Genomic DNA, 72,089 nt, shown 5'->3' on the forward strand with positions numbered 1-72,089 from the left:
AGTAAAGAAATGTTCATTCTTAAACCTATGTAAATTATAGATTCATTTTGGTTCACAGCAGAAAAAAAATGAGACTTAAAATTTCATGGAAGTCTGTCAGGGATTTAGTATCTAGAAAAGGGATGACTGTTTTTTTAATACTGCGAACTTCTAAATTAAATATGGAAGAGGAAATAAATAGTACATGAAGATGACTGTTGTGGGATATGATTTGGGGGAGAAAGAACAGTGCATGACTTCATAAAAATACAATAGCTACTAAATGCAAACTGCTTTGTGAGATGTCAGTGGACATCATCCTGATCAACTTCATGGAATGTTATGAAGCCTGCATGTGACTGCTGCAGCAATGGTGTGAAACAGCCATGGAACAGAATTATAACAGCAATGACTTGTCAGATGTTTTGGGGTTTTTTAATTAACAAGTGCATTGTGTTTTCCCGTGGAGATATTACCAAAATTTTTGAGCCCAATGAAGCCTGACTTGACTAACCAGAACTCTCTGGACCTTCTTATTAACTCAAATTGAAGTATAGAGAGAAATAGGTCAAACAATCTATCTGTATATGTTAAATATATATATGGCAGACTGTATGTTGTGGATATTTAGACTCAGGAAAAAGGGAAGAAATGCTTCAGACTCTACTAAAACAGAGCAAATTTCTGAGTGAAAAAATTGAAGTTCAATTTTGTCACAACAGTGAGAATGCAGCAGCCCTTCACTTGGACACCAGATAGTACAACAAATGTATCTGAAACACGTACTATATGGCCAAAAAACCATTTCTTCCCTTCCTGTGTCAATGCAAATGGAATAAACATTCCCTTCAATAGTTTTCCAACAACACTGAATTAGAATATGTCTAAACTGAAACTATGTATTTTTGTATACATGTAGGAAAAAAACGTTATGAATATCAAAAGGCTCAACAAGGTATGGTTCTGGCTTCTAAATGTCTTCCCTTTTGGTATCACACTGACTTACAAAATCTTGAATGCATTATATTATGTCAAAATTTGACAAGTCAGAATGATGAAATTTTAAAAGGCACTGTTTATATGCTTTCCAGTGGGAACATATATTTCATTTCTTAAGTACTTTCCTATAAAGCTTAACTAAAGCGTAGAGGAACAGTATGTTCCATCCATATGTGCCTGTAACATCCACTTGAGGTAAAGCACTGTTTATTTTAGGATCCATTTGCCATTGAACTGTGGAGGGAATGTGATACACTTCTAGATTCTGTTGTAGACTGAGAAGGGCAGGTGATAATGAACTGTTTATCAGCTTTCTTTAGTATTTTAGCAAAAGGAAAAATACAGTTTGAAGGTTTCTTACATGAAGCGTTCCTACCAAATATTAGGTTAGATACTATCTGTCTGTTATGATAATATTTCTTTCTGGAGCCTCTTTTCAGACAGACTGCAGCAGTGCTTTGGCTAAATAATTAACAAAACATTAGACTAAAGATATCAACTTATTTACCAGACACTTGTTATGCTGTTTAATATAATAAAAGAGAGACAGAATTTCTGGTTTGTTAAGAAAACATCTTATTTTTAAAACAATTTTATCAAACAGATAGAGAGCACCTACTGGTGGCCCCATCTGTTTACCCAGAAGGGAGAGTAACCTAGTCCATCAAGTACCCTGAAATAGGATTACACAATGCAAAGTTTTTTACCAAGTTGCTTGATCATGAAAGGAGAAAGAAACAAGTTTGGGGTAACCAAGAGAATGTGTCTTGACTGACAACTTGGCCAGCCAGCAAGTGCTTTCTCCTCTTGACCTGCCAGTTTGGGCCAGCAGGTTTTTTGTAGGTATTCAGACACATATGTGTAGGTATATATAGACCTTATTAGCCTGTAGAGGAGCCAGTCCACAGTTGTCATCACGAGCATACTCTGCTCCATTAGAGATAATGAGCCCTCCTGTGTTGGGAGAGATAAAGAACAAACCACAGATAGATGTGGATGTCTCTGCCAGAGAAAGCTGTGGCCCAGCACAAATAGTACCAAGGAGGGCCTGATAACCCCAAAGGACCTGACTCCCCATGGTCAGTTACAGCAGTCCCCATAATATCAAATTCTGCCTCTGCTGACTACCTTTCTTGCCTATGTTGGCCTGGATAATAAAGAATTAATACTATAATTATCCTCCCATATTAGGCCAATTACCCACAGAAAAATGTCTTGATGGTAACATATTAAGGACCTAAAGAATAGGTGCAATGACTTCAAAGATTTTCAGTAGCCTGTAAAGATGTATTAAATAAACTAAAAACACTTCATGGAGTAAACAAGCTTAACAGGAGTATCTGAGCTTGTGCTACAGATTTGTTGGCCAACACACCATGATGATACCTGTACTTTAGAAATGAGTAAAGCAGAAACTGTAAAAGAGACTATAAATGAGGCCCATTATGCTATTGGTAATATATTTTCTAATTAACTATTATTTTCAGAGTCTACCTTCAGCCTGAATAAAATAATTCCAAAATATTATATAATGTCATCCATTTTAGGGTAAATACAAACATCATATATTAGTAAATTTAGATTTTTTTTTAGGGATTTAGGGGTCCTGAAACTGATTTAACTTCAAAGTCTTTTACAGAAAATGTTTATTATTTATGTCAAAAATGTTTAGAGGCAGCCAGAAATTTTGCGCTTTCTTATTTACTGTACCTCTAACAAATAAAGTTCTGTGGAGATTATCAGTACTGGGTACCATGTGGAAAAGCCTTTCAGTGGAGCAACTTTAAAGAATGAATCATCTCATTTCCAGAAGACAAATCAGGCAGAGCTGGCCATGTGGTGGAAAATATAGGCAATCTGGCTGGATGTATTGTCTATTTAAAGACACAACTGGAAACTAAATGGGAAGTTTGACACTTTCATGCGTCACAAGTGAAAAGGCATAATACTGCCCTTGTACATAAAAACTGGGGGCATGGTGCTTAGAACTATGGGCAGTATTCTCTTATTACTTGTGCACATTACAGGTATGAGTTGAATCATGTAATTTAACAGATGAGCTGTTCCCTCTCTTCCCCCTGTGCTCAAGGAGCTGGCATACATTTCATTAACATCTCTGGCCTCTAAACATAGCTAGAGTATTCAAGTAAAATGCTTTAATTATGTGGCTGTGTTTTTTACTTAAATAACAAAGTTATGAAAGAATGAAATATTTTGTTGCCCCAGTGTTTGCACCAGTCTTCACTTTCTGCTAGCTGAAAAGTTTCAATATACTACATGTGGTACCTTTCAAAACAAAACACCAATTAAAAATAACAAAGTGGAACATTGAGAAATTCATGTTCCATGGAACAACAAATTGTTTCAAATTGGTGGTACAGAACCAAATTGCCAGCATTACAGTTATTAATGCTGCTTTCTCAGTTAATCAGGAGAAAGCTCTTTCTGGCAGCTTTCTGTGTGTATTTTCATTGCTTTCTGTGACACACATATACAATACAGAGTATAAAATGTATTAACATGAATATGAAGCAAAGGCGTGAAAACATGTACTTTCCATGTACCACAACAAGTATTTTCTAAATGCTGAGATTCATTGTGGTCTACAATGATTCCTGTTCTTAATTTGCATTGTAATTTGTTCTTTTCTTCTTGTACTTCTAGTATTACGATGTTTTTCCCTTTCTAAGTGGTATAATTATGCATTGAAAACCTGCACTGGTTCCTTTCATATGAAAACATATATTAACATTCTTGCCCACAAACTTGGAAAACCTTAACTTGGAAATTTTTGTGTTATTTATACCTGTTCCAAACACATGTAAGACTACAGAAACAGTGAGGATGGATACATATTGTGGTGCATGGATCTACCATACAAAAGTATACTACTCTGTTTCTTGACAACCTAATTTGTACTCTACATGTTTCCAACTCTAAATTAGAAGTTTGCTCTAGCGATTTTTGGAAAATCTGTTCATGTTGTGGTTTGCTCATTTTGGATACAATTCCAGCATGAAGCCTTCTTTTCAAGAAGTAAAACTTGTTTTAGCTGCTCATAAAATTTTCCCCAGAAGTGTTTATAAAAGCTAATAAAAAAGAAAGTGCTCATTATTTTTGATAAGCAGTGAAGGATTGGAAATACATATTTCAATAACAGAGCTAAAGCTATTTGGGAGCAAAGAAGGATATATATGCATTTTTAAACTGATAAGTGTTTCTTAAAAACATGAATTTTCATGAGTCACTTACCTCAGAGTTGAAAACTTAAAACTTTTCTTTTAGCTATGGTTAAGTGGAGGGAAAATACGTCAAGTCCCAGCCAATGTTGAACCCAGCTTTAAAATATTGGGATTTAAAGGATATATAATACCAATAAGTCTAAAACTATTAGGGTTTCCTAGTGAGAATATACAGGACTGGTTTGTGTAGTTTTTGACAGAGAACTTAAATTAGCCCTGCAACATGGATGGTGTAACTTTTCCTGCTGCCTGGGAAAGAAATGCTGTCAAACTCTAAGTTGTGGTGATGGCACTTAGTCTGTATGAGTCTAATAAAAGGGCAGAGTGTACGCATGTTTCTCCGATTTTAGATTTTTTTTCTCTTGGTCAGAACTTTGAAGTCTTTTTAAAGCTTTGTTCTCTTCCTCTTTTCCAGGCTAATAAAAAGAATTATTATTACTACCACATTTGTGTCTCTTGGATTTTATTTTGGCTAATGCAAGCATTTTTACAACATGATCTTGGACAAAGGAGCAATTAGAATTAAGGAGCCTTATCCAACAATTACAGCACTTATTGCAATTATAATAGTAACTTAGCAAGTTGATGACTTACTGAGTTACCCAAATGATAAATTTTTATTTTGTTTTTAAAGTCAGCAAAAGCTTAATGCTAGAGTTTTGTAATGAGCCTGTGGTAACCAGATTTGTAGTCTGAAGCCTTCGTCTGCCACACTGTTAGCCATCAAAAGAGCCCTGTCCTACCAAGCTTTCTATTTTCACAACAGGATATCTGGTTTCTTTTATGAGGATACAGCTATGTTAATTTGGTTTAGTGGTTTGTTGGAGGTAAGCATGCTCTTCACAGCACAAACACCAAAATCCCCTTAAAGCAGTTCCTCGTTAATAGCTGGGGTCTGATTGGCAGCATTGCATTGTAAAGTGTGATTTGGTTGGATAAATATGTTTAGTCTAGTAAGCACTTTAGTGATTGAGTGTCTGTTAATGGATAAAGGTGGATTATGGCGAAACCTCTACAGGCTGTCATTGAGCACTTAGAGTTGTGAGATGTCATGGGGGGAATGGAAAACAAACCGGCACTGTGGAAAACCTCACCAACTATAAAATATTTTAAATATTTGGTGCCATTTCAGCATTTAGGTTTAAAATCATATTTCACTTGAGGAAAACAAAGCAGGGCAGACTGTGCAACTCATTGCCTTCTTGTTTGGCCTTAAAGAAAGCAGACCCATTACATGCATCTGGGCATATTCAGAGAGAGATCTTTCTGAGCAAAGGACAGTCAAAAAGCAACCAAGTACCTGGAGGGTATGTGCAGAGTAGCTATAATTTTTCTTAGGTGCGTACTGTAAATCTTTTAATTCACCAAGAAGCAGTGCAAGTCTGTATACTTTTCTAAAATTGTATGCTGGCTTGCAGCTGTACAAACCCATTTCTTTTTTTAACACCTTCTCCAAAACAAAGATTTTTGCAATGCCACCCTTCCTTCTTCCCCTTCTACTTCTAAACACTTAGGGGAAGATCTTTCTTGCTTTTAAAAGAGGTAATCTGATCCTCCATACAAGCCACCAACAAATGTCACTTTTTTCCTCTGCTCAGGTGTACACAGCTTTTTTATGAGGTGTTAAATATCAGCTTACTTGAGGACTTGAAATGGCCTTAAGGCCAAGTGGCAGATATTCAGGCACATACATAGAAAGTCTCCTTTACTGGTGGGTTTTAAAACCTGTGTGTCCTTAGTGATGGCCATGGTATACTGATTTGCTAAGTTTGATAATTATACTGCAAAGTATAGCCTAAGTAGCAGGTGAATCATACACCCAGACTATTTTAGTGTTCATACTTAAACAGAGCTTTTTTGCGTCTTTTTAAGCTGTTAAGCTAAAAATTTCCTTGGGTTCTTGTGAGATTTTTTTGGCTGAGAAGAGGTTTGTTATAAAGGAAAAGCCTGGAAATCTTCCTTCTCTTCTCTTTTCTGGTCTCTTTTATTTTTTCTTATCAAAGATATCAGACCCATGCCTTGCAGTTAATAGCTACCATGTGTCAGTATATGTCCAAGGCCACAACATTTAAGAAAACTCTTGTGAAATTTTTAGAGTGGAAAACATTCCTGCTTAGTTTGGGGAAGCTTCTTGCAGCTTCACTGTAAACCAAAATGTGTCACACACTTTGTTCATCTGGTTAAGACTGCCTCCACAGGGGCTTTACTTTTTGGTCAAGTCCAGGTTAGCTGGGGGTGTAGTGGCTTTTCCATCAGTTATGGTCTTTACTGTAAGTTTAAAAAGCTATATTAAGTCTCCAATGTATTTGATGGCCTTGAAAGGAACCTAATTGATTAAGTCAGTTTTTTCTATTATGCTATCCTAAAGAACTGGCTAGATGGTTATACAAGTTCTTTCTAGCTGAGGGGCATCCTGGAGAAGAAATTCCTCTCTAGGATCCATGCAACCACTCCCGTACTGCAAAAATTTAACACAGAGAAAAACAGAATTGTAGAAAATCTTTTCCTGTGCTTCTTATCACAACCCTTCTTTCTTGAGTGGGGTAATAAATCACCATTGTAATTATTGGTTTCATATAACACGATTGCCTCAAGTCACAGAAATCTTGCTCTTGACTGTTGATTGTTAGTTATAATAAGATAGAAAAATGGAAAGGATTTTTTTATTTATAGGTAAGGATATGTTTTATTGGATACACTGCTTTTGATTTAGATACTGCCTATACCTTATTTGCAATATCATTTTGAAGTCATGAGCAATTTTTTGCATTTGAAAATTCCAGACTGACAAGAGATGAGTGAGTCAGGTGATAAAAGATGAGTAATATAAAGGTAAAAGGAAGGATGGAGAAGGTGAAGAAAAAAGTAAACTATCTGAAGGAAAAGAAGTAAGAGAAGGACTCAGTGAGACAAAGAAGAAGCTGAATATAGATGTCTTATGAGAGAAAGCAAACATTAAGAGAGCATTGGTTCTAGAGACAATCAAATATTTTGCAAAAAATCTTTTTGGTTTTTTGTCATGAAGCTGGGAAGTAAATAACAAATATAACCTCAGGGAGCTTTAATTCTATGCCATGGACAAGCAATTTACTTTAAAATGTTTTCAAAGAAAATTCAGAAATATTGGCTGAATTATGAATGTTTAGAAATGTTATTAGTCTAATGAGAAATATGAATGTGATCCATCAATTTAGGAATTTTGGGGTCAGTATTTTAAAGTGATGCCAATGACAATTAGACTAACAAAGCTCTTTTTCTAGAAGTTAGACATAGCTGCAGACACTCAGGATAACTTGTACTTCTTTTGCTAGCATTTCCAGCTTTGCTCTTGCATCTTAATTTTTCTGTAAAATTAATAATTTTGAGATTTAAAAGTGTTTTGCTCTCCCAAGTTGCTGCATAGCACTTTCACGTTACAGATAGGATGAAAAAACTGGCTGGCTAAACAGGGGAAACAGTAAAAACTGCACATAGGAAAGTGCTCTTGGTGCATGATCTAATCAAACAAGAGAAAACAGGCATTAAAGAGCAGGTAAGGAAGTAATTTAAACTGCTGTAATTTTAAGTAGTAGCATACCTAAACTGGAGGCAAAATTTTTGACCATAAATTGTTCCTTAATATTAAACACATACATTCACAGAAAGCATACATAAATACTAGCTGAGGTTTTTAGCTGGGTAAGTAGGTTTTTAGTTTTGGTCCACAACCTTGGCACTAATTTTCTTATCTTGCTCCAGCATAGTTTTTCTGCTTTGGTTAGCCTTAGCCACAACACTGAACCTCTGTTCCTGGCCTGCAGGTGAAATACGTGCAGCTTTTGCAACCCTTTTTCACAAATACCCAGCAGGCATCCAAACACTTTCGAGCAATAAATAAGACCCCACAAACAAAAGCAAATTAAACCTTCCACTTCTATTCATAAAAATATATATGCAGTTTTATTTAACCAATCAGATGGCTATTTGTGACACATGAAATAACTTGGTGGTCTTAGCCCAACTCCAACTGGACAGCTGTTTGGAACATAAAATTCTCCACCATAATTGGCTTTAACCAGCATCCTTGTCTGTGAAATAGCCACGTTTTCTGGGGCCACAGAGATTTCCTCATAGCCTAGAGGTGGTTCTTCTAGATTAAGCATGTGGGTGGCCTGTTGATAGTGGTACAATTTAAAATAACTAAAAAAAATCTTTATACTGTTGGAATTTTTTGTACTATGTATTTTTTAATTTTTTTTACAGGTCAGGATATAATTCTACTCCTGAGATTCACCTAAATGTTAAAGTTGCAACATGTAGTGTATATTAATGTTAAAATATGTTTTGGAAACTGTGAAATAAATTGTCCTTTGGCAGCCAATAACAAAATAATATAAAGATACCAGAATTTAATTCAATGCTTAAAGAAATACTCCTGTTTTTTCCTTAAAAAGGAAAACAAGAGAAACAGAGAGAGATTTAGAACCAGACTGGTTTATATTAGTGGAAAAGGAAGTGCCACAATTGCCACCTAGTTAAATACAGCTCTCCAAATTGATCCTGTGCTGGGAACAAATAAATTGTGGAATTGGAATGAAACTCTAGCCAAACATCTGAATAAATGGTGAAGTAGCCTAAAAGACATTTTAGAAATTCTAATCTCAAAGCAGAAACTAATGAAGAAGAACATACCTCACCTAGATTGAGAAGCTGCTCAGAAACATTATGGTTAATGCCAGCCTGGAATAAACACTGCCTTTGCCTTGACTGATAGGACTATTGTGCATAGCATACCTCAGAAATATAAATTTCTATAAGACCAAACACAATATGCTATAGAAAGCATCTGAGACAGCTCCAAACACTGTGAAATGAGAAGAGTGAAATGTATAAATCATTACAAAAACAAGCACCAAATTCTCTAATTCCCTGTAGCATGTGCAATACCTTGGCACCGAACATAACATACAACCTGTCTGAAACAGTAAAGATTTACACTCACTTTGCACTAATTTAAATGCCTGTGCAGGGCAGTTGGATATCTTGGCCCATAATGTGGAATTGTTTAAGTGCTACAAGAGAAATGTTACTGTAGTATTCATTTTTGAAAGACTGCCTACTTCTTTTCTTTCCCAGTTACTGCTTTTTAAAGAAACTCCTGTTTTATTTGCCTTTTATATTCTGTCTTGTGCATGAGCCCTTTTCAAGCTGAGGGGGAAAAGCAGGTTTCATAACATGCTTTGGAAACAAGCGCGATATTAAAAAAACCCCAAAAACCTGTTAAATCAGATGGGCCCATGCTTTGTACTGCTCCCAAGGCCTATCAGAAGAGTACTGTACAAAAACAAAGCTTGCTGAAGAGGAAGCAGCTGCAGGGGTGATATAGAGCTCTTTCTTATAAACAAAGAGCACCAACAAATCTGTTTGAGCATGAATATTAGATTTGCTGACTTCTGCTGACATCACCACGGGAGATAAACATATTACAAGGAGTGGAACAGCTTGTTGCTTGAGAGGTTGCCAGATGTGATAAGTGAATGGCAAAGTGGCAAATGAAGACAGGGTGCCCATCCTGACAGATTCAGCTGTAGATGGGAGTTGTGACTTGGTGAAGTGTTGTAGTGAGAGTTACTAGGCTGGAACAAGTGGATAAAAATGAACTATGAACCTCCTTTTTTCTAATGGCGAAGAGCTAACAGCTGCTTCCATCTGGGAACTGTGTGAAAGTGCCTTACAGCTGTACAATAACAAACAACTAAAAACTCTGCACAGCCCACTGCTCCACTTACATTCTTTCCCAATCTTTTCCCTCATTAAACAGTAATCTTCCTCCTAATTATATTTCATCAATCTGTTGTTTATGGAACTCTAGATTAAATGGCAAACATATTGAAACAAAAATAAACTTATAATTAGTTGTCTTCTACTCACCCCTCCAGCTTTTGTATTAGCAAGTGCATCATTATCAGGCCCTGGGGGTTTGGTGAGGCAATCAGTTTACATGGTGCACTTTTGGCAGCAAAGAATAAAAAAACATTTGTAGCTGCATAATATGATTTACCAGCCCTAGGGCTCCAGGGTCTACACTTCCATAAATATGAGTGACAAATTATCAATAAATCATTCCCTAGTCTACCATATTGCATAATGTTTATTGAAACCCAGTTCTAATAAATATAAAAGTCACCTTTTTTATCCAAAGCATGAGAAACAAAAATGACAGTGATTACAAACAGAAATGAAAAATGAGAAATAAGTCCCTTCACAAGCAAGGAACACTTTCCTTCCTAGCATCCTTAGTGCCTCAGTGTTGTTGGCCTCTAAAAACTGCCTTGGAGCAGATGTAACTTTCAAATGGTGATTTTACTCTTTGATTATGATAAACATTGTTTTTCTGGGGTTGTTTGTTATGCCTATCATTCTCACATCTGGTTCCCAATCTCTGAAGAAAACAGCCAAGTGCACTTGCAGGACACTGATCAGAAGCAACATTATAATTGGTAAAGTTGTCCCAACTAGGCCGGTTGTAGAGGAGCTCAGCACACTGAGGCCTGTACCCTGGAACTGAGTTTGTTTGGTTCATTGCAAGAAGTTATTTGAAAAGTGAAACAAAGGGAATAAGAAAATATATGCAGATCATATTCATTCTTAATCTCTGTAAACTGAAAACCACAGCTCTGATGAGTTATGCTTGGTTTTTTGTGGGTTTTATTCTGCTTTGTGATGACAAAAATTAGACTAAATATTTCTCTAGGATGTAAAAAGCCCTACAGACTACTGTTTCAAAAAATTGCTAATAAAAATTTTAGATTTTATTGCGTTTCCCCTCCACGTTAAAAAAATAATATATTTTAATTTCTTGAAACAAATTTTAGTATATCTCACCTGTTACAGGTGCTGATTAAAACACAGAATTATCCTATCCCACCACTTTCAAGCAGGTCAGCATCTGGCAGTAATTTATGCAGAGTAGTCATTAGACTTCCACAATACTTCAAAAAGTCATCTTAAATCTTAACTGGAATTCTCTGTCCTTTTGTATTCTGAAAGACAAACATCAGACACCCACGTTAAGCTTAACTAACTTCTCCTCTTCGGAAAAATTCCGTTTTCCACTAATCTTCTGATTTTTTTTTCCACATGAAATCACAGCTTTGTATCATGCAAGGAAAAAAAAGTGCTAAAATATTTTATTCCCCTTACTTAAATTTCTGTTAGGTATATTCTGCCCAGTAGGACGTAGGATGAGCATGATGAATGCATAATCTACTGGTTTGGAGACACATTTTTGCTGATCTAAAGAGGCCTGCCCGTTTGGGAAAAGATGTTTTTTCCCTTGTAACTTTGGTGGAAGTTTTGTTTGTTGAGCCCTGTAGGACTGGACCCAGTAGCTTCCTTTCCAGATTAGACTGTATTTATGGTGCAGGCTTTCCTCTGCTGCACTATTTTTAACATGCATGATGTGTCCTTCCATGCCATGCTTTGAAGACAGCACAGGCCCATGCAGTGGTGTGGCTGTTAGTGGTGTATGAGTATCTCTTTCTCAGAAGTTCTTACAAAGTTTTGGAGGAAGTAGTTTATTTCTGATAGTTTTACAGCCCCATCTTGTTGACCCACTGGAATAATCCTGACAAATTCATTTGCTCTGTTCCAGTATAGAAGGGTTTGAGCATGAGAACCTTAAAAAACTTGAAAAAAGGAACACTCCTGACACTTGTAAAACATTAAACAAAACTCATCTGTTTTAGAAATGGTTCCTCCTCTGGCACTAAGTCAAGATCATACATACCAAGCTGGCAGCATTCAGCAGTGTTTGTAGCCAATGTGGTTGCTCATTGAAGAGCAAAACCAATCTAAAATTCTCATCCATAGGAATCCTCGTCCATGGGATCCAATGAGTCCAGCCACACTCTTCTCCCCACTTCATCCATCCATCTCAGTGGCAGCATGTCCTGAAGCTCTGCTGGGGGAAGGAGAAGGGATTCAGGCACTCAGCCTACTGGGGCAGCAGCAGCCTGGATCCATAGGAAGGAAGCAGCTGCTGAGCAGTCATGAGTTAGAGACTCAACGCCAGCTCAACATCTCACATTCAGTGGTGAGTGAGGAAGTGGAAGAGACTGAGACCACTGAGCTGACAAACTATTTCCATTCTCAGGAACAGGACGTAAAGAGAGACCTCAGAAACCCGGACTTTTAAATAAAGCCAAAATACAAACTGACGTGTATATCCTGACGTAAGGAATGACATCTGTGAGAGAGTTTAAGCAATCTGCAGGAGAGTTTCCGACTAACAGATGATTTTCATAGATTTGCATGCCAGAGCTATTGCTCAACATTCATATCTCTCTGATTTCATGTGATATACCCTAATGAAGTCATAGCCTGGAACTAAGTGTAAAAAAAGGAATTATACTTCAGATTGATCATAATTCCAAATGAATCTGGCCAAAAGCTAGTATTTCCATAGGGACAACTAGACTTGTCTAATCAGTAATGAGAATATTGCAATAGCTTGACATAGGTATTCTGCTTCTGCCTGTCAAGGAAAGCCTTGCAAACATTGTTGAAAAGCTAAAAAAAAAAAAAAAAGAACAATTAATCTACCTGTAAGAAGGCCATCTTGCTATAAGTGAAGGAACCCATAAAATACCTGGGCCCTAAGAGTTTTTCAGGTGATTAAATGACTGGAATAAATATGGCAGATGTTTCTTTTCATTCATGGATACCTCAGGTACATTTCCTGATATGTTTCTTTTTTATCATAAGCAAAACTGAGCAATACACATTGATGGTTTTTACTGCAAAGGTAAAAATTAGAGCTCATACAAAACTCCAAAAGTCTCTACATGCTTAATTATAAATTGAAGAAAACTCATGACCAGCAAAGATCTATACTGACCCATGTATAATTTATATTATCCACTACTTTGCAGTATTTTGCTGGATTTTTGATGGATTGCACTATATTTAGGCCAGAGACTCTGTTGTTTACTGAAGCAGCAGAATTATCTCATGCTTTCGTGCAATGATCTCAGAGCTATTACAGAAGTCACCCTATAAAAGTCATTCAGTTGATTCTAATATGCTGCACCCTATCTGATAAGGTATGTGTTAGGTTTAGTAAGATATATGTTGGTACTAACAGCTGATTTGTTAATTTCAGAACCAAAAAAGCAAAAGCTATCAAAAAAGATGCATGAAAACAGCATAAAAAACATTTCATCCTCATCTGAAGGTCTAAAGCCACTTAAAATTTTCAGGGACAAGGACTTTCAGTCTTGCTACCTGATTGCTGGCTCACAGCCCATAAAATCATACTAGGCTTGCTCTTGATGCTCAGTGTTCATCAAGGGGCTACGTGCAATCATTACATTTCTAACAACTCCTTTCCCTGATTGCACACTAAGCTCTCTTTCTCCATTCAGAGCTAATGCCAGGGTATTGTTTATCATGGAGCTGATCATGCTGATATGACACATCTATTTTAATACTGTCTGTATGTGTATTGATAGCGAGTGCTAGCCCGCCAAGAAACAATTAGGCACCCTATAGTGTAAGCACCCCAGTCCCATTAACCTCACTGGATGACATTTGTGTCAGAATAGAAGGAGAGACTTTGGCCCTGAACTTATCAGACAGCTGGAGTGTATTTTTGTCTTTTTTTCCACAGTGTCAGTAGACATAACATAGGTTTTGCATGGGTTTGCATAAATCCAGCTAGAAACGAACACATTACTCTCTACACATATTTTTTTCCCTACATTTTTGGCTACAGAACTATTTTGCAAAAGCAATGTTCAACTGATATAAGCTGAAAAAGATTTTAAGATTTAGCAGTACTCCAGACAGGTCTGTATGCACAGGTGGGCTCAGCTTGCACGCCATGTCTGTTGCCCAGACGTGACACCCAGGACAACAGGAAGCTCTAGATTTGATCAGAGCTCATGGGCTCACCCACCATTCATGAACATCACTAATAAACTTTCTTGAGGGGAAGGATTATTCCCCCTCAAGAAAGAAATATAAGAAAGAAATAAGAAAGAAATATAAGAAATTATATCCAGCTCAAACTGATGTAGGGACAGTAAAATATACCTATCCCTGTGATAAACCACATGAAAGCCTGTCACAGTGTTGAATAATGAATACTTATTATGATGCAAATTGCCCTTGAATGTACCATAATCTTGTGTTTGAATGCAAATTGCAAAAGCTATTTTAAGAGCTCAACTTCAACCATTAGTGGGAGATTCTTCTCTCTGTCACATTTTGTAGGACTGCAGGTTCTAAAAGTGAAAACTTGTAGGATTGGTTTTTGTGGTTCTCACCACTTCCACTGGTGGCATTGTACTCGGTGAGAGGCTGTGAGAAAGGGACTGGAAATTGAGATCTCAGCATGTAGCACCTATTGCCAGGCAGTGGAAAACCTCTGGCAGCTTGACATTTTTTGTTGGATCTTTCTTTTCGGATTAAATTCTTTTCTGTATCCATGTGCAGAATTTTTATTCTCATCTCCAAGACCGAATATATATTGTATACATTTGGTCTCAATAATAGTTTGTGAATATTTTTTATCTTAACATGTTCTTCATAAATTAGCACAATTTTCCATTATTTAGTTATCTGTCTCCTTAACAACACTAACCATTAGCCCACTAGTCTTCTGTGCTTTTCTGGAGAAGTAAATAGATGCAGATAAATTTTTATTTCATTTTTAAGAATTACTAGGGAGTTGCATTCATGTTAGAAAATATGTTTTTAATTAAATCTTCCTTGAAAAGAGAGATTCCATGCATGAAGGAGATATGTCAGAAAACTTGCAAGCTCTGTGTTAATTCCCAAGGTATTTAACTTATTTTTTCTTTTGTTCACATAGCAACATTTTCAAGAAAACAAGATGCCTATCAGATAATTTTATTCCTTACTTCTTAATGATTTTAAGAAATTATCTGCTTAAACACTTTTGTTAGATTCATAGCATAATTTTCCCCTTCTATTTATCCTATTGTAACCTCTGCATCAAAAACATCCTATGAGAGAAAAAAACACATGTTCTTTTTTAAGAAAAACAAAAATATCCTGTAACTCTTGTTTAAACTGCTCCAGATACCTGGTTTATACTGCTGCATGCTAATATTTCAGGGATGCTACCGAAATAATAATTATTCTACAGTGATTCTGTTGTCTCAGAGCTCTTGAAAATAGAGGATCCACGCCTATGACCAAATTGTTGCACCTTAAAGAACTGAACCCTATCACAGAAATTAAACATATGTATAATAATTTAAACCCTGACAAATACAAGGTAGTCCTGTGCCTACTAGTCCCTACTGCATCTACTGTCCTAAAATAATTCCATGTCACCTGCAAACTGTCATACTTGTTCTTGGCCATCATCCTGACCACTTTAAGGGATCAATAGAGAGCCCTGAGGGAGAATATTCCTAACATTCCTCACAGGAAAAAAATGACCACTTATTCCTACCCTTTGTTTCTTATCATTTAAGCAGTTGTCACTCAGTTGTCACTGTGTGACAAGTCCTTCCCTTTTACTCTGTAAGGGCACAGCTCAAGTGAAAGTCCAGCTACACTGTACAAGCTGGATTTACCCTTTTCCACATGGTGATTCATCATCCTTTCAAAGAACCTTATTGCTCTTGCAAATCATTTCTACATCTGCAAAACTTACTAACTCTTCCCCAAAGCATCATATACAAGCATCATATTCCAATATGTTCTCTATCAATTTATCTAGGCTTACATAAAGACATCTAGAAATAAAATTTAGTGGTTAGTATCTGATAGCAAAGGTTTGTGTCATATTCTCTTAGTATCTGCTCTAGTTCTGCCCAGGACAGAGGTAATTTTTTTAGAGTAGCCAGGTGCAGCGGCACGCACCTCTGTTCCCAGCAGCCAGGGAGGCTGAGCAGATCCCTTTCACTTGCTCCCAGGGCTCTGGGCCGCAGTGACTGTGCCAAGTGGGTGTGACCAAGACAGGGCTGCTGTTTGGTACCATCTTACACCATCCCAGGGGCTGGGGGAAAGGGGCTCTCATTTCTCATAGTGCTCTTCCTTTTTCCAGTCAGGACAGAACATGTTGTGTGGGGGCTGGTAGGTATCTGACCTGGGCTTTCCTTAGACATAGTTTCTTTGTCTTATGCCTTTTGTTATTGATGTTGTTGCTGTTACTGTTTATTTTCTTATCTCACTGCTGTTCCCAGTAAATTATTCTTATCTCAACCCATAATTTTTGCCCTTTTGTGCCTTCAATTCTCAGAAAAGGAAAGGCGTGAGGGTGAGGAAACTGAACAGCATCTGGTTTTGGGTCAGTCTCCGGGAGAAGGGACAGTACTAAATTGGGGAGTGCCATTCCTAAACTACAACACTACTGAGGCAAATTTAAGCAATAATTAAAACTTCTCAATTACCAGTATAGGCTTTTCCTATCTTTGACACTTGGAAATATCATTTACGTTCTGAAAATTTTTTCTTCCTCAATTTTCACTACATGACAGACTTCTCCAACTCATGTTTCAGCTAGAGATAGTTCTTCATGCTCTTCTTCAGTAAAGAGCAATTTGTGGGTACAGTATTTTCTGTAATGAATACTAGTGCAAGGAATTCACTTTGGTTCTCGCAGTGATTAGGATTTTCCTAGACAGTTTGTTTTATATCAAGATAATCCAACATTCCCAGCTTTTTTTTTAAAGGATATTTTCTTTGAATTCACTGGAAAAGTTTTTTATTATTAGCACTTTTCTTTCAGCCAGTTGCTTAACAAATTTTGGCCTGTCTAATGTGGTCTCTAAATGTGGCTTTACATTTAAGACTCTAACTTTACTTTAAAGAGATGAAGAGAAAATATTTGTACATGAAGTTTTTTAAACTATAAATATTCCATATCAGAAGGGTCAATTTCTGTTTCATTTAAGCATGAATTAATGGAATTTAAAAACTGTGTTAAAGTAAGAATTTTGGTTTGTCTGGCACATCTCTCTACAGTGTTGGGCATTACAGAAGAATAAGAATTTTGCTGCATTATTCAAAAAGGGCTAAAGACTCTTGAGATGCAATTCTCAGAACTTCCTCAGCCTTGAGGTTTAGGCATCTGGAATACAGCCACTCTGCTTCTGTAAAAAATTTGTTCAAGGATGTAAATTGTGCTTCTGACCTCAGTCTTTCCTGCTTGCTGTGCTTTGAGAAGGTGCACATAAATTCAACTCGTGTGTTTATGTCCATTTTCTTTTACTCTCTAAGGTGTAGGTTAGTACCTCAATGTGGATTCTGAATTCTGCTTCAAAAATCTTTAAAACATGAAGTTATAGGTCCTTTTGTCTTTTACTAGATCATTTAATGTTGACACATTTTCTCAAAAATAAAAAAATCATGCTGAGACTTCTTTCTATTATTGTTTTGGTAAAACAAATTTTCTAGGTGATTTCATATACTTAAAAAAAGGCTGAGCTATAAAGCTATTTATTTATGTTTTTTTAAATTATATAAAGAATCAGAATATTACAGGTAACACGAGCGCATTGTAAGTTGAATTTAAATTTAACCTTTGCCTCCATCCTTTCTATATACTCGTGTCCTTTAAATTTACTTTTGTTAAGTCTTTATCCTTTAGTCACCAACAAGTGTATCTCATTCTTTTTCTTGATTTTAATTTGTTAAACTAAATTTGTTTCTAAATCTGTTTTGTTTTCAGATGGTTTTGTTTATGGGTGGGGATTATGTAGCATGTTTTAACAGTTCTCCCTCGTGTTGGAGCAAGAGGTATCTTACATTAAAAACAGCTTCTAATTTATTGCTTGTACAAGGACTTGCAAATACTTTGGAAGAGAAGGACAGAATCAGCTACTTGCATGGATGTTTTTGGCTCTCACTGCTGGCAGTGAATGCTGAGGGAAGAACAGATCAGAAATATAGCAAAGAGGACATGCTCATTTGCATAACCAGAGAGAGTGGGCTGCACAAAAACAAAACAGTCCTAAATTTTCAACAGCACTGTGTCAAAACTCAGCTTTAATTATAAACATTAACTTGGACATAGAATTTCAGTGTTGGCTCTATTTTGCATTCTAATCCACTTACTACCACTTGTGACATCAATACCAGTCCACTTTAGTTTTCCAAGCAAAAGAAATGGTGGAAATAATATTTAATAATGTCCAGATATTAAGTGGATTAAATACATTTCCTGAGCTCTTCTGAGCTGCAATGTGCTGCATAAAGAACTGTTTTGCAATAAATACAAAGTCTTCTCTAAGATTCAGCCAGAGCTGAGCTTCTTCAGGGGATGCTCAAAGTGAGCAGCCAGATACAGAAGATGTTTCTGACCTCTGTCAGCATCTGCCACATCACTGCACAGCAACAGCTCAATAACAGCCACTTTACCAGGAGACCTTTGGAATAAGATTTTCCTTTCATCTTAATTTAGCTACTTTCTTGGAAATTCTCATAGGTGAATCACCAGCCTTCAGTCATAGGTTCTACAAGTGAATGCCACAATTTGCAAGATATTATACTTTTGAAAGATCCAATGATTTTACCTCATAAGACTTGTTTATTTTAAGGCACCAACTCCTGCAGTTACATGGAATGAGCAAATGTTAGCTTTTTTTTTTTCCATCTCTGGGAACAAAACCAACAATAACAAAGACAGTTGATTTGGGTTTTTTGCTAGCCCTCTCCCACACTGAAAACCTTAAAATGCAATGTTTAATGTTTCCAAATGAAGGAGAATCACAGCACTTCCTGCTTTTAAAATGTGGTGCTTTTTAAAACTTGCAATAAAGAAGAAAAGGAGAGAGCCTGAATGACAAGTCTTCAATTCTTAGGGTTAGCAGCACAATGTAGAGTTTCAACTTTCATTCGCTGAAGTTTATTGCAGGCACTCTATGAATTCTTACTGGCACAAGACTGTGGTCAGAGAGAGACATCTTCCTTTGCACCTGCCATGGCAGAAGACAGACCGAGTAAAACTACTCCACTGATGTCTGATCTTGCTAAAACCACAAATCTAACTTGATTTTGGCATGAACCAAAGGAATTGCTAACTTCCATTCCTTTCTCTCCCATGTATGTTTTATCTTCTTTATCTAATGCTAACTTGGTTTTTTTTCCTCCAGGTTGAGAGTTAGCTTCCCTTGCCATATTTGTTTAACCTCTCTGATCCATTGTATTTTCTCTGGCTTTACTTTTGGCAAGATCTTTCAGTGCAAAATCAACATCAAATCTAGTTAATATGATCTTTATTCCATTTTCCAAACCACTAAGATGTGAATTAAAAACAGTTCTTACACTGATCCTTCCATTGGCTTGGACAGTTAGATATTTTGCCACTTAACATTATCCTGCTTTCTAATCTCTCTGGCCCCATTTAAATAAAAGATTGAATTATGTTTTCAAATTATGGGCCATGAGATTTTACTAAGTACTTGAGCTAAGATAATATATGTTAAGCTACTTTATTCCGTTTTATCATTAATTTTGAAATTGTCCTAAAGAGCATAAAAATCTGCTGGCAACACTTATTTTTATTCATTCAATATTGCATACTCCATGTGGGTTTAGCAATAACTTCTATTTAATTTTTTTTCTCTTTTCCCCTTCATTACTTAAAATACTAAACAAAAAAAAAAGTATTCATGAGCTTCATATCACACCAGGATGAGTATTTTATCCCATCCTATAAGTATAGAGGAGGAAATATTCCGTGAATTGTTCAAGGGTAGAAACCAGGACTGGGGTGCAGAGGATAGCAGGGCTCAGTGGCCATATCACTCATAACATAATAGTACTCTAAGGGATAAATTCCCTATTTTGTCCTTGGCTTTTTTATGTGTTTTTAGGGGTTTTTTAGGTTTTTTTCTATCATTTAACTTGGAGCTGAGATTAATTTCCAGGTTTTTGCAGCTAGAATTAGCTATTTTATTTAAGATACATTAATTTCACTGGGAATGCATTACTTCTGAAGTTAGGTTATGTGTACCAAAAAAAATTTGTGAAGCAGGAATGCCAGTTTTTGTTCTCAGCATTGTATTGCAAAGTTCTGAGTGTCCAGCTAGCAGATCACAAGTCCAAAAAAAAGTCTTTCTGAGATTGGTATACCTATAAAAATGGCATTTTGTGTCTGTCCATCAGGTTCAGTAAATATTGCAAGGAGTCAAGCAGCCTGTGACAATGATCCCACAACAGCCTGAAATGATACTGTGGGATTCATCTACCAGTGAATCCACTGGATGCAATCTGCAGAGTGTGGAAAAAGTTGGAAGAGAAGGAAGGAGAGACAGATGCCAGTCTTGCAGGGGGTATGGCCCAAACACAGGGAGAAGAATGAGAATTAATCCTTAGGAAAACTGTTTTGCAGAGAATGCTCAGCAGGAGAAACACCTAAGTCTTAACCTCTCTTTACCTTAGGACAGATTGCCCCAAGGGACTTGAAGAAATGGAGGAATGGAGAAATAATTCAAAAAGAAGTGCTCAGTATTTTCCTGACAGAATTTGCATGAAATAGATCTGTTCTTCACAGCTGTTTTCTTTCATCTTCCATTCTGATGGACTGTGATGTGAAGTGAGCACCTCCTTCCTGACAGAGCTTCCGCTTGGCCTTGCCTTTTTATCCCTCACATGGCTGTTCTCATGGCAGCAGCTGTGCAAAGAGCCTGTGGATACCATGCAGTCCTTAAAATCCTGTCTGACAGTGAATTTCTTGCACCAGCATTGCATCAGTTCTTGGCACTACTGGCAGCAGTGGTGGGCAGGGTGTTGCTTCCACTACAGTTTCTACTGTTAGCACCAGAGCTGAAATATTATAGGCCAGATCTCCGTGTCTGTCCTGTAAGTGAAAGGAGTGTTTTGCAGAAAACAAGCTTCATTAGCATTAGTAGGGATTTAGTCTACCTACTTTTTAATTCAGCTTATTAAATTATTTTGAGCTTTTACAGCTTTCAAAGATGGGAAATATATTTCTTTAAGTCACTTTAAAGCATTGCATTATATGCATTAGAAGCTAAAGGCAGGGCACCTATTTTTATGTGGCTAAATCTGCCACAGTATGTGCTCAACATACTTGAATACTGGGCAAAATCCAAACAGCGTGGTTTCTTAACAGTAATGAGATTTTTTTAAGGGAAAAGAGCAAAATAGGAAAAAATGACAAGGGTTTTCCTAAAGTAGAAACTTGAGGCAAACGTAATACTGCTCTTAATTTCTTACCCAGTGTGGTCTTAAATATACGTTTGTATTCGAGTATGGTATTGGGCAATCAGTACAAATGACCTCCCAGCACTGGAGTGAGCAAGGAGCTCACCTTTCCAGCTCTCACCAACATTGCCTGATAGAGTCTTGCCACAGCTCGACCAGACACGAGCCCAGTTAACAAAACTGGCTTCAGTGGGTCACATACGTGCTGTTGTGAGTTAGGAATAAATTTAACATCAGATCTACAGCAGGAAAGAAACATCTCCCTCTCTTTGCTGTAGATTTGAAGGCATGGAAAATTTCATTTGTAGGTAGTTGCCTAGGACTCAACAAGCTGGATGATATGAAATGGATTTTTAATTATTAAGAAAAAAGTACTCAAAATCCATTAAAAACTATATTTAAAGAACAGACAAAATACAATCCATTTCAAAGCGACTTCTTGAATCCCTTATTCCCTTATATCCAATATATTTATTGTGCTGGAAACATGGAAAGCGTGTGTTTGTTTTGCGAGAGAAAAGGCACCATGAACAAGAAACCTAGACTAGGAAAAATAAGGTATTTTTCATATGAGGCCAAAAAGGTGACTTCCAGGCACTGTAGTCTAAATCAACAGATTACACATTTAAAAAGTCTAAAGTTAAAGTGGGAAAGTAATGTTCACATCAGTTTTAATGCTTGTCCTTGACTATCTCCAGATATGCAGCATCTTCATTTCAGTCAAGAGGTCTGTCTATCAGTAAGACCTCCAAGAGCTGATTAGGAAAAACATCCTGACAGTAAGTACGTTGGAATATGCCGACAAGTAAAGAAAAAGCCCCTTCATCCACCTATGTAAAACTCACAGTAGTGTAGATAGCCCTCACAGTGCTCCCTTTTAGCATTGACTTTCTGTCAAATGCCATTACTTTGCTATGATTTTACTGCAAATGTTCCACAGTGACTGAAACAAGAGTGAGATTCTCAGAGTAGAGAGCTTGGGATTTATACTGAGGGCTCCTATGCTGCTACCCTATTTTTATCTTCTATTGTCCCTTTTTTTTTCTGATCCCATTTGCCAGTATGTACATGCTTACATTTTATCTTTATTGTATGGCAGCAGAATGGAGCATTTCCAAATGCGTGGTTTTTTGCCAGTGGACCAAGCTAGTGGTCATTCCATTTTCACTAAATTCAGTGTGTATTGGTGTATTTCAAGGCTTGATGTACCCTTAAACCTGAATATAAATAAGTTTACCATTTAGACTGTTTGTCACTTTTTGTTTTCTGTATAGATGCATGGGTTTAGTAAAAGATGCTATATGGTAAAAAAAGATCCTGCATACTCACAGAAAATGACTATCTCAAGATATAGACCTCTTTAGGAAATCATTTTATGTGCAATAATTAGGTTAGATTAGTAACAAATGCTTTCATCTTAGTTTTTTGCCTATGTTGCTTTTTAAAATAATTAAGAATCCAGATTGTTTCTGTTTTTCACCTTCATTTACTGGCACCCAGCAAAGAGGTCCACACTTTGATTTTAATCATGGCCAGACAGTATAAGACCTTGGTCTTAAAGGCAAGCGGAGCAACAAGCTGAAACCCTGCTGTGTAATTTCAAAGCAATGTACTTCATGCTGCTAACCCTACAGTATGATTTCTGTTCTGCCAATGGCTCCAATAGCAGACAACTTCCAATTTGCACCTCTGGCATAAATCCACATACTGCCAATAGGTTTAGAAGAAAACCACAAGCTGCCCAGTTCAGCAGTCAGAGGTCTGTTAACAGATCTTTAACTATGATCTATTGTGTAGGAAAGTCTGAAATTATGGATGCAGAGTTTCACTTTATAGAGCTCTCACTTGGCTATGCAGGTTTTCTTGAGATAATTATAAGTGTTTATTTTGGCTTTTAACAAGTTTAATCACATTATTTAGCATGTTCTGATTTTGTCACTGGGGCAACCATTACTCTTGCACACAAGTTTTGCTTAATTGGCAGCAAGACGAGAAAATGGAGTTTAAAGCAACTAATTGAACTAGACCTCACAGATGCCAAGATGTAGCTCTTTTAATTAAAACTTTTTACAAGATAGTTTACAAATGTAAAAACACTGTCTCTTGTAGGTACCTAATACAGCATCCTGCTTTCAGTTTTACTCCCATTTCAAATGATTAAATATTCTGGAAGTTCAAGTAAAGGGTGACTGAAAAAGTACTTCAAAGCACAGAAAACAGATTGGGAGTACAAAAACACAGAGTTCAGTTAGGCCCTTCACTCAGTTATCCGAATTCCAATTTATAAATAACCTTGGCTGCCTGTAGAGAGTAATTCAGTCTGTTAATTTCAGGCCACCATTTAAGTATCATGCTGTGCCAAATTGCATTTGATGGTTTTATAATGGCACGACTACAATATACTAAAATGAGATCTATAAAGGTATCCTCTAGTGGGAATTTCAACCCAGATCTCCAGTGGTAAAAATGACATTCATATTAAGCAGTTCTTTCCACTGCATAACAGGTATCCTCTACTATCCCATGTTACATAAAAGATACATCTTTAATTAAAGTTTAAAGTGTTTACAGTTCCTAATTTAAATAGGCGAGTTATTTCTAATGCTTATTTGTTTTTTGGGGTGTTTTTTTAATCAATGATTATGCTGCATGAGGCACTTCATTTCTCTTTCAATCTCTGAGGTATGGGACTACAACTCTATCAAAAGCGATTGAACAAGTAGCACTCAATGGATAATTGTTCGCCCAAAGGGAGTGTTATTTCTTGAACTTTGGCATGAAATAACATAGGTAAATGGCACAAAGGTAAATGCTTGCATCAGGATATTGTCTCACAGAAGATTTCCCTGGTCACAGTGTCATTTTCTAGTAAGCAGGACATCTTCACCCCTCCTCCAGTGACCCAACAAAGTTGAATGCCTTGTGGAAGGTTAAGCTCTGTACCCAGGGGTCATGGGACTGGGCTGAAGCTGGAGGGCCTGTTTATTTTCTTCATGTGTTGAACTGTGTTGTTCTCTGGGTGTGAACATAGCTTTCTAGCCTTCACAAATGATCCCAAGAAAAAGACCTTGCTGACTAAGACTGGGTTTATTGCTGAGCCATTCCAAAAATTCACATCTTTCCAGATGAGGCATAGCAGCCAAAGAGAATACTCATTTAAACACTGAATTCTGTTTTAAACTCTAGTAATCAGAAGCAAAGCCTTTACTGAAGTAATGGTGCAATTAGGCACTTTTTCAAACATATCTTGGGTGGAAAACCCATTCAGAATGTATCTCTCTAGCATCAGCAAGCACCACAGTACTGTAAAGTCTTCCCCTTTGTCTGCTATAATGCCCTGAATTATACTGTGCAAAACAAAGCACTGGGAATGTTTAAAACTTCCTGGCTTATGTCATGACTCCTACATATTGAAACAGTCACATTGTGCCTAACTGCTTGGAAGAAGGATTACTTTTGCAAAAATTGTAGCCATTATTTCTGATTTAACCATTTTTGAGCCCACGTAGGTTAAAGTTATCTGGAGGTTTTATGTATCAGACAATATAAGTGAGTATCTTCACTTTTAGGACTCCAGAGATGAAGTATCCATATCAATAGATATGGGTCAATAGATAGTGTACATATCAAATAGATACACAGCTTCTTCCTTAGACAATTTTGAGGATCTTGGCATATCCTATTTTTATCTCTTTACAGCTCCAAGATATATCCAGTGTATAATTTCAACACCTTTTTTTTCTTCTCAAAATCTTCCTGTAAACTAGGGGGTTCCAGACAAATTGTGAGTTTCTGCAGTAGTTTAGTGCACCAGATTAGCATGCAACTTACTATTTTTACAAGAAGTACAAAAATTATCGTATGTTTTATCATTAATTTGGGCAGTGATTTAGTTTAGGATTTTTCTTGCTTATTTGCCCAGAAGAAATCTTCACTTACATTTGACAACAGATTGGACATGCAGTGCCTGAGATTAGATTAACTTCTGGTTTCAGGTCAGAAAATGCCTTCAGGAAGAGTGTACATCTTCTCCTACAAGTCTGACAGTGTAATATGTCTATCTTTTTTAGTAGTCATAATATTTACAATGTATTATTAATAATGAATTTCATTGTAATTCTGTTGCTGACCAGACAGTGAACTTAAATAACTCATCAAATGTGTATTTTGATAGTTGCTGGAAAATGAGGCATTATAACCTAATGGCTGGCTCCATAGCATTTTGTCAGATTTTTTAATGTTAGACCTTGGATTGTACTATATTTATTTCTTCATGGAGCTAGTCAGGCTCTTGATTAATTTATGACACTAATACTTGAGTCCTAATTAAAATATTCCATTAGGAGAAATTTAATAAAGGAATGACATTCAAGACTAATTTAAAAGTTAATTAAAATACTATAACTATTTCATGACAAGAGATTAGACTGGTGTGAAACTTAATGTAATAGCTTTGTATTAAGGAGCCTTAAAAAATTCAGACTTCATTTTGATTTTTCTCTTCTAAGATACACACTTAAGAAAACCATTGTGGAACAAGTAAAGGAGTTTCATTGTAAAACATCAAACCACTTTTGCCACCTATATTTCACCTGAATCGCCTAAAATTTTGTGTGTCCTACAAAGCTAATGATAATGTTAACCTGTTCTGTGGTAAGTATCAACATCAAGCCTAACTGTTGACACAGTTCTTCTTTTAGAAATTGCAAAAAAAGACACAAATTATGCTGGCATTTCTAGTGGTAAAGTTTTTCCCATAAGAACTTGAAAGATCAGAGTCATTCTAATGATGATGCCAATTTTTAGATAAGGTGCCAGACCAGAGTCCAGAGTTCATTTCCAGTTATTTGGGGTTTCCTGGACATTTAGCATTTTTGTAAAAGGAGGAACATTCAATGTACTGACCCTGCTAAGTCCAGGAAATCTCATTTGAAAATTTCAGTTTCTTGTACTTCTAAGGAATTCTTGTCTTTAAGAATAAATTTTTTCTCAACGGTGACTGAAGTAATTCTTTTTTATAGCTTACATATCATTGGAATTCTTCATGTTATGTTAGAGTCCTTAGGAGCAGAACAGGAACTTAAAATAGGTAAAAAGAGTTCATTTCATTTCTCTATTGCCTTTGAATGTGCAAATATTCTGTTTATGTTTTGGTCCAAGGAAATAAATTTTGAAATTCCACCATCATTATCAACCCCCAGAAGTAAACAAAGTTTTATGCATTTTGAAAAAACATCTGTATGCACAGGAGCCTTCTGTGACATGCAGTAATATGGTGCACACAGCCTATCACCAAAATATTGGTATTACATCCTAACAAGCTCTTGTAACTCACCTGGTATCACTGAGTCCAAGCAAAGGCTGTGGATGTGAATCATATGACAAAAAACAAGACATCTGCCATGTCAGGAGCAGACCATGTGTCAGCATACTCACCATCTATCTTTTTTTAAACTAACAATAGTCAGACGTTAAGATCCGTAGAGACAGGTTTGGCAGCATATAAGTGCTCTATCTGAATGAGAAGGAATATCATGGCTTATGAAGCCTTTGGGAAGACATTTGAATACCATGAGCATGGGAGTGTTTTTTCTGGTCTACCTGTGTGTTTCACAGAGAAGGAGCAGAAAAACCTAAGCACTTTGCAAACAGCAGCAAAAGCCTCACCTAACAATTTTTGACGCACCTATTGTAAAGAGTCAGAAATGAGAAAACGCTGCCACTCACTAAAAGTTATCACAGTCTACTCCCACATTCCAACCCCTCATATGTCTAATTGGTCTGTTATGTAAAAGCAATGTGCAAAGTCAAAAAAAATTTAAATCCTCAATTTTCCATCTCAGATACCTGATGTAAGAATAGTGAAGATTTGGTGCAGAAAAAAACTAGATTCTTCACATGGTTTAAAGCATAGTTTATCTCCACTGTTAGCACCAACTGGAGTAGAGCCAACATTTGCTTAATTTAACTATTTAACATGTTATAAACAGAAGTGTTCGAGAGTTGGATGAGCTGCTTCCATTCACAATTTTTGGGAGAGTTCTGAACCCAAGTTGCAGAAGTTTTATAGCTTATTCCAAATTATGGCTGAAAGCAATAAAATTTCTCACAGTAGCAAGCAAGGGCACAAAGAAAAAAACAGGATTAAAAGTAATCTCTAGACTATAACTATAAACTAATCATGGGAAAATTTGGGGTGGCTGTTTAATTATGATCAATGTATAACATTTCCTTAGTGAATTCATTTTTCCACAAAAGCACAGGGTGTGTGAAACATGCCAAAAAGGGCATCCTGACCCCTTTAAGTTCTGCTATTAACCTAATAAGGATCTTCTCCTGGACAGTTGATGATTGCATAGTATAATTATAGAAACAAGGATAATTGCAATATAGGCAGTAGGGAATCTGCTTTTTACTAATAAGGGCCTGAGAATGACAACTCTGCTGACTTCAGCTCTTAATTGATTTCAAAAAGGGTTAAAAATAAGCAGATTTTAGGATATACCTTTCTGCAGGAACACAGTTTGTGGTCATTGGGGGTGGGGCTGTGGCCGAGCCTCATCCCCAATGGGCTGCAGCTGTGAGCAGCAGGTGAGCAGCATGGACAGCAATGAGCCATGGAGTGCCCAGGGGCACCCAGCAACCACCAAAGGGACACACAGGTGCAATGCATGCAAGGTGAGGAGTTTAAAAGGTTGGGCTAAAGAACAAGAAGGGCAGATGTTTGCAGCCTTCTGAAGTGGAGAGGTGTTACTCTGTATGGGCAGGCACCAGAAGCATTCAGATGTGGTTTGATATTACCCTGTATGGGTTAAAGCTTCCTGAATTAGTATGGTAATACTCTCTCTATCATGGCCATCTTGGCTGTGGCACCTTTCAACAAGCAGAATTTTGTTCAGGTGAGATGGTCCAATACATTTAACAACCGAATAATTTTGCTTCCCTATATCCTTTTATGTTCTGATTTTTCAGCTCAGTCTCTACTCCAAGTTAGGAATATGTTATGATTTGAGCAGGCACATAAAATGCAAAAAGTCTCAACATTATGATTAGAACAAAATGTTGTATCAACAAATATGTATGAATAAGTTAAATATTCATGGTCTTGAAAGAGCTTTATCTGTTCTTCTGGGGCTGCATATCAAGTAAATTAAATAGTCAGCTACATCTGTTCTGTATTGGAAAAACTGGGCCGAAAAAGAAAGCACTAGTTCCTGCCCAAGGTTTCAAAATGAGAAAGTGGTTATAGCTGGGTTTAGAGCTTTATTTGATTATAATTGAGAGTGCAAAACATCTAAGATAGCAGAGCACATAACATGAGATGCTGAGGCTCTGATCAGTAGCAACTTCTATGTCCTGATAGGAGCAGATGTGGAGGGACACAGAGATGCTGCTCAAAAGTGTCACTCTGGCTCATGTTAGCCTCATCTTGGGGCCAAATTTCTGCTCAAGGTCAGTCATGAGTATGCCTAGGGCACATCTTCCTGTTTCCAGTTTGAGGATCTAGTTCTGCTCACTCCTAGACTACTCCAGGGTGTGAAGCAAAGTCCTGTTGAGTGGGATTCAGAAGTACACTCTGGATCCAAACTGGCTGACAGGCACTTTTGAAGAGTGTGCCAAATAGTTAAATCCTCCTAAAAGTTAGGAAAATGAAACTATCCAAGTCTTTGGAGTGGTCTTGCAAGTGTTAGCTTTGTAAATTATATGGGCTTGCCCATGAATAGCTTCTCTGTATAAGAATAGTAAATGTGCCTCAATAGCATTTTAAATGAGTTTTTACTATGTGCATTCAATATTCAGTTTTCCATGCAATTTTGTGTTTCCATAGACATGCACAGGGTTTGGAAAAAAAGCCTGCCAGGAGTTAATCTGATTAATAATATTAAAATTATTTAAACTGAGAAAAGTTTGAATGTTATTTGCTGGTGAAAACAACTCTATCTCACCTGGATGAAGAATAAATAGGAGACACTCTGGCATGTACTTGGAGAGTGTGAGATACAAATCTGAAAGCCAGCCAGCCTTGAGGAAAGTGTAGAGATGGATTCAGCTTTCTCAGTAAAGCCAGGCCTCAAGAGCAGATGTGTGGTCTTGGAGCCAAAGCAAATTGGGAAGGTCACTGAGGAGGAAGAAAATTATTTTGCTGAAGGCATATAATTACAATAATATTTCGTGAATATTAATTGTTAATGAATTTTGGCTTTCTGCTAAGTGGTTTGTAGAAGAAAATGATTACTGTCCCTAATTAGGATTAGTAGAAGCAAAAACTAAATAGTACTAAGATCAAGCATCATTAATTCATGCAAGAAAAATATGCAGTATGATTATTGTGATAGCAGAGGCTGATTTTCATCAGCCTGAGATGAAAATACAGGCTGGTATTTCCATATTCATGAACCTAATGAATTATTAAAACTATCTTAGCTTCCTTTACAAGAGCAAACCAGAACTTGTCTAAACCAAAACTTTAAATGAGTGAATTTATTCCTGTGGTTATATTGTGTCTTTCTATAAAAACTTTTTCATTTTTAAATTCAAATTTTCTAATTGACTTATATGGATGTAGCATAAGCCTTTTTCACATTCCAGTAATGCAGAAAACTGCTTTTATCCACTTCTCCTTATGTATGGGCACTAATTCCCGTTGCTTTTTAAACTGTAAAAAAATTAGCAAAGAAAGCACTGGACATAGTACACAGATATGATGGACTTTGAATTATTTTGTTGTTTTGTATAAGCTATTTTTTCCTCACTGGGAACAAAAAATATCCCACAGGCAAAAACAGTATTTCATATAATTTTCCTTAGAAAAGGAACAAAAAGTTGAAATATCACCCTTTTTTATTTCTAAATAAAATGCAGCAAAATAATTCAATTTGGAAATGTCTGTTTAGTTTTTACTTACTAAATCAAAATGTTTTATTTTGTTGAACTGAACCCAAATGCTGTGTTTCAAGTCAGTTCAGCATTAAGCTGTTTTGGCCTATTGTGCCTCATGGGAATCTGAGCAATGCCCCCCAGTTCCCAGGCTTTCATATGGGCCAGGCTTCTTGGCAAACTCTCTCTCATTGCAGCACAGCATGTGACTCTAATGATGAGCCATATGGCTCAGACAGAGGGGAGCTTATGGTGCATAATGGGACATAAACTTTAGCAAAAACTGCATTTTCCCTTAAAAAGCATTTTACACGGTTCCCAGCCCACTTTCTTCAAAAGCTGTATTGCTAGAAAAGGAGGAGGTGGCTTGCAGGTATACTGCTGAAAATCCTGTGTACATGAAAAGACATGGAATTCCAAGAGTTAAGAAACAGAGCTGCTTTCATGTCTGTTATAACTCCTTTTAGATGGGGAGGAAAGTGGCCCCTACATATCTTGACAACGCAGTAGAGAGGACTGCAATCTACAGAAGTCAAGGGGAAAAAATGTGATAATAGAACAGATGGGGAATGTGTTCCTATGGTGACTAGATACACTATATTTTCTGCTAAGATATACAAATGAAAAGTAATGTGAACTGCAGCAAGGGAAGACCAAACACTGATTTTTCCTAGGTTATAATTATATTTGGGTTGCTGCTAATACTGATGGTCATTATTAAAAGATACACATCCATTTCTTGTTTATTATGTAGTATATTATGATTACCAGAAAACATGAACTAGAACAAACAAAGTGTAAAAATTAAACCATTTTGTATTTTGCTTTCTGATCCCCCCACCAAAAAAAAAAAAAAAAATCAGCAGTGAAGATCAGACCTGTAGCGCCCTCAGTTACCCACATAAGCAGATGGAAATATCTGGGCTTAGAGACCTAGACAGAGAAGGACGTGTCATTAAGAGATTTCTTATTAAGTTGCAGGAAGATACATTGTCAAAAGGATCATAAAGTTGCAGAGGCAGGGTTTAAGAGGTTAGGAATTGTCAGAATCATGGTTGACAGCAACCTTATTTCTGTCTTTTGAGATATAAATGAACAACACTCTTTTTGTCTCCTTCACAAAAGAAGAAAAAACAATTTTGCAAACAAAAAGTTACAGCTGTGTCGAAAGTTTTCTCTGCATATACCTTGTCAAATTATGTCTTCCTTGGAAACATCTATTTTGACACTGACAAAATCTGAAAACCCTTTGGATGAGAGCATGCTGGTTTTTCAAAAGATTCTCAATATCAGGCGGTATCTCTGCCTCTCGGGCTTTATTTCAGGAGAGAGGTTCCTTCTGTCCTGGGCAGGATGTCTGTCTCTGGCTTTGGCATGCACATGCAAAACTAGTTGCACTGCAATTGGTCAGCTAATACTCAAGGCTCTCTGAAGAGCTGAGTTGCCTTTTCATGTGTGTTATGTGACTGGTCTTGGCATTGTCTTAATGGCATTAGTAATGTTTTGATATATGATATGCAGCAATATACTTCCTATAGAGCAGAAATAATGATGATGGTATAATAAAGTGGGGAAAGATCTGTTTGGCAAGTGAAGCTAACTAAAATAATCTTACAATCACTAAGAAGCCTCTGCAGGGTTATAGTGGAAACATGAATAAAATTAAAAGATGCACTCAGTGATATTTTCCTGGATGAGTCACTGAGAATGTGTGTGAATAGTAAGGGACTGGGATTATTGGGGGATATCCAGCTATTCATTTTGCCAGGATCTGAGATAACTCACTTAATGCAAATTAAAGGCATGTTTGCCTCTGTGATGGTCTGTTACTGGCTTGACTTGCAAAAAAAGCTATAAATTATGTTGAAGAATGCCAAATGTATAGCTCTGTGATTTCAACTGTATCTGAGGGAAAGAAAGGCAATTGTAATTTTAAAAATGCCCTTTTTTTTCTTTCAGTGAGACAAGTATAGATGCAGTACACTTTTAAATTCTTCTCCTCAGAAATGCAAATGATTTTATCTGACTGCCAAGGAAGGTTCCAATTATCAAGTCAGATTGAAAAAGTCACATTTGCTCTCACACAGCCCCTTATGTTTGCTTTTCTCTAAACCTGCCTCAGCTGCACTTGCTGGGTAGTAGTAAAGAAGCTTGTCTGTAATTACAAAGGTGTTAATTTCAGCATTGCGTGTACTTTTTCCTTTTACTAGATTGGCATGAACATTTCACACTCTAATGCGTGCTGTAATTGGAACAAACTGCAACACCTACTACTAAAAAGGGAGCTCTTTGTAGCCATTGCTTGTCCCTTCCATTTAAAATTCCCTAGCCACACTTTTGCCTCCCAAGCTGCCTTTGAAGGCCGATTTATGTGTTTTAAGTACAATTCAAGCATATTGCAGGCACAGCAGGAGACTGTAAACAATCAGAAACTGAATTGGGCAGAGTCCTCAGGATCTCAGTGCCACAGAACCTGAAAAACACCTGCAGCTCAAGTGTTTGCAGGTATACATACCATGGATGATTCAGCATTGACAGTAGATGTTACTGAGGAACCTCAGACAAAACACAGAGAGCAGTGTAAGCAGCTGATATGGATGCTCTCCATGTACATGAATCACCATTGTTGAAGTCAGGGTTTGACCAGCTCCCAGAAGATTCATCCACTTCATTATTATCGCCTTTATTTGGTATGGCTGACTGCACAAGATGATATCTCCAGGCAATAGGGAAAACCAAGATCTGATTGGATCTCAAGTGCAGTGATTACATATGCATCTAGAAGGAGTCACACTTGCTAATTCTGCATTAAACACCTGTTAGAAAAATACTGGATATATGTATTATATGAGGTTCATCTCTCTTGGAGTATCAGGCTCAAAATTATACACAGCATGTAACCAAAGACAGGAACAATATTACCTTTTTCCTTACCTCTTTCTGTGCAAAAAACCATTTTGCCCTTCTGCATATATCTAGGACCGCCCTCCTACTGGAAGAGGAAACACTGATGCAAATTCTGGATATTGCCTTAGTTGTTGACTAAACACTGCGGACTTTGAGCAGCAATAGCCTCAGCAGCATTTAGAACTATTTCCCCTTCCAATATCTTGAGCAGTAACACTGTTTAAAGACAAGGACCACTGTCATCAGGTAGCTCCCATTTCAGTAACATGTCCTAACAGATAAGTATTTACTCGGTTTTCTTTCCAATTTGTTGCATCTTGGGCACAATTCTGTGCCAGGGGTATCCAATTTTCTTTATGCTGCAGGCATGACTTTCCCTTTCTCCTGACAGAAGGAAGTCTGGATGTCTTGGACTGGGCAAGGGAGCTGCAATCAAGCCTCCCTCTTCCTGGGAAAGTGCTTTAATCACTAACTATCAGTCACTAATCATGCAAACAGTGAAGGGTTACTCTTTCTGAAATTATTTTACTTAGTGAAAATGGCTCTGGTGCTCTGCTTTGTGCTAAGCCTGCTGCTGCTGACAAAGTGTTTTGGGATTCCTCTGCCAGTGTGTAAGACACTGGTGCTCTCAAGGGACTTCCAAATATCCTAAACTGTTTTAGAGATAGGCTCAATCTGACTAAGGTTATGATCCATGTAGACATGAATAATAGGAAAATGTAGGATGTGTAATGATTAAGGTTGGTTGTTTTGGACATGGAAACCTAATCTCTGCCTAAATTGCATGCTAGACTCAAATGCTTTTCATGACTCATAAAGTGAGTGTTGGTCAAATGACTATAACCACTATTATTTATAGGGAAACACTGCTCAAAAAAGTCTGGTTTTCACTGGAGTAGCAGAGGGTCCCTCATTCAAGACTTCAGGCAGCTGATAAAACTGGGGATAGAGTTCCTAATAAGAAGGTTTTCCCCAAGACAACGTTTCTATCTAAACTCTCTGGCTTTCTTCAGCTGTTCCCAAGTCTGATTGATAGGTCCTTCAGACTTAACCTAGTCTAACTAACCTTCATTTTGTAGAATATGACCCTGATTTTGTCTTTTCCAAATACACGAGCAGCTGCAGGCTTCCCATCTAGAAACTCTGAGTGAAGGAACAGAATCACTGTAACAACTGGGTAAGTCTGAGGAGATGAGCCTTTCAATTGCATATGTCCTGAGGAAATACAAAGCGCTAAAATCAGCCTGTTTTTTAAATATTTTTGCCTTAAGAATCACATGAGAAACAAGTCAGGTGATACCATTCTTGGAGACTTCTAAAAGTTGAACTGTGAAACACAACATTCAAGTTTTTAAGCAGTGTTGCAGAACTGAACTTGTCCTGTTTATCCTTCCAAATGCCTAGTTGTGTCCTCTGAAATCCTTCTGGAAAGTCTGTAGAGAATTTCAGGAAATATTGGCTATACCTGAAACCCTTCTAAAATGCTGTACTATTTCACTAAATGTTTATCTAGGGCTGTGAACCTCAGGAAGGATATTGTAAGTGGTTGAAAATTTATGGTTTCCACAGAAGAGGAAAAACATGATTTTTCAGTCCCTATATCTCAGAAATGGAATATGTAGAAGATGTGACAGAATGGTCATTAGTCTAAAAAAACTGAAAATAAATTAAATCCAAATATAAATTTAAAGAAAACAAAAATATCTAACAGGAAAAATTTGACTTGTCCTGCAAGGCTTAAAAATAGTTCTGTATTTCAAGGAGATTAACAAAAACTTGTGAATTTTCTTCAAAAGCCTTTGACCCCATTTTAACACTCTGCTCCCCAGTAGAAATTATTGGCAATGTTGACATTTTCTCTATTATCATGTCTAATTATAAGGAGTTACTTCTGGCTTAACTGTTATTTTTCTTCAGAGGCTGAAGGATTGTGTGCCTTAATGGCAGTGAGATTCCTCTCTCTCTCCCCAGTGGTGGTGTTCCAGAAGGAGCTCTGGCACCAGTATTTACATACAGCACTGAATGGCAGAGACTGTGTGCCTTGCAAATGGAAGAAGTTGCTTTATGGCTATTCATAAATGACCCATATGACTGATGTATGTGACAAGCAATAATTGACAGCATTTTACTCTTGATATATTGTTCCTGGTTTAACTTTGTTTTAATTTTTCCTCATGATTAAAATTAGATTATGCCAAGCTCACATTCCCATTTAAGATAAAAGGAACCAACAAGAAAAGGGTTTTGTTTTTCCTTCTTAAACTTCCTTAAACCTCATAGGTTAAGTCATGGAAACCTATAAAGCTCTTTTAGTGAAAACATATACACGTTGCATGTTGCTGGATTTGTTGAGGTCATTTGATATGATCTATGTTCTGCAATGTGTGACTAGATCTCATATGAAGCTTTTAAACAGTAGGCTCAAACAAACATTTTAAACATTTTAAATGAACACTTTAAAACATATTAGGCTCAGAAACATATATCTGTTGCAGTCTTTGCCATTCCAGTTGATATAAAGAAAGGATATTTGAGAAAAAGGTAATGTCAAATATTCTGTTCAGTAAGATGATGATTTGTTCCACCTCTATTTTTTACCATTGTGTGGGATTTTGTCAGAAAAACACAGGGAAATTCTAGTTTGCAGTATATGTGAGCTAATTAGGTAAATAATAGACAAAATTAGGAGGAATATTTAGTTATATGGAATTGAAAAATAGGGTGAATGAAAATGCTGTCTGGTATTAAATTACCCTCATCATTTAAAAAACACCTGGATGGGTTCAAAAAGTAAAGTAAGGCTGAGCAAAATATGAATTAATGAATAACACATTTCCATGATAGAATGTTTTTGACTACTATATAGACCTATAAATAAAACATGCTATGTGCATAGTTGGCACCCACCAATTGGCTAATGTTAATGTGAGTAGACACAGATTTCTGAAGTCTTTTTTATATAAAATGTGGCTAGTTTCTGCTTTCTATGCTATGTTAATGAATGCCAGGGAGACTATGGGCTGTATTTTAACTTTTTGTTTACTTCGTCAGACTCATGCTGAGAGAGCAGTAAGTGCCATTCCCATAGCATAGGGCTTGCCACATGTACTTAAAAGGTCCATACTTACACAATAATCACATTTTAAAAATTATTTGCCTTCCCACATTGAACACAATAGGCCTTTGTTACATTGAACACACAAAAGAAATGTGCTAGCTGCTAAAATACTATGATCACATAGCATTGGCTACAGTAAATCACTAATTTTTAATATGTCTGGACTGCTACAGGCTCCTGATTACCTAAGATGGTGGAGGATAATCTCCTGGAAGAAGAGAGTAGGCATTTTAGCAGCTTTTTCTTGTGTGTGGAAAGCTGCTGAGAGACTACAGACAAGAAAACGAATCACTGGTAGTTGAGGAAACAGAATTATCTCAAATGTTTCAGTATCATCAGCAAAAAAAATCCTTCACCAAATAAAAATGGCAAAACAATGACAAGAGGCAAGTGGGCTGAATTAAGATGTACAACAGGTCATACATGGCAATAAATAAATGGCAATTAATCCAGCAGTTTAGGAGTGGATCTGGGATAGACAACCTGAAGGGGTTTCTGTGTTTGTTAGCATTCAGTGGCAGAAGATGAGGACAAGCCTAGGCTTCATTCTTCCCATATGGGTGAGAAGAAGAATTGTCCATACCTCTCATCTTGAAGAGGAAGAGAAGCAGAAGGAGATCATAGCACTATTTGCCGTGCAAGAGAAATGGCATTGAGAGAGTAAGGAGTGTGGTGGAAGCAGTTGCTGACAGTGCCCCATTCTGCACCTGAGTGCCTTCGCTTGGAACAGCAATAAGCACAAAGGGTATTCTTCACAAAGCAGCTTCTCTGTGCTGAGCCAAGACTGGGGAAAGGTTGCATTGGAAGAAATTTGATTAAAAGAGTGATAACTAGTAAGAAGCTCACAGTAAAATGGTACCACTAATCCCAAGAAAGAACTCTGCGAACCTTCAGAAAAAAAAAATCCAAGTATACGAGGCAACATGGAAAGAATTCAATTTGTATTCCTGACAAAACATGTTTGTCCTTTTAGATAAAGTGTTACTGTATAGACATCTGTTGGTGTATACTTTTCATATCATCATGGAGCTTGGTTTTTTAGATGTTACAGAAGAGCAAAGAAAACTTTCTGCAGCACCTGATGCTGCTGCATCAGGTGAAACTGATCCTTTCACCCCACCCACAAGAGCTGATATGAGTGCAGCATGTTCAGTTCAAGTTCTAAGATCTTTTAATTACATTAGATGTGTGCATGGTTAAATGAACTACTGATTCAGCTTTAGACTGGCTACTGTACTTATTGTTCTGATTTGGAAAAATGCAGGATGCTCTCACTGATTACTGAAGTATGTTCTTTTAACATCTTATGTTTTCTGCCAGAACGTATGACAGCAATTCCCCATATAATGATTCCTAGATCTTCAAATTAAAAGGAATAATATAATTTCTAGGCAAACAGACTGTAGGCAAACTATATTCATGATTGAAATCTTGGGCATGATCTACTGCTAACTAAATGTGAGAAAAGCTAGTCAGATAACACTGCAACTACTCCATTTACCATGGCTGCAAAATCTCTGGGCAAAAACAAGGGGAGGAATCAGAGATTTCTAAGTTGCATTGACAGCAGTTGGTTTTCCTTACAAATAAAAAATGTTCCAGCCTTTTCTCAAAATCTCTATTAACAGCATTAGGTGACCTTCCATATTAGATGACAATGAGGGAGAATTTGAGCTTGGCTGGTGAGAAAAGGAGAAACAGTAAGGCAGAAGGCAGAGTTAGGTAGACGCTACTTGGACTCTCAAGGAATGCTGGATTAAACTGTTTATCCTTCCAATAAGGATAAACTCCTAACCCAACCTGACAGAAAAGTTTTCTCCCTTCTCAAATTGGAAAGCAATTCATCGTGCATATTTGGGCTCCTGTATAAGAAAATGAGGTTAATATTTGGGTTTGGCTGGGTTTTCTGCAATGTGGAAGTGAGAGGTAAGACTGAAAGGCAAAGCAGTATTCTTTGAAAGGTTCGTGTGAATTTACTGTGCAAGCACACTCCAAAGGGTTATGAGAACTTTGGGATCCATTGCAGCATTGTTCACAACGACCCTTTCCATTCTTTTATGGAACATATGGACCTGGCTGTCAATTTTAATAGGGACGATGACTTTGTTTAACAAAGAAATGTATCTTTAATGGCCAAACCTGTAGCTCTGAGCCTTCTGTAAAAGTTTCAGGCAAAGACATTTGTGGAAATACACTTGAATTGAGTTCAAATCCTGGAAAGGATTGAATGTCAAGCAATTTTTTTAATTTATAAACTACCCATGTGCCCATGGATTATAAGATTTCCTGATACCGTGGAACAATGGTGTTATAAGAAAGCACAAATGGATTTGGCTAGTATCTACAGGGAGAAGGGTTTTTTCACTTTATTTTGCTGATTGAAGGATGGTATTGGGAAGCAGGACTTAGTGAATTCTATTTTCAGCTCTGCTGCTCATGTGCTGTGTGACTGCACGAGCCACAGCCATGTTAGCAAGATCTGGCTTTCTCTAGCTTTATTCAGTGTAGACCCATAGTAGCACTCTGAAAAGCCTGTGGTCTGGGTACAGCCCAGCAATCAAATGAGCAGATTCAGGCTCTGCAGCCAAGCTGGTTCATTCTCCATGCAACATTCTGTGGTCACCAGGGGAAATATTGCTCTTGGAGTCACAAGAAGCTTCTGTAGCTGCAGGTCCCCAGTGGCTCATGGAGTTTATTTTCTTTTTTAATTTAGTGTGGTCTGGCAGCCATGGAGGCTACATTCACCTGGTCAAGCCCTTAATGATGCAGGGAGTAGTGCTGCATTGATTAGGAGCCATCGCCCAGAATTCACACCCATTTTATTGGTGGTGGTGAAGTCCTCAGAGAGCGATAAATCCAAAGTTTAGTGTGTGCAGTTTAGGTTCCCCACCAGCTGCATCAAATAGGCTATCAAATTAGTTTGATTTTTTTCCCCCCATCATTTTACAGTGTTTACTTCCCAGAAGGCATTGTCTTCAACAGGATCTACACTATCTTAGATGAGTTTTCCTATTTGTTACCTTATTTGTCAATAATGTAGGATCAGCATTTTAGTTTACTTTGTTTGTTTTGTGTTTGATTTCTTTATTACACTTTGGTAGTACTGCAATAAAGAAAGCATCCTGGTGGTTTTTCTATTTGTTTTATTAAACCTCTTTGCTGCAGGGTATTTGGCAGTTGTCATGTAAGTTCCCTTTTAATATACCAGCTGTACTTCATGCCTATTAATTTCCTCTATCCTTAAACGTTCCTCAATAACCTAACAAACTACTTATTAGTAGTGATTTAAAATGTAAAATTTGTGCACTCCCTTCAGTGTATTGGAAGCTGCTATGCCTTGGTTTTCTTTCTGATGACAAAATCCCAAATTTTATAAACACCGTAAATGAGTTTTTCAAAACATCAAAATGTACATTGTTACGTATGCAAGTACAGCAGCTGCATTTGGGGTTTTTTTTGGAGCAGATAGATTGAAATATTTGGCAGTCCTTCACCTTTCCTTATTCTTTCAAGGACTGTTCTTTCCTTATTTTCAGCATTATTTACATGCATTAACTATCAACATAGCTTCTACATGAATAAGCATGTATTAAGTAATTTTGAATAGACATGGATAAATAATTTTTCCCTTGAATTTATTTTCTAGTTGGTGAAAGCTCCTCCTGTATGAAACAATGCAGAGTCTAAACATCATTTATAATAAAATTCTCTTTATTCTGAAAATAAGTGCAAAATTCCTCAGTGCAAATTAGTCTGGCCTTTATGTTTCTAGGGAGTGTATATACTCTTTATACAGTATTTCACACAAATAAAATTGAAGTGGAAAATATACTTGTGAAAATAAAGTAATAATTCCCATTATGTTATTTCTCTAATATTTGAGGCCTGTTCTGAGAAAGTCTGCCCTCTGCAGAGGCTGAGCTTTAGGCCACAAATACACTGCTGAGGGCCACCTGAGCACCTGCCTCTCCTGCTGGAGTGCACTCAGGTCCCATCTAGCAGCCCCCATGTGCCAACTTTGAACTTCCCCAAATATACCCACACGGACCCTATATAGAGATTCCTCTACTTATTCTAAAAGTCCTTGAAACACTCTGGAAGGCAAATTGTTTGGCAGTTGTATCAAACACAATCCACAGTTATATACAAGCAGCATGGCCTGTCTTAAGCTATTTTTGTCATTACCTTCTAACACCTTCTAACAGGATGGGACTTCCTTAGCTCTTTGCCTGGGTCAGCCTACAACCACTCTGAAGCCACCCAAAGCCCTGGACAAGGTAGATTTCAAAACTGGTCCCTGGCTCAAACTTTTTCATGAAACTGCCGCTCTAAACTCTTTAAACAAAGCAGAACTGCTCTGATGACTATTCCCACAGGATTGTTCACCCACCTGACAACAGTTTCAGTTCCTCCACATTTCACTGCTTTTAGACCACTTGAGACCATGCCAAAAACTTTAGTATCTTAAATCTGTATAATATCCACTGCTTTTCCTATTCAATGCCATTAGCAGTAAGAATCAGATTAATATTTCTTGACAGTATTTATTCTTGACAAATCCCTACAAGTTGCTTCTTATAATCTTGTACTTTTATTTCTGCTTACAGACATTATTGATTCTGGTATTTTCAGGAAATGGAAGTCAGGCTGATTGGTCTATAAGTGCATAAAGCCTCATGCTAGCCACATAAATATGGCTAGAATTGTGGACTTAGGCCCAGCCATTGCAGTGTTTCAGTATCCATGAAGATTTGAGATGGACACAGAGTCCTGAAACCATAACCCATTGGTGTGATCATAACCCAGTCTTTTCTCCTCACCTCCCCACCACTCAGCTATGCAGACGTTCCTGGTGGCTGTCTGCTCCCTCCCTTTTTGTAATTCCTCTGCCCTACCCAGGAATTACCTTAAACCTGTTCAGAGAACATTTATGTAAGAGGACATAATAAAGTCTCCATCCTCCTTAGAGGATTTATTTTTACTTCTGGGTTTTTCTCTTCCTTTCCCCTTCCCTTTTCTCAATTCCTTTTGCTTTGTGGAAGACCAGGATCAGAGAAAGCAGTATCTTCATATGAACTGAAAATAATTACTCCCCACATTGCTCTTCCTTCCTGGAAAAAGGAATTTTGTTGTGTCAGGCAGTCTGCCAGGAAAGACCAAGCTGCACTCCATTGAAAACATCACTAAGGACAGAAAAAGCTCAAATGCTGAGGAACTGAGAGGGAGAGCATCAAGGAGGAGGCTGCAGCTTTGAGAGGCAAGGTGGCCTCTTCAGCATCTTGGATCCATTTCCTCAAATTATATAGAAAGAGGAAGATTCTAAATATTCAACTGTGTGCCAATGAAGGAAACTGAAAACTAGGGTGCTGTGTACTACAATCTGTTTTGGTGAGTGGGAAACAGAGGAAAGAGGGAGGCTGGGGATTAGGCTGCTCTTGGGCCAGAGGCTGTTCATTCTGTAGCCTTGTTTGGGATCCTTTCATAGGGGAAACTGTAATGTATTTGTTGTAAGTATTTATGATAAAGAAATTGCAGAACAATAATCAACATCCCTGTATATTCATGTTATAAAAAACTGGTATATTTTTTGTTTAACCTCATTGCTCTTCAGTTGCTTCTACACAGAAACAGGGAACAATGATCAATGAGTTGCTTTGCTAATCATTTAATAAGCATCCTTAACCTAACCTTAAATGAATAAATGACTAGTGAAACGACTGGAGCAAATGTCATCAATCAATCTCATATACTCAATATGTAAGCTGTTTGAATGGAGAAAAACATATGGTTGTAGTTTAAAATGAAAATCCTTCACAAAACTTCGTACAACGTTGCTTAAATCGAAGATAATCTTTGACATAATCCAATATGAAGAGAGTGAGAAAGATTTGTTTCCTTCCAATGTGATTAGAAAGTCTAGCTTTGAAAGAGATATTTTCTAAATATTTTGTAAGTCACAGTAAAGTACTTTGGTGGGAAAAAAGTAATGGGCAAAAAAATTAAGTAATATGTAACAATTGCTATGCTTAAGAAAATGAGTGTGATTGAAAAATTACCTCCTAAGAAGCAAGAGCCCATAATATCTGCTATCTGCAGTGTTTGAGGTCTAGGAATACCAGTTACCACTAAAGACTTAGACCATCACAATGCAGGGAGTTATATAAAATTCTGTGGGAATTTCCTGTAGCCTGGGCTGCAGCATCGGTAGAAAGGCTGACATCAAGGCTTTTCATGTCACCACTGCCAGGACAGGGCCAGGAATATGCACAAGATACTTTGCACTCTCCCCAAAACTGCTTGTCACCAAGGCAGAGAGAGTCAAGCACAACATACTGCCCATGGCACACACTGGAAAAGGCAAGACAACCATTGGGAGAGCACAATTACAAGACCCACACTGGCTAATGAGACAAAACTGGAATTGTGTTTTTCAAGGCAGATTATATTGTTTTCATGCAAAAAATTCTTCATATTAAGTGAAAGAATCAGTGTACAGCTTTCCTCAGTTTTTGTGCAATGGAAAGTGCTTTTCATGAACATCTGAATGCATTTCTGCTCCCTTCTACTCTCAAACTTCATAGCTCAAGAGAATGATATGTGGGAAACAGTTTTAAATGTAGGTATTTCTTTTGTCTTTGTTTGGAAGTGGAAGGAGACCAAATTAGAACTGAAATATGTAAAAATGGATATGAAAACTGCAGCTGTGTGATGTATGATGTGCTTTGAAAATGACTAATATTTATATGTGCTCTACTGAGAGTTATGCATCAAAGTTGATGAGAAAATTTCCTTTACTATCAAAGGGAATGCCTTTTAGGATAAAATCTCATAAATTGACTCATGCTTTCTTTTTAAACTGCTATTCTTAATTTTATCATAGCATTTCTTGGGTATTTTCCCATCTATATAAATCCTATACTGAAAATCTAAACAGCAGACCAATGTAAGTAGTTTAAGTAAAAACTTCATTTATAAGAACAGAACATGAGAATTAGTACATAAGTTAAGCACATCTCTGAAAATATGAAAGCAAAGGTATTTTAACCAAAAATTCTTCTGTGCTGCTCCTGCTTCAAGTACTCATCTTGCTGTTGACAATGTGTAGTGTATTAAACAGAAAACTGAAAGTTGTCACCAGTGTTAGTTCTGCAAGATTTAGTGCTGCAGTGAAACAAACAGCAAAGCTGATTTGACTAAAAGCAAATGTCACTTCATCATAGCAGGTCAGTGAAATCCTAAACAAAAAAAATAGGGGGTTTAAATTTAACATTATTAACATATTAACATTAACTATATTAACATTATAGGCCAAAGTTAGTTAATTTCCCGCTAAAACTGATTTACCTCCTAAGTAATTTGAAAATAAGATAGTCACATACCTAGACTACTCAGGCTTAATCAATCAAAATCAATCTGCATTACTTTTTTTAAAAACCTAATTATTTTTTAATCTGGTATTAGCTGTCTGGAAAAGTGTTCCATTGTCCCTCCTTCAAATAAGTAAGTACGAAAAAGTAATAGTTTTACTTTAAATATATCAAATGTCCATCATTCGAGCAAAAAATAAACAGAGCAAAGACAATCCTCTTAAATAGAGCTATTTTTAAATGTGTACATTTGAGAAACACAAAAATTTAAAAAGAAGATGAAAAAAGCAAGATGGAATGGAAGATTTTTAAAAACAAGATGAAAAGGAAAATGGTCTGATGCTTCTAAGCTAATACAACTGTGAGAAGCAATATAATTCATGTGTTAATTTACGGATTTCCTTTCTGTCTCACATTGAGCTGGACACACAAATTCTCAGTTGCTTAGGGTTTCAGATTATAACTTTTCACACAGAAATAGGATTTATAGCTTTCTTACAAACAAGAATAACATGTAAATTGGATTGCTTTAGTGGAACACAAATACTTGTGAATGTCCCAAATGTTTGAACTTCTTTGGTGAACTTTGGAGAGCTCTGGAAATCATGATTAATGTCTAATCAGAGTCATTCTAAAGGGAAAACTGAAACCCACAGGCCCTATTCAGAACTTTCTGGCATTCCCCAGGTTGGGAATGCCATCGTAATTGTTGCTTGCCTAAGTGAAGAACCTTCTCAGGAGTGTTTGGGAGCAGGGCTGTCTGCCACAGCTAATAACTCACTCAGTATCTACCCCTGCAGAACCGTAATGCTGCGGCCCCAGCCGCGCGCCTGCTCTGTGTGACAGAGAGGCTGATGGATGGCAAGAGCAGGCAGAAATGGTAATGAGCCCTGGGATTCGGGGGGACACTACCCACCTTATGTGTTGGAAGAATTTATGAAGATAACATGACATACTAATATATTTTTACAGCCCAAACAAGATATTTTATGCCAGCTGTGGGATCCACACATAGTTTATCAATATAACTTCCAAGACCTTTCCCCTTTTTTCCTCTGTGCTTGAACATTGTGTTATTATCAAAGTAGGTAAAAGCAAGTTGCTAAATAGAAGACTTGCTAGCATTTTGCTTCTTTTTCATCTATCTTTTTATATCCATTTTGAACAGTCATAAAGAAAGTACAATTCTTTTCATGCATAAAATCTCTTCCCTGAAATTATACTCTATCCTGTATTTCTCTCCTGGTTCATTGGTGCATGCAAAATGTTCTGCCCAATCACATGATTCTATGTTGCACAGACTCTTCAGCATTTTTTTAAATAGAGGTAAATACCATCAGATTTGATTTTTGCTATAAAACTGGTGCAGCTAACCAACCTGCAGTTTTGCTATTTGCAAAACTCTAACACTAACATTAAATTCCTTCCAGTCCTTCGCTGCTATGAAATACCAGCCAACTATCTGAGGACTATGTGAAACATATTTAATTTACTTTATGCTGATCTATGAGCTCATTTTCAAGTAACTGACTTCCTGTGTTAATTGTTTACCAGATGTAATACTTTTAAAAAATAATATTTTTAAATGCAGAAAAACTATTTAACCACTAGGCAATTAAGTACATAAAAAGCAGCCTGACATTTCTGTGGACTATTTTCTCTAATTCACAAAACACAGAAGCTATAACTGTGTGACAGTGAGGAATTTCAGGCTTCAGAGTAACCATCCAAGCAACAGTGACACTGAAATCCACATCATACTTTAAAATATGGGTTTACTCCAAAGCCACATGCATGCCAATTTTAAAAGCCTTCCTAACTGCTTCTTCCCAAACCCCTGATCATTCCACACCTCTGAGACAGGCTCAAGGAACTGGGTTACACTGTATAGGTCAGTATTTTTTTGTGTGTGTGTTTTGTAGACTTGAGCTCTGGGAGGGAATCTTCATGTTTAACTATTACACAATCAAATAAAAAGAAAAGAGTATAAAATACCCTTCCCAATCTGACTACTATAATAAATCTATTTAAATATTTATTTCCATTTTCTTTTCCATTTCCTTTCTATTATCTTTTCTCATAGAAAAGAGACATTAATAAAAAGAAATAAGGAAAACAGAAGAAGTTGCTATGTTGCTTTTCAGGTTGATGACAGCAAACACACAGACTGTCTTTGTTTGAGTTAGATAGAAAGGACCCAAGATTTTAAACAAAGGAAATGAGTAACTCAACATGACCAGGAAAATGGATACTTTGATACATACCTAATTTTGTTTTATGGTGCTTTATAATGCATAATCAAATTCCACAACAGTAAATGTGGATTAAGTCAATGGTGAAAACAGATTGTTAATGAAAATATAATAAGTTTATGCTCATTTCCCATGAGATTACTCCTTCACTGTACAACAGGTTATAAATTTATAATGATCTAAAGTGAAATTATATTTCTTGGAATTTTCAAAGCCAACAATGGTATTCAGCCCCAGATTTAAAGGAAACCATTAGTCTTGGTCTGTCATGTGCATCAAGGTTTAGAAGGCAGTACACTGTTACATCACTGAAGCCCTGCCAGATATCCCAAAAGGAAAGCTGAAGAGCCATACATCTGGCCTGCAATTTTGCCAGATACACTCTCATGTCTGTGGCCAGGGCAGATATGGTAAAAGGCACCCTCTGAATGCCTTCGCTCGCACTGCAGAGGTGAGAAGGTGATGGCAGAATTACACTGAGACCCCTACAAATTTCTTCTGGGAAGAATTTCAGTCGTAACTGACCATGGCCACGACCTGAATCCCACATCAAGGCTTTACCAGTGCTCAGGACTGAGGTTACACACTTCTTAGTGCGGGATTAGAGTCCCAATACAAATTGAAATTTGCTCTGTCTTCCCCCATAACCCGTATGTTTGAGCCATATTGTCAGCATCTGTTTAGATGAATCTAGTGAGTCAGGAATGTTCCAATGTAACCTTGTTTTACTAGAAAGACAGCAATTTATCAAAACTGAAATTTTGTGGCACTATGCCAGATTTTGTTGAAAAGCTTTCAGGTGCCTGATAGTTTTCAGTGAGATAAAGAACCTGCAGACCTGAAATCTAGCCCATGTCACCATATCTACTGTAAACTGGGTTATCATACTACTTCTATTTGGAGGAAAACCCCTCCTTTTTAGTCTAGAAATTTTATTTAGTTGAAGAAGAGTTTGTCTGTTTCTTTGTACATTCTAGACATCTGGTACACTGAGAAGAAAAAAGCCTCAATAATTTAACTGGGCTGTTGAACATATGAAAATTGCGAGCAAATGACCACTATATGTGGACAAATGAACTGCTTGAACACAGATTTCCACCAAAGCATTCCCACAGGAATTTGTGATGCTCAGTTCCTCATGGTAAAATCTAGTATCCATACCCAAATGTGTTGGCTTTGGTATCTTTATAGAATGACCTATTAAACTATATCATTCTTCCCAGAACAAGACAACTGCACTTGGATGGATTGAAAAACCTATCTTTTGCTCCTGGCTATCTGAGACTAACTTATGGGTCCCCCATCCATGTCAATGCTTCCAACCTGCAAAGCCTGAGGAGCCTTTCCAGGCAATCTTGTGGGAGCAGTCAGCTGTGAGCGTTGCCACAAGGCACACATGTGAGTTAGGCACACCTACAGTTCTCCTATATTCACAATTTATCAAACCTGCTAAGATCACCCCGGCCATCTTTCAGTAATAAATACCTGCAAATTAATTAATTTCCCTGATTTGGCAAATGTTCCAAGCAGGAAAATATCTTCAGCTCCTTCTAGTTAATTCTTTGGAGCAAGAATTATCCATAAGTTTCAGCACTGCCAACAACAACAGTCTATAAATCAATAATAAATAATAACACACAAAATAAGAAAAAACTTGAGTCTTATTTCTGTAATAAACCACTTAACAATTTAATATAAATACTAATGAAAGCCTCTAATGCCTCAAAAATCTTGAAGTGGCTCCCACTGTAGGATAACTATTTGAGTGAATGAAAATCATTCATTCCTGTTGATGTGTGTTTGGGTTTTTAGTGGTAGAAGTTTGTTGGAAAAATTGGTCTCCCAGAAATGTGGAAGAAGTTCACAGACCTGGAGCAGTCTCTTTCTATCTACCAATCCCTGCTAAATCTCAGGCACATCCACTTAAATGCACACAGGTGCCTTGCAATAATATTTTATGGACAAATTTCCAAAGGGGCTGGAGCCCATGCTGCCATAACCAGCATTCTTGCATTTCCGTGTCCAAATTCCTCAGTGTATCAACAACTTTAAATAGATATATGGATTACATCTTGGGCAGCCAGGAGTGTAGCTGTTTCTGCTGTGCAGTGATGCCATATGCAACCTCCATTTACTTGTTCCAAAGCTTGTAGTTGAAGAAATTTTCATATTTCTTCCTACATGCCTCTTTGATAACTTTGTCATCTAGTTAGCTTTTAGTACATTTGTGATACTTATTCTACTGAGAACACAAGAGTTACTAATATTTCTAAGTGTTAAAATCTTTTGTGCAGATATTGAGGAAGGAAAAAAATCATTATTTTGCCTAGTTTATCCAGTATTTATACAGGGTTTACTCTATTGAAATATATAAGGTAAAGAAGCCTTTTGATTTCATGTATGAAATGAGAAAAGAAAAACAATACTAAAATACAGACACAGACTTGATCTAACAGAAGGATATTGTATAGGCCACCAGTTACTACATTTGACCATAAGAAATCTATGGATTTTTCTACTAGTTACTTGGCAGAATATTTTCTAGATTAATGGAAAGCTTTATTTATTTTCTGGGGACTACAGTTTTATAATTGAATGTTATTGGCAGGAAAAGAAGAATGTACATTTTTATAGCTAGTGTCAAGTTGAGTTCTGGACCAATAATAAGATCCAAAGCAGAGGAAAGAACAGACAAATACCATAAGAAATAATTTCTACACTCACACAGAATGTATATGAAGATGCTTCTTCTCAGTTACAGGCAAAGCAGTGAGTGAGTGAGTGCACTTTAGATCTTTTGCTAGACTGTATGTAGAAAAGAAAAAAAGGGATACTGTAGGATAAAAAATTCTCTTACAGAGAACTCAAGAGACACACCTCCTAGAAACACCAAGATCACAATGCAGAATGTTTTCCAGAATTTTTATGGTGGAGGCACTATATCAAACACAGCAGGAACTTGACTTTGGTCAGATCTGGATGGGTTCTGCCTTTAACCTTGAGGTGAAGGAGAGATGTGGCAGTCTGTATTATCAGAGTGCTCCAGTGGCACTGACTATTTGTCATGCTTCTTTCACTCTGGATTGTCAAAACAATTTCTGAGCTTTTGAGACTCCAATGTTTCTCTGTAAGAGTTAGATTGTGTGTGAACCCATTTATCTCCCTGGCACCTGGTTGCTGCAGTCTGATTACGCAATTTCTTGTAGTAGTGTGCTTTATTGGAGGGCAGAGACCTCTGCAGTGTAGTGTTGGCACTAAGAGTACCATAAAGCCAGGACTGTTTCAAAGGAATTGGCCATTCAATGAAAAAGTAAAACTGTATTCTTAAGATTTTCATAACTAAAACTGTTAAGATATCACATTCATCTAGATATCCTAGGCCAAGATTTTCAAAGATCAAGATAACAAAAAATCATTGCTATCAAAACTGGATATATATACTATTTTCAAATTTGAGAGGTGGAAATAAAGCAGATTTTCTGCAAAGCAACATTTGAGACAAATATCCTTCAACTGGTGCTTTTGAAAGAAATAATTGCTTGTTTTAGTCATTGTTTTCCTACTGTAATATCAGAATGATCTTCTAGGTAATTGTATCTTTCTGATCAAATTCTGATATATATAGAAATCTTCTGGTCAAATTTACGAACGGCTGCTGCAGCCCATGGGTCCTACACCTGTTAAAAGCTCAATTGCCACAGTATTTATTGTGGTATTGTAATTGTGTGATAGTACAATATTCATATTTTATCTTTTTTGTAGCAATAAATGACAAATTATATTTGTATATATCCACTAAACAAAAGTGAAATATAAAACACATACACAAGAAACTTCAAGGGAACAATTCAAGGAAAGTGAAGCACCAGAAGAAAGGAATCACCACAATTCAATTGCCCTGTACTAATTTTTATTTTGCCTTTTTTTTGGCTTGTGCATTACTGAATAATTTTAACTATGCAGTAAAAACAAAGGTTTTCTTTACAGTGTCAGCTCCCAGTCCTGCCCTCTGTACCTTTGCAGCCTATTACACCCAGATGAGTTCTTCTTTACATTACAGTCAATTTCTTCTTTTTTTCTTTCTACTGCCTAACTATGAATGGAAAGAAAACGAGTGAGGTAGTCTCTGCTTCCAGTCCCCATACTCACATTGTCCCACAGCAGCCAGATTTTGCAGTTCCAGGGAAAACTGTCAACCTGCCAGCTCTGGCCTGGAGCACACTCAGCTCCAACGAAATACTCAGCAAATTAACTGCTAAACTCTAAGGGGGATCCCAGCAGATAGAGTTTCTTTGATGCTGTTGCTGAAGTGGAAGGTGTTGAATGTGCTTAGCTTGGCCAAGTTTAGGCATATCATTAAAAACCCAGTAAAAGGCACTTTCTGAGCAGCAGATGCAATATTTTTCTTTTCCAAGTTTTAAGGCTGTATGGGTTGGTTACAGGAGAGATTTTCAATAAACTTTTTTTCTTTTTTTTCCTTTTTTTTTTTTTTGAAAGAGCTAACTCTCTAAAGAGGGATATTCCAGCAGAGGTGAAAAAAAAACAGCAACAAAGAAGAATTCTGTGGTTAGCTTGGCAAAATCATATTGAAAACAATATTTTGTAATTCTACAGTAAAAGTGGCATGAAAACAGAGCTACAGACAGCACTGCCTGTTCTGTTGACAATATTCATGGAGTTAGTTAGGTTTCCTACCTTCTGAACTATAACTTTTGAGAGGTTTTGTCATCCAGTCTCTCATGAAGAAAGTTTTAAGTTCCCTTTGGGATAGTGTATATATATGATCCCAGCTGATGTATTTTCAGTCTTGAGGAATGCATAGCTTTTTCTGGTAGCTAAAAATACCTTTATGAAATGAGTTGTTTAAGTTGTTACAGGATCATAAAACCCCCAAAAGCAAATAAAACATACCTTGAAACAAAAGACACCCACATTAACACTTTCTAGTTGGATGGATACAGCCAGGTGCCTCTGAATAAAAGAGAAATCTTTCACATCAAAAAATCAAAAATAAAGAAATGTTCCATATGCTGCATGTTGGAAGCTGACTTACTGTGGAAGTGCCTACAACAGGATATAACAGCAAAACTGTGGCTAAAGGAACATTGCTCAGCACAAGTGCAGAAGGCCACAAGTACGAGAATAAATCACCTTTTCAGAGAGATAATGCCCAGTTGTCTCATTGGACTCCTTCCAGCAGGGTCTGGACTTGGGTTTCTAGCACAGGCTGAGGGCTCAGGTTACTCCTGGACACTCCTCATGCACCTTGCTCTCTGTGCATAAGAGTGCAACCATGCTGGCAGCAGTCAGGCTGGCAGCCCAGCACTCCTCACTCCTGTTCCACAGACAGACTAAGACCAGCACCACCCTCAGGGTGAGGGATCTACTCCCAGCTGTTTCCCCTTATTTAGGGAAGTAGTAATAAACTGCCTCCAAATAGTTCCCAGCTCCTCTGGTACCTCTTAATTCTTCCTTAAGAGTTATGGAGTTCATACATCTTATCAAATTTCCAGAAGGTAGAAAACACTGAAGGCTAAAAAAACACCCATTGCAGCTGAAGGTGTTGCTTCTTATTTTGAGATAATGCCAATGTATATCTCTACCCATCTTCTTTACCCATCTTTTTTTACCACTGGCATTAGAGTCAGGCTCTGCTGCTGCCCAGGTTAGAGGAATGTCTTTACACCACCAGCCTCACAACAAATGAGAGCAAGCAGGAGCAGGAAAAGGCTTTACCTGCCCTTGCATAGCCATGTCAGGAGTTCACCAGATGTTAATGTACAAAACAGAAAGATGGTGTTGTTCATGTGAGTTCAGCCTGTCAATATCTGGCAGCACATGACATCCCCTTCATGCTGCTCACCAGAAGATGAACGTAGTTGAGAGGATTTGCTGGAAGCCCAAGAAAGCTGCTAAGCCTTGGTGAAGGTCCTATGTGAAGTCTGAGCCTGTCTGCTCTCCAACCATTCCACTTGCTACAGCTAACCAGGCAGAGATTCAGACTGAGAACAAAACTCTTACAGTGGATGCAGGTTTATGCATCAATGAGAGCTAAAGAAAAAAGTAATCTGGCACTTGCAACGAGTGCTGATCCCTTGCTCACAATTCATAAGAATGACTCCATACTGAGACATTCGAAGGGCTTAAACTCCATGAAGGTATTCCAGTGCTTAGGGGCATTCTGCCAATTCTCATACAATCTCTTGGAGGTTTTCCTTAATTTTCAATTGTTAAAATCCAGAAAACAGGTAAAGATTTCCAGAAGACAAAAATAGACATCAGTTTTCTAGCACGAAATGCATGCATTAAAAGTGGCAGGCTCCATTCAAATCCTTGGGGAATAGGGCATGCCAAGTTTCATCTGGCACTCAACCACGCTTGTCTATTTAGAAAGCTGGTGTCAGGGATTCCTAACCATGGTCTCAACCATGGGTTTTGACACAAATCCATTTATACTACATAAATCATGAATTCATTCCTTCAAATACCAAAGTCGATTTTGAAATCTTGTGTTTATAACGGTTCATCTATATTCATCAGTACTATCACCTTAAAAAAAAAAAAAAACCAGAAACTTTTAACAATATTACCAGGAATGCAATGGGAACAGAACACAAGAGTTTTTTGGTTTTAAGCTACAAATCTGAAGTGGAAGTGAATGTTAAACGTATGCCTCCTACTAAAACTTTATGAAAAATGAAATGCGCAAAAAGCTGGATCCTTGCCATGACACCCATTATGGTGAAGTCTGAGACTCTGACCCTTCGTGTTATACTTATTGTGTTTTTGACACATTTAGTCAATTAAAATGGGTGAAGTGTAATTTGTTTTTCTTAAGTTTAATACAGCATGTCAATAGAAGCTAACCAAAATTTATAGTAGGAACACTAAAACTGCCACTTGCACTTAAACAAATGAACACAATTTATCATGGTTGAAATAAAAGGAACATCATGTGCATTTGACTTTATACTTCACATGAGCATGTTGCCAAATATAGGAAAGCATGTTACAGCTGACACTTCCAATGGAAAAGACATTTTACTTCACATTAAATATTGGTGTGAAAAATTTGGACCTTGTCCAATCCTAAGAAGTGTTAACGTTGGCACTTCCACTGTATACTTTTACTGTAAATTGTTGTAACATTTATTTGACATGGAATACCCAAAGGATTGATGAGTAAAGAAAGGAAGACTTTTTATTGTGCCATGTTCCCTTTTTCAGTCATGCATACTAAGCCTTTACATCTTCAGAGTTTAAACAAGTCACCACCTGTACTCAATCGGTGAAAGTTATTTTTCATGCAACTGGAGTTTGCCTTTTTTATAAACCTATAAAAGCACACATTTTCCATTTTATTGGTCAGCAAAGCAATGGCTGATTTAACCATAAAACTTACAAATGTTGTTTCTTTATGGAGATCTATGTTTTTTTAGCCCTTTATAATTCCTTGGAATATAAGCCTCCTTCATTTCATTTGTTGTCAGAGAGTGAAAACACAAAACAAAGTGGAGTATTTTTTCTTTTCATTAGAAAAGTTCACCTAACACTACTACCACTTATATTATTGCCCACAGACTACTAAAGATTTAGGAGGAACAAAGTACTGCTGCATAAAAATTTATCCGCTTCAATTAAGTACCTGCACAAGAATTCTGTGTTCGTATTATGTGAACTATAACTACATTTATCTGCAGTAATGAAGCACTGTAAAACGTTGGAAAAGTGCTGAGGGGCACTTCGTATGATTTACTGAACTGATCTCTAGGTTAAGAAAGCAGGCCTAAGACAAGGGAATTACTCTTTTCATCCATATTTTTCAAATTAAGAAAATCCATAGCCTTTTGAATTATAAAATTAAATTTTAGAGACACAAACATGAAAATGATTGGGGTATTTTAACAATCTTAAATGTCCAGTCCAAGACTTTGAGTTTTGATCTATTTAAATACAACAGTTCAAGCTTTCTGCATTTGATTACAATTAAAAGAGAAATTTATATGTACAAATACTGGGAAAACAGATTTTTTTTCAAACTAGACAAGCAACACAGATGCCCTATACCAGGGAGAAACCTCAACAACCATGTGAAGCAATGAAACTGGAGAATGTAAACAGCAGAGGACATGAGCTGGTGCCTAGGGTTACATCTGGTGGCACTCAGAACATCAGGTAGTGGAGAGAGGAATAGGTTTATTATTTAAACTTTTTAAGTACTGAAGTGAGTATTTATCCATTAAATGGAAAAATAATCTATCCTTTGTGTGTTCTTCTGGCTTACAACTGAGTGTGAAAACCAAATGTAAGTGAATGGAGAGTCCTAAGAGAAGGACTTTGAATAGATTCAGAAACCCATCAAACCCACCTTCCCCTCAGCTATTTCTAAGTTGCAAACATGCTCTTTAGAAAAGATAAAGGATAGAAGAAACACAGGAGGGATGCTTGGAGTAGAGATAAAATAAAATGTTTGGTAGATTTTACAGTGCTAACAACTCAGTCAAAAAAGGAATGTCAGCAAAAGCAAAGTTAGCTCAGTCTTCTCTCAGCCAGGTATGATCAAGCCATGTTGCTTCAACATCATCCTCAATCTTATAAAATTATTTTTTCGTGACAATCTCATCACTCTGCTTAGCAATAAGGAGGTCAAAGAGATCACTCCTATCTCCTAACTCATAGCCAAAACATAACAAACTCAAAATCACCCCACTGGCCACAGGCAGTCATGTGGTAGGAACATGTTTCCAAAGAGACTGTACGGGCTCCATCCTTGAGTGTTTTCAAGACTCAGCTGGTCCGATCTCATGGAGGATGCTGGTTTCCCCCCCCCTTTTTTCTTCAGGAGACGACACTGGATACCTCATGACCTTCCTGCCTAACCTATGATGGGACCATTAAATTTCTTATTTCAACTGAGACAACATGACTTAAAAGATGTATTTTGAAGACAAAACAAGAAAACAAGCAGCCAGCTATTTGATTGCTAAAGAGTAACAAATTATAAAAAGTTGTTGTTGTGCTGTTCCCAACACAATGGAACCATAATTTCTAATAGAATACAGATAAAATATAGGTAGATATTTGTATGAAAGTTTCCCTATTTGCACCTGGTTTCAGGGAAAGAACAACTACAGGTATTATAGAGGCTGCCTGGATTTTTTTCCAGGTTAAAAAAATTTATCTTTTCCTTTTGTGTGGATGTAATGTCAAACCTGGACAAAAGAATGTTGAGTTTGTGCTACTCCAATTTCTAGCTGGAATTAATGATGAGTGTGCAGGAGGAATACTCCATTTTAAAGTAGCACTACCTTTCCTCCCATGCCACGCTATCATCTTTAATGGCAACAATAATTCACTTAAGCCGGGAAGACATTTTTTCTGCTTTATCTATAGATCATTAGAGCAGTCTGCCTGCTGCATTAATGCCTGCTAAAATGGCATGCCACTTCCCACTTTATGGCTCTATGTCAAAAATGTCTCTGATAGCTGGTTGCTCACTCCACTTTGTCTGTGTTAAACAACCCATTCCTTATTGGATGAGCCCCACTATCGCATGGCTGTTACTTGACTTCTATAATATCCTCTATAGGTGTCAGGTCTCTGGAGAACTGTACGTCCTCAACTCCCACTGAAAGCAAAGGTGGATGGCACCTTGCAGATCAGATGTTGTGACTTTCTGAAGAGCTGCTTAAGCTTTTCAGTTAAAACTCAACAGCTGTGCAAAATGAGGGCATTATTTTTAGCCATACATTGCATCTCTCCGCTTGTGATAATTTACTACCATGCAAAATATGTTGCTATGATATTGCTCAAGAGATAACAGCAACGGAGAATTAGTACAAGTATGTAACAAACCAGGGCCAAACACTTCTAGGGACACAATCTAGGTTTCCTACACTGACTCAGAGTGTTGAGAGTTGGGTTTTTATATTCTTTAAGCCTTTGTTTCTCTGCAATATAGATGATATTACAAAGAGTCAGGAAAAGTGTCTCATGGCATTTAGTGATTCAATTTGGCTTAATCAAATTCAAATATGTTTGTTCACTTTTATTGTATATGCTCTGGAGGTTGTTCACCCAGAATGGTTATATTTGAGATAAATACAGAAGTAAAGGAGAAAGAAAGAGAGGTAGAAGAAAAATATTAAAAAGTAATGACATAAATTAATGAAAGATTACCATATATACCAAGTGAAATGAAGAAATCTGTTTGCAAAGGTACATGCAAATGGCCCAGAAGGGGTTGCTGCATTTGTAGACTTGGAATACAGTAGCTAAATCATCATTCTCTTTGGATGCCATATTATTTTACAGATTTTGTTAAGTAATATAATGGACCTAAAGCATCACACAGAAATAGAGACTCTTTATGAATTATATCCAACATATAGATAGATACTTATATATATATAATGCTCTCTTATTGGTCATTTGTGATCTACATGAATGAATCTGCACAAATAGTTATCTTCTTTGCAAATGTAAGACTCCAATCTCATGTAGACTCCCTTGAAAGAGCCATGGGTCTTCCAGAAAAACTTCTGAAACTGAAATAATAACTTATGCTTTGATTACTCCCTGACTAAGAGGCTTAGAGTACTCGTGGCTTGCCTGAGGAACTTGAGCTGGTCACATGCTCCAGTTGTGAGTGTGCTGGGCGATGTACAAACATAAAACAAAACACCTGATTACTGCCTTATTCACTAGGGTGCATTGAACTTGATGCACACTACGTTTAGAACAACACTGCTCTGAGTAAGAGACTGTTACTCATTTTGTACTCAAGAGAGTCATTCCGGATACTGGAAAGATCCTGGGTCATTCTGCTGAAGATGGAGAAAATTTGCCCCTTTGCAAGCCAAAATTTTTTTTATTTATTTCTCTAACATCAGCATCATACAAGGTAATATTTAGATGACTGCTTGTTGCAGCCTCTAGGGACAATGACCTATTGCATGCTATTTTAAAGATCTTTGAGATTTTAGACCTGCCATGAATGAAAAATTTTGAAAACTACTCCAAAGTCACCCTTTAGAACCAAAAAACAAGAGGACTCAGGGGCCTGTAATGCTGTGTACTTTGTATTCCTGAATCTCTTTGTCATTGTTATTACAGTTAGCTTATGGGCCACATTATTCCTTATAATAATGAGGGAGGATAATGCTGATGAAAATGAGCAGTTTACCGTGAATCATACAAAGTGCTGCCTCTAAGGCTGCAAGCACTTGGGAAATGGTTTGAGGCTTCTCTTTTCAAGTTAGAGGCTAGGCCGTTACCTCCCACTTTGGACAGGAATGTCTTGGCTCCATTTTGATGTTATATCTGTTAGGTGCAGAGTGATGAGTCTATCTTACTGCTGATTCACACCGGCTGTTCCAGCGGCAACATGTGACTGTGATTCCTCTGTGGCCCAGAGGATATTTTCCATCAGTGGTAACAGATGTTACTAATTCAGAAGGCCAAAAGAAAGAATAAAATTATAAGCGCATAATACATATAAACATTTCAGTCATATTCTTTTGATGATAGGACCAATAAATGCAAAAGTTAAAAAGAAATTAATGCTACTGCTATTGATATTTTTTGGAAGACCTGGATGGTCAGGAAAGAGTCCCACTGAATGAGGACTGAATGCAGTTGATGGAAAATAAAAAATAAATTGTGATTCTTCTTTTCTGAAGGTCTCAATAGAAATAAGTAAAAATCACCTGAAAGAATATATAAGGGGTTGTGTTATGGTGAGGTGATGACATATCAAATCATCTTAGTTCTCAGCAGACAGGGTGGGAAATGGAAGTGTGTTCCTCAAGGCAGTGATTTCAATGCAATTCTAATAATTTAAGGCAAGTTATTAAATTGCATCTAGTGCCTGGCCAATGTAAGGACCAATATGATCATAAATTTGCTGATATTCTATCCATGCAAAATGGCATGCACACTGGAGAGCTTCTCTAGCAGAAATGACTAGTACAGATCTCATCCCTTCTCAGTCTTTGATAGTAATTCTGTCATTTCCTGGTGGATCATACCTCACTTAAATACCATTTTCAGCTGGACATTTATTATTGAAAATTCTCTTTCCAAAGTAGTCATTATACTTTATGTAATCTATTGATCTACAAATGTTTAAAGGGAAAAAAATCCACCTGTTCCTTCAGCTCTACTTCATCCCTTTTTCATAACCAGTCACCACTATAGACAATTCTACAGCTGAACTATGTTGTCTTTGTCCTCGGTATAAATTAATTGCTCAAATAAAAAACCCAATTTGGTGCCCTTTTTTTTTTTTTTTAGTTTGGGTTTTTTGTTTGTTTGTTTTGGTAAAGCAATGAACTCTACATAGAAATAAACTTACATTTTGTGGATTAATCAAAGGAAAATAGCAATATATTTAGGCGAAGTGAATGAATCACCTCCCTTTCATTATATGAACAGGGACTTTGTAAATTTTTCAGGACAAGGATCATGTCTTATTCACCGGATAAACTTTGTCATTATATACACCTATGTTATTTCAAGAAATATGGGTTAAATAAGAAAAAAAAGTGGCCATTTGGAACCCAGCCTGAAACTCACTGAAGTCAATGAAAATATTTCCATTAGCTCCAGTATGAGCTGGATCAGATTCAAGAGGTCCTGTGAACAAAAACATCCATGATATTATAATAAAGACTTCATCACTCAAGGGAACCAAATTAAGATCACACAGATGAACTAAACTGTTGTATTTCCTTGTGGGTTTGAGCACTTGATTTTGATCCCTTAAAATTTTTAACATAGCTGTTTTGTCTGTGTTACTGGCAGCATCACATTACACTGCAATGCAAATCAGCAGATGTCTAGCTTTTTAATTTTTTCTTTTTTCTTTTTTTTTTAACAGGCAACAGCTTTTTCTGCAAGTCACAATGCAGAGATAGTTTTTGAGTAATAAAAGCATTATAGACACATGAAGCAAAGTTCTTCAAAGTCAGATATAAGTATCCCTTCTATGCAGCACTTTATATAATATTTATTTCCATTAATCTTGGAATCTATGTCTATTGTTTATTGAAAAAATGAATGCAATGTCAAATACAGAACTCCACAGGGGAATACATTGGAATTCTGGAAATTTTCAAACTAATTCAACATTTTTGCCATACATGTATTAGGAACAATCCCAAGTGTAAAACCTAATGTCACTGATGTAAAACTGTCTTCTAAAAGTTTGAAAGTCTGTCATCTTTCTCCATATACTCACTTCATTAAATAGTTTACAGCTTGCAAGGGGATCACAATGTTGGAGTAAGAAAATTACTGTCCTGACAGATTCAGACAATAAAACAACCAGATTGTTATATGAATGTTTTCTCAGAGACTGTTGCTGCAACACATAATAAATACAAATATTGAAACACCTGCATGATAAACATAATACTTTTAACAGATGTTAATCCCCCCTGAATGCGACCAGTGGATTTAGATCACATAAATGCAACTTGCCCTGTTCAGGTCTCCCTGGAAAATTGCCAATCATATGGTTGCTGTCTGACCAACTGCTGCAATCTACATGCATGGGTTTGCTTCTCAGTTCTCCTAAAATGAGCATTTTTAAAACAATCCATAAATATAGCAATATGTGTGCATGACATTGAAGCTCATCTACAATTTAGGTTGCTTGTCTGCTGTCAGCATGAATTGGTTATATTATTTTAGAAAAGAGTGTTCCAAGGTAAAAACAAACCTATTTTCTCAAAATCCTGACATTCTGGCAGGCAGGCCAGAATGTTTTTCTCCCCTTGGTGGGACTTGTTCTGCCTCAATACTCTCTGATCATACGCAGCTTCTGTTTACTTCAACAAATTTAATGGAGGTTCAGCATATTTGAAAATTAGCTATTAACCCTATCAAAACACTACTGAGGTTTTGATACCCCTAGGGGAGAAGCACACACTTACAACCCGTTGGCTTAAACTGAAGTACCTGCTTGTGCACTCTGTTGGAAAAGAGCCTGAATTTGCATCTGTCTTTTCACCTCCAGAGTGTATTTGAATGCCTTTCGTTGTAGCCTCAGTTTATACAAATAGTTCTGCACCCGCAGGGCCATCCCTGCCTTACCAAAGATGACAGTGTGCGTTTGCACGGCAGTGAGTGGCATTACTCAGTGGTGAGCTATCCAGCCAGCAGGGCCTGACCTCCTGACGTGTGTGTAACTGAAAATAAGCCCTGGGGCAGAAAATAGCTGACCAGTGATTATTCATGGAAACTGAATGGCAAAGGAAAACCTGTAAGCTCCATTTCATCCCTCCATTGGCTGCGTTAATTCAGAGAAAGTGACACAGAGGCACAACAAAGATCAGTGCGACAACAATTCTTCATGAAAAAGCAAAACTTTACTCTCAAAGTTGACAAATAAACAAAGAAAACAATAACGTAATTTGTATACAAATTAACACTAACTTGCGATATCTCCATGCACCACCTAGGGACATCTGAGTTTAAAATAAAACATGGGATGAGTATTTCAAAAGGTAGAAAGGTTCATCTGGTAAAGAGGGTGCCCAGAGCCATTTGTGGCTGTAGATCAGGAGAAACAGATGCAGCTGAATAGGAAGCTATAGAAGTGTTTACCAAATGGCTCTGGTGAATCGTCAGAGTTTCTCTTGGTGACAAAGGAAGACATAATTATATCTCAGAGGCATGTTGAAGAATAACCATCATTGTCAAAAATGAAGACTCAATTCAGTTCAGTCGTACTCTTGCTGAAATAATTGCAGAAAAAAAGATTGTGGCTGGTCATAATTAATAAGAAAAGCCACCCCATATTGCTTGGGGTATGAGCAGTTACAGTGGAGAGCTTCTCTAAGACAGAGATAGACCAACAAATGTTTCCAAAATACTACTATTCAGACATGAACAAATAAATCTATTTGCTTTATGGCAAAGAACTGTGTTTTCTCACTTCATCTAGTTGATTCTGAAATTAATTGCAATAAATTGAGGACACAGAACAGAGGAGAAACATTTCCATTGATTATAAAGTGAAAAATTCAGCTGATTCTTCCAGTTTTTAGTATTACTAGATCATCATAATTAAAAGAGAAAAGGATGGTATTGCATAAAAATTGTTCCAGTTGAGCAATGTGATCAAGAAATACCCTACTTGGACAGCTGCACAGTAGTTTAGAAGAGAACATGGATTTTCTGAGATACAGATATTCATGATTATTATTATGATTATGATCATGATGTTCAGTGACTGCAGTAATCTGAGCAGCCATGTTCAAGACCTTTTTAAAGGCTACTGAAGAACTAGAATTAGTTCATTAACAACTATAAGTGCTGCTGTTTGCAGGAAAACTCTCGTATATGGAGGAACCAACAAGATTTTTTGCGTCATTAAAAGATAGTTGAAAAATGCTGAAAAAATATCAATAAGATTAACTAAAAGGATTTTTGGTCTGGTCTCAAATGAAAATATTCTATGAAAAATATTAATGAAAATATAACAGCTAGTTATATTTTTTGTTTGTTATAGTTTTGTTTTCACTGAACAGAAAGTTCAGTGAAAACAAAAAGTCGCAAATTCAAAACTGAGGAAGGAATTGGTCTTTTATTCACCCCATACTTAAGACTGAGAAGTAATTCTAAGATTCAAAATCATTTGGTCTCTTCTGTGGTTCTCAAGAGTTTCAAGAGTTGTTTATAAAGCCCATTGTTTTTCAAATAAATTTTGCATTCTTTGTTCTTTTATTTTTATTATTTTATTTTTTTTAACTAAAGCACTAGGTTCAGAGCAAGAAGAATAAGCTTTCTTCAGTTGCCTTATTCTAACCATTTTAAAGAGTTCATCAGCATTAATTATTTTCCCTGCATTCAAAACTAACTTCTGGTTGGCTATGCCTATAGCAGACATTTTCATGCTTCTATATGGTGGTGTCTTGGCACCTGACTTGCTTTGCTGCTGTTATCAAAATGCAGAGAATGGAGGAGAAGCCTGGATGCAGACACATCTTAATTTTGCCGGGACTGTCTCTTCTATTCATTATAATGCTGCACATTTTACCCGTGCAATTCTGAACACATTCCAATTTATAGCTATGTGAAAATTTTTCTATAAATTAAGAGAAACTCATAGCAGTTAAATATTTTTTCACAACTGCCTAGTTATGAAGTATTTGCTCTCCCTTCTCCCCCTGTAAATTTCCAGTCAGGCATTATGAGCCCATGCTCCAACCTGAGCCTGAGGTGCACCATCCCTTGCAAGGCAGCAAGGCTTTAGCATCAAAGTCAGGGGTGGTGGAGGAGTTTTGCCACTGCCATGCCACAGTTTGTCATTGCAGGGAGAGACGAGCATGGCCATGACAGGGATGGGGACACCTTTGAGGGCTTTCAAAACCAGATCCCATGAGAGGGATATTCCCAGGCCCCACAAAACTGATCAGAATAAGCTGAGTGCAGAACACCTGAGTACTTCACAGCCTGAAAAATGACTGATGCAAAAGTGCCCTGGGTTTGTGTTTTGAAAAATAATGTCCACCTGCTATACACACAGATTTGCTGTAGCTTCTGTTGCTGCAAACAGTGCCATCAGCAAATTGGGGCTCTCTGCTTAGGGTTGTGCATGGACTCATCCCAGCTCATCTTCTTCCTCCTCTCCACTTTTCAGTAGCTAAAATACTTACCTGAGGAGACTACAAGTGACTAGCATAAGGCAAACTAAAAATATCAAACCCTTACTGCCCTCAGGGGTGGGTGGACTGGGTGGACAGAAGACTGCTTGGGCCTCCAATTCTTTGTGTAAGCTCATACCTAACTGGCCCTTGGGGCTCCTGCTTGCCCAAGACACTAAGGTTGCCCTGAGCCTCATTAACCACTTGCATTTTAAAGTTAAAGCCTTGAAGTCTTTCTTGCGCAGCTCCTCACCCCTGGCAGGATTTCCCTGTCCGAGTCTCCGCCTGTGCTCTCAGTCTTCTCAAAGGTGATTGCAAACTTCACCCCCCTCCAGACCCTTCTGGCTCTTCTGGCTGCACACGTCCATTTATCTATTTTCCATCACCTCCTGCACAAGTGTAAAGGCTTTCAGGTGATACTTGAGAGGAAGTGTGCTAGGGCATTCCACTGTGCAACAGTACTCCCAGACAACATGATTGGAGTGAGCCACGAGTACTATTAACAACAAGCACACAGCCTTAGCATGTTAAAAACAACCTTAATGATTCTCATTCTTAAACCTGGTTTTCCCATGATATTTATGTGCTAAGGTTCCAGCTGAACTTAGGTTCTTTAGGCATTTCTGAAAAGTCTACACTTTAATGGGTTCAAATGACGAAGATGAAAATGAAATTTCAGTAATTAAAGTTCATGTAAGGGGAGGTGTTTCATTTAGTTTTTTGTTTGTTTGCTTTCATCTATAGGCCTCCAGTGTTTTCGTATCTATTCTATAAACAGGATAATATAAAATCATCTATTTACAGAAGAAATGAAAAGTTGAATGATTCGTTATATTTATATGACCCTAAAACATGTTGCAGAATTGCATTTATTACACCCAAAAAAAAAAACCCAAAACAATAAAACATCTTATTGAGTAGTTGATTATATGGTATTACAAAAATCTGCCTTCCAGTGGAATCCTTTGGCCTGCATATGTACAACACTATAAATCTTGCTAAATATTTGTTTCAGAAATTGTCCAGAAGGATGAACAGATTGATTTTCCAGACCTAAATCACTTCAACACTAAATAGTACTCTGGAGAAAACTGTGTTTCTCTTCTTGTTGTTTGCAGACACATTAAGATCACACACACTGAGCTGCAGCAGTTCAGCTTTCTGGTCCTTTTGCTGTTTCATAGCATCAAGATGGAAAAGACACAGCTTTGAGACTACCTAAATACAAGGAGTTAATGAAATCCACAGCAAAATTAAGGAATTACTGAATGCATTCCATTAATTCTGAACTTAGTAACAGACTATATTTATAGTCTGTGGATTTGCATGAATTTGAAAGCTTGAAGAACAAAACCAAAGTGAATATAGGACGTTTTCACAAAATAGCTTGTAAAGGTTTGGGGTTTTTTACAACATATTTTCCTACATTTTTACAAAAAGTCAGCAAAATATTTATTTTTCCATTAAACTTCTTGAACTACCAGGTCAACATTTTACAAAGGAAAATTTTTCTACTAAGAAAATTTTGACTTGCAAGCTGTTTATAACTTAATACCTCTATTTAATGGTGTTCTGACTAATTTCCCCAAAGAATTTGCTGTTCCAATTTAAGCTCACTGTTTCAATATTTATTCCATAGTGTGATTTTGAAAATGTTATACAATGTATTTCCTCAACTGAAAATAATATTTTTTCCAAATATGAATAAGGATATTCCCAGATACACCTTCCTGCTAAGACAATGCATACTTGTGACCGAGGCACTTAATGTTGTGTCTTTAACTTTTTGGTGAAAGCCTGATGCCATCCTTCTCCATTTGTACTGCAAGCTCCTGCCCAAAGCACCTTGCTTGCCAAAGACATTCACAGATCTTTGATTGTTTTTTAAAAATGTACATCACACCAGAGCCCATTAAAAACTGAAAAGTAAGGAGTGCTTTTTCTCACTTTTGTCATTCATAACATGCACCAAATAAAATTATGTGTGCATGCACTCGTCAGCAACACTTCACAATTGCAGTTTTACCACAATTTTAAGGCCTAGAAGGACTGATTCAGTTTAGGCTGGTTTTACGTATGTGATCAGTTTTAACAAATCTATTTTTAAAATATGGAGGCCCAAAAGGTGGAGAGTCTTATCCAGTGTGGTCAAAGATGAATGCTTTGTACAGCTGTAATGAGACCAGCCTTACACCCTTTGTCATGTCTGCTAGATTATATTCTTCTGAAAATCTACATAAAAAGTTAGGGCTCATACATATTTTCTAGATATTTACATCCCTTTAAAACATGCAGCCAGCTAAATTATTATGTGAAGGGTATTAATGTCTGTTTATATATGGTATTTCTTAGTATAAAGAAATTTTGGTACGAAACATCTTTTTCTTTATGGAGAAAAAGAAACCTGCGCCTTCACCTGGCAAGTCACTTCTCTGTCTTCAGTAGGTTTTGGGGGTTGTTGGGGCTTCTTCTGACAGCCTTGGGTTACGAAAAGATTGGTAATAAATGCCTCATGAGAAGTCTCCTTGCAAGTACAGTGTAGAACTGTGATATCTATAGAAAACGGAAGAGAAAAATTTCCCAAACACAGCCAGAACCTTTCTCATTTATATTCTAAGCCTCTTTGGATTGAAAAAGATTCTTGCATTTAGTGCCTAATTCTGAAAAATAATTGAAACATTTCAAATGATCCTAAAAGCCATGTGGAAAGGTAGACTTTATGCATCTTAAAAAAAAAAATCCCAACACCTATTTGTCAAAACTCTCATTTCCTATTAAAGTAAATGAAATCGAATTGGTGTTTAGTGGTTTAGTGAGTTTCTCCTCTGCTAAATGAACGAAAGTTGCTGGATCCAGCAAAATAATTAAAAATGTGCTTTTACAGGATAGAGGGCTTTAGGAGCTGCACAAACCCACCAGACTTTATGAGTTTTCAGACCAGTTCTATGCACAGGGTGAGAGTGAATATCTCCCAGTTCCCAGAGAGCCTCCCTTCACAAATAAAAAGAACAGAGATAAGCTGAAAGACATGCAAGGTGAGCATAAAATATAATTAAACCATACTTCCATTTTCAGGCTATTGCAGCTGCTAACCTTACTGATTAGCAGTTCTTCCATCTATGAATCATCTCAGAGATCTATTTACAGGGGCTCCAAGCCTGAAATCACTCTTGCTTCAAAGGATGACAATGAGCAAATATTCAGATGTAATTCCATGTAGGCTGAAGACCAGTAAATCTACAGTATGAAATGACAAAACATGTGTCAACTTAAAAGCTATTATGCTAATTTAATCATTTGCATATGATAATTTCATAATATATACACTCTCTGGGTTAGCAGTGATGTTCTTCTTCATGCAGGAGGCTCAAAAGCCAAGACAAGCAAAACAGGCTGCTAAATGTAGGTTCCCTCCACCTGATATCTGTAAGATACTCCTTGAAACCAGAATGTGAACATAAAAACTGGGTAAATTCTGTGTAATCACTAAGATCAGACATCTCATCATAATTTTACCTTACATCCCAGTTTGCACAAGTGTTAAATATAAGTTCTGCTGGTGTTTTGTGAACTTTACTCATAATAATTACAGATTGTACAAAATCCAAGTCCTCTGTTTGGCTGTTCTTTACACTCCTCTACTTGTACTTGTAGATTATACATTTGTATGAAAAAACATGCCAAGGTAAAAAAAATCCTAGCCAAAAAAACCATACAAAACAGGTGCTTCAATATTCCAAGGATGAGCTGAACATGTGGTGCAAGACGCTCCTTAAATGCTCAAGTTGCAACTTGAATGCTCAAGCTGTCCTCCCCCATTTCAGCCTGACTTTTCTGTACTATATGAATCCATTGTCCCACATCAAGTCTTTCTAAGTGCAGCAGCTCCCTAGCCAGTTCCAGGAAAGCTCTTAGCAAATCACTGCCCAAATTGCCCACCATATGATGATGGGCTTGACAGCAGTCACCTCCTTCTGGCGCACCTCTCTGGTGGCTCTGCCATCCACACTTTCCAGGGGTTAGAGATGGGTGCAGCCAGGTAAGCATGGACAGATTTCTGTGTGGTTCCAAGAAATTTCATCCCAAGTCTTTTTCACATTGTAAGTATATTTCAGTGGCTGTTAAAATCAAAACCTCACAGATAGAGAATGCACACAGCCACTAGTCAAGTTAAATAAATGCCAAATGCAGAGATCTCTGCAGGCATTCCCGGGTAGTTGTATTTATTCCTTCATGCACACCTACCAGGGAATATTTTGCATTCCCAACTCTGAAAGCCATGCCCAGCTATTTGTTTCCATAGATATGGCCATGAAGGTCTCCACAACATAAACATTTTTATGTGCAAAAGAGGCCTTGGACAATAAAAATTTTATAGCTCACATCTTCTCCGTCATAAGCTATGTAAGATTTAGAAGTTCATGACCAATTTCTTAATTTTTAACTACTGTACGAATAACTTTACCACTATAGCAAATGTTTCCAATATTTTTTCAAGCACAAATCCACTAAACAATCTTTGCATTTATTATGTTTTCCTTTAATACATAAATCAAAAGACAATAACAAGCCTAATGTCAAAGAAAATTTTTGACACTCCATACATTAAATAAAAGCAGCCGATAAACAGTTTAGATGAAATTATGGCTTGAAATGTAGTTCCCAAGAGGAATGTGGTTCATAAATTGATTTTATACTGCCTCTGTCATTGTTGATTTGAGATATGCACAAGACACCCACAGTCATTACCAGTGCTACAATTACTTAGCCTGCCTTTGCTCTGACTGATATTTAGACACATGGAGACTACCAGCCATCTATTTCTGTGAAAAATGCTTTGTTTGGTTGTCATCACATGTGTAGCATGTTGCCTTCTATTTGAAAGCTTGACACATAATAAAAAATTTGGAAGAAAATCAACCTTTAAATTTTGACCATGCCTGAATCCCAGAAACTTTGAGTACTCAAAGGGGAAGGGTTTTCCAATCAGAAAAAATGAGGTAGCATTCGATTGGTAATTGACCTAATGCCATTGAGTCTCAAAGGTAAGCCATTTCAAGCTCATGAGTTATTTTATCCCACCTTTAAAGGCTCCTTGAAAAAGATGCTTCCTTATTTTCTTTTGCACTTCACCTTTTTCTGTAGCTAAATGTTACCACAGAAATGTGCTGTGGTAACATTCAAATCAAATTCAAATCTGAACCACTGATTCAAAGATTCTAGTCAGTTTATTGCCAGAATATTTATTATTATTTGGAAATTAATACACCAGTGTTCATTTTAAATATGGGAAATGAGAGACTAATTTCTGTGGAGCAAGTACTTTGTTTCCCATTCACTTCTGTTTTAAGAAAGTGTTTTTCAAAGTATCTGAGATTATGTAATTCTGTGCCTTTCACATGAAGGTCTTGATTTTCAAAATTGCACTCTCCATTCATTCTCTTCTCATAGGAACAGAAGAATTCACTGAGCTGTGCTCTCTCTTGTTCACCAATGAGTACTTCAAAATAGAGTTAAGGGAGAGCTAAGAGTTAACTCAAGCATGCATTGTAGAAATGTTCTAATAACAATGAATTATAAATAAAACAACCATGGATGGACTCATCTAGCAAATGATATATTTATTAAGTGTACCACTTGGGTTTTTTTATAGGTCAAGGTACCCCACCTCTACAAGCAAAGGTGGTAAGCTTCTCAAAGTGCCCTTAATCATTATGCTAGCTATGTGACAGCACATCTGCTGAAAGCTATACAAATGGAGCATTGTGCCTGAATGGCAAATATATGCTTTCAGCACAAACAAAACTAATAGATTTTAAGAGTGACTTTATGCCTTCACTTGCAACTAGTCTTTAAAGAGTACACATCCTTAGCACAAATCCTGATGATAAAGTATGTGCAAGCAGAGCTCTTAAAAAGAGCGCATTTGAAAGAGACTCTGCACAGCCCAGCAGATTTCCTATTTGCTGTGCTTTCAGCTCACTCCTCTAACACCTCTTCAAAGAGATTTCACAGCAATATGCATTCACTTGAAGAAAAAAGTGGGTCTATAGGAAATAAACCATAAATATATTTCCACTGCTCTACTCATGACATTTGTTGCCATTGTTTTGTAGGGAATGGTATAGCTGATTGATAGCACCATTTTTTTCCTCCTGACAATTTTTCCTAGTAAGTGCCACTGACATTGCAGAAAACCCATAGAAGCTGGCTGGCAGCTGGCAGGCTAGATTTGTAAAGTGAACCTTGGGCAACTGTGTGCAGACAGTGCTGTGGGGCCAAACCAGGAAGTACAAACACCTATTGCTCTCATACAAGTCATGAATTTTTCAACAGGGAGATTCACGCCAATGAATTGGGCACATAGGCACAACACATACAATTAGCTTATAAAAAAATTAACCAAAAGTGAAAAACACCTAACCTGTATTATTCCTCAGTGAAGGTTGACGTTGCTTTTCTTTTTGTTTGTTTTATTTCCTTATTTAAGTACAATGGAACAACTACTGCTTTACTTTCAATGTCATCAATGTCATTAAAGCATGTAATTCATTCCCCTGAAACCACAAGGTTTTTGGTGGGTTTTTTTTTGTTTGTTTGGTTGGTTTTTTTGTTTTTTTTTTTTTTTTTTTTTTTTTTTTTTGTTTTTTGTTTTTTTTTTTTTGTCTGAGGGTGTAGATGTAAAACTAATCATCCAGTGAAGTCTTTATCCTTGTATGGTATGAGGAGCTGAGCTCACCTTTGGGCTGTGTCCAAAGAAAAACTCTACGGGGCCAAAATGTATTCCTGGGAGGCTATTAAACTTGCTCTAGGCATTAACATTGATAGTATGTTGATTTAGCTTCTGTCCTCTCTACTGCCCTCGTTAAAGTGACTAAAAACCTTTCCCTCATCAGATCCCACTCCTTTTTACTGAAATCCCTGCTACCTTCAAGATGTGGGAACAAACTCTGATTCTTGAAACTGTGAGCTTCTTGAAACTTCCTTCACTTTTATCCCTTATGGCTGAGTAATAATGCTTTCCTTGCTTTCTCCTCTTTTTTTGCGATAAAAAATTCCACAATGACACTCAATGACTATCAAGACCAAGGCTGTCTTTTGTTCTCAGGATAGAAACCAAGAGGATTTTAGATATCTCATCTCTCAGTCAGAGATTGAGAAATCCTACTTTTGAGCACAGCCTAATTCTGAAGGCTCCTGAGTCCAACCAGCAGTAGCTCCACTATGGATCACACAGTTTCTCGGACAAAATTCCCCACTTGAATGCACCCTAACTTTAGCTAACAGTGGCTGTTTGCCCTCTGCCCGGCTTTTGGGGCAGAGCAGTCAGTGGCAGCTGCTCAGGGACCAGGCACCAGCCTTTTTCTTCTCAAGAATATATTCAGCAAATATCTCTTCTACAAGAGACATCTGAATGAGACCAATAGCTCTGAGCCATCTGCTCCTGACCTCTGCAATGTCCCTGTCCTGCCCTGCACATCCAGGCTTGGTAACACTGCTCAGGCTGTGCTGTTCCCCCTGAGCCCTGCACATGGCATTGACCTGGCTGGGCACAGCACAGAGACATCCCAGGGACAGAAGGGATGGGTCTGCATGCACCCAGACAGTATGAAATTGGCCAGGCTGCTGGGTGCCTGCTGGAAAAGCAATAGGAGCTAACCATGGGCAGAGCGGCTCATGGGATCACGTTTGATGAGGGTGCCATGGGACACCCTTCCCTTGCTTCCAGCAAAAGTAGACATGTTACATCTCTACATTCTCCCCTTAGCTCTGTCCTTTTTCTTGTTATTCCATTACATTCTCAGTGACTTATCCCCCATGCTCCTTCTCTTTTATCTCTTTCTCAGGCAAATCCTAGCCCAAAACTCAAGTCCAATCCCTCCATCTTTCCATGTGACTACATAAAGCTTTCTCCAAACCTCCTGACCTTATCTCCCTTCACTAAAAAGCAATTCACACTGAAAATTATTGTCATTGATCTATCTGATACTCAGCTCTTCCAGGTTGGCCAGGTTGACCAGCACTAATTCTAGGTTAGGTTTCTGACATCAGGCAAAATAAGCAGAGCATAACCCTGTGCAGGAGAGGAGCTGAACTCCTGCAACTGACATCATCCTACCATGGACTACAGCACAGTTTCCCAACAACAGGAAAAAGGCCTGGTAACAGCCCAGCTGGCTCTTGACTCAAAAAGGTTAAGACTCAGTTTTTAAGGTGTCTTCTCTGCACACTTAAGGATTAATTATTGCCAATGGGCTAAAATAATATTAGCCATGCAAGAGGTATTCTAGATTGTTTTCTTTTGATGTCAGTTAATGATTTAATTTTTTCAAGGACTTATGAGAAATGGACTGCTTATTCTGGAACAGGTATATAAAGTGACTTACTTTTATGTGCAACACACAGAAAGAAAAGACTTTTCATACAGTCCAAGTGAAAATGTGCCTAACCCACATTTGGTGCCCCTCTTGCCTGTTCTTCCTGTGTAAGACTTAGTGTAGCATACTTTAATTTTTCAGGTGTTGGGGTTTTTGTAAGAAGAGCAACCAAGGGTTGTAGAAACATTCACAACTGAAACAAACCCTTTTTATTCTTGACTTCTTTAATCCTATCCTCTGAGAAAAGTCCCTTAAGCCAAGGTTTATAGTCAATCACCAAAAAAGTGGGGGTCTGTTACCTTCCCCTTTTAATTGTAGGGCACAGGTCTTTAACTTTCCATGAGGCTTTACTAAAATTTTTTCTGGGCAGAATTTCCTTGAACCTGGTAATTAAGACCACAGGATATGTGTTAATTGTCTTTGACATGCAGAATTATCTGCATTTACCCAAACTAATAACATCACCACAGACATGCTGTTTTTTAAATACATGCTTTATAATCATCTATAAATTTAATTACTCTTCACGTAATGCAAAGATTGACAAATGCTAGAAAAGCTGAAAGAAATTAAGGGAAATACACAACTTTATCCTTGATTCACTCTGTTTGAAATCCATTTTCTGAAAGACTAGTAAGTCTTGGAAAATCCCTTCTTTTTAGTTTCTGTTCTGTTAAGGTGCAATTGCACTGGTAAAACATCAAGCTACAGTCTTAATTTTGAACAGGATTGCTTCTCTGGGCTAAGGTAAATAATCTTAATAAAACCAATGTTTTAGTTGCCCTGAACACATTTTTTCTTAGTGTCTACCTATGCAAAATGTCAGAAAGGAAAAAAACACAAACATAGAAGAAATACCCTGTATAATAGTAAAGGTAGAAACAATTGGGCATAGATGTCCAGAATAAAAGCATCTGCAAGAATCTTAGAGTTTTAATAGTTTTAAGTGTTTATATAACTTCTAATTTGAAAGAATATCATAGCTGATAAATCTTAACTAGATATGGGTAAGTAATAGGAGAAAATAATTTGACACAATTCAATTCAATTTTGTCTTTTAAATTAATCCACAAAATAGATGTTATTGATTTAAACAATATTCATTTCTCAAAATTACTTGATTAATATTAT

The sequence above is a fragment of the Camarhynchus parvulus genome, chromosome 4, assembly GCF_901933205.1.
Source record: "Camarhynchus parvulus chromosome 4, STF_HiC, whole genome shotgun sequence".
NCBI lineage: Eukaryota > Metazoa > Chordata > Aves > Passeriformes > Thraupidae > Camarhynchus > Camarhynchus parvulus.